Consider the following 57,462-nt stretch of genomic DNA (forward strand, 5'->3'; position numbering starts at 1 on the left):
TAAACCTTGATCTTATGTAATAGTCTTACATAAAAGTAGGTATAGTTGTACTAAAAATTGAGATCATTTTAGTTTTGATGTGTTAACTATTTTGTTTTTTATTTTTAGTCTTTGAATTAAAATCAGTTAATTTTTATTTTCTAACTACTGAAAATGTGTCACTTTAATCCTCATAAAAAGTAATCCTATCCTATCCTATCCTATTCTATCCTATATATAATAAAGCTATATGGTCTTGTGAAAATTGAATGTTGCATTTAATTTTCACAAGACCATATGACTTTAAGATGTGAAAGTCTTGTGAAAATTAAATGGGCTTTAAGATGTGAAAATTACTTTAAGATGTGAAAATTAAATGCAACATTTAATTTTCACATTTTAAAGCCATATGGCTTTAAGAAACATGTATGCAACCCCAAAGTCCATAAGTTTGAAATTAATATATAGCATAGCTATGTGGCTTAATATTTAAGATTGTTGATGTGCATATTGAGGACTACGGAGACAAAGATGTGTTATTCGTGGATTCATCGGATACTATCCAACAACACTCTCCAACTTAATTGACGTGAAGTAGGCTTAGTAACATTAAGATTATATTCTCGAATTATTAGCTCTCATCTTTTATTGATTACACACTTAATTCGATAATATTTGGAAGAAAAATATCAATGTTCTAACTAAGATTGTGATTTTGGTCTTTAAAGGTCAATTGTATGTTGCTACATCTAGAGTTAGAAATCTCAAAGGTCTAAAAATTTTGATCCGTGGTGACTCTAAAATTGTAATTCAATTACTATTGTAGTTTACTAAGTTCTTAAAATTTTATAATATTAAATACTATGTACTAAATTTTTAAAATACTAGTTAGAAATAAATAGAGATATAATTTATTTTTCTTTTGATTTACTAGAAAGTTCATAGCCACTATGTAAATATATACTCAGAAGTCCAACTTTGAAGTTATTTGCATGTGTTTTTTTTTTTGGTATATCATGATTGCTGCTCCATTCCCAAAATCTAGGATCGAACCCTTAACCTTTGATTAAGAATGGATGAGTTACTTCAACTCAACCAAACTCTCCAGGTTTATTTGCATGTGATATTATTTGCCAAATTGTCACCACATGTCCAAAGTGCAGTGGAGGATACATCAATCATTTATATTCATGATTATAATCATATAAAGCTAACTTTACTTTTAAAGCTTTAAAAAAATAATATATGCACATAATATTTTGTAAAAAATAAAAAATAAAATAATGTGTGAATCACTATCTTGGCAATTAATAATTTAATACGGAATACAATCTTAATATTATTTGAATATATCAAGCTATTATCTAGAAAAAAAATTACTCAGTGCACATTCTAAGATAGTAAACGTAACAAAAATATACACTATGAATTGATGATGATTCTATACCTAGAGCATTTTTCCCATCCAACATGATTCACGACAAGCATTATAGTCCTAGGATGGGATCCTTTTGTCCCCCTATTATTGAGACTTATTGTCACGTTTGATATGCATCTATCATATATCTATCAAATCATTTGGGTAGATAAACGGATTTTTAGCATTATGGTGAAATTATTGATGAAATTTTTATTATTTTTTTTTACAAAAAGAAAAAAAAAACTATAATTATTATTTAAAAAGTGTATACTAGATGAACTTCATTTTGATTTAATTAATAGCCTATAAACTACATATGAAAGTTAACCACACTAGCTAAGAAGACTCTGCGTGATGTGTTCCACCAAAAGCTACATCAAGCATGAACTATGAGGCCCTAAAAATGTTTATTTATTAATTAAAATTGAAATGCATTTTATATTTTTTAATAAAATACATTATAATAATATTATTGTTATTATTAGTAAGGACCTCATACACTTCCCTCCCTATATAAATCAGCCACAACCTCATCATCTTCAACAAATAACACACACCTACTAATAACAACACTTTGTTTAAGAGTTCTCCCATCATCTACAATGGCAAGCATAGAGGAGCTCGCTCGCTTTGCCGTTGCTGAACAAAACAAGAAAGCGGTTTGTATTCTCATCCTCTTTTGTCATTTAATTTAACTTTTATTTTGTGAAAAGTATTGGGATTTTGGCGCAATAGTAAAAGTTTGATTTGGCATTTGGTATCAGAACATCATAATCTTGTGTTTCAGGGCACAACTAAACTGGCCAATAAACTCAAAATAAGTTCATAACATTTGCTTACACTTGTACATAGGCACATCCAGTAATTTACCACATCAACTAACCTTCACTAAGCCTTATATCAGCATTTATTGAGCCACATCCCGCAGTTTACTCCTCCACCAATCTGATCAGCTAATTTTTGTTACGTTATTTAAATTTGATCAGAATTCGAATTTGGTGTTTGATAAGGTGATATACGATATCACGGTGGTGGCGGCCGACCACGGCGGCCAGAAGAAGGTGTACGAGGCAAAGGTGGCGGTGAATGAATCGCAGAACACAAAGGAGCTTAAAGAATTCAAGCTTGTTGGCAATGAAGCCTCCAAGCCTGCAGCTGGGGGCATCTCAAGTGTCAGTCTCTAAATTAAACCAAATCCTTTCTAGCTAGTTTCTAGTCGAGTCTCGATCAGATTCCATTCGAGATAGCTTTTCTAAGAACAATAGTTTAATTATATGTGCATGGATTGCCTAAGTACTGTATGTATGCATGCTTGTACGTGGAGAATAAAGTCTGTGATTGCCTTCAAAGTTCATCTGAATTTGTTGGCATTTGTAAGGGGTGTGACATGTTGGATTGTTAATAATAAAACCTAGTCTTGTACTATGTTGTTTTTTCAGTGTGACGAGGACCATTTCTTAGGAGTATACACCGATAAACTTCGCTATTGTATATTTTTAAAATAATAATATCTAGAGTCAAAATAATAATAATAATAATAATAATAATAATAATAATAATAATAATAATAATAATAATAATAATAATATCTGATAAACTCTTAGGGATGACAATGTGTTCCGTCCCCGTTGGAGATTCCCGTCCCCGTATGGGATGGGGACGGAGACGGGAAAAAATTTCGGGGATCGAGGACGGGGACAGGGAATTTTTAAATTCTCCGCCGGGGACGGGGACGGGGACGGGGATACCCCTCCCCGCCCCGCCCCCGAAGATTATATATATATATATATATATATATATATATATATATATATATATATATATATATATTATAGTTAATTAGTTTTATTAAATTTTAAAATTAAAATTTAAAACATAGTTAGTACTATTCAAACCAATCAAACACTGTGTATATATTTGATGAATTGAAATTTGGAATATATTGAATATTGATTACAATGCATGCATGGTGAATATTGAATGTGTATATATTAGATTATTAGAATATATTGACTATAAATTTCAATTTTTTTGTTTTTTTTATTTTTAAAAATTGTATTACTTTCCCACATTGATTATGGATTGATCGGGGATGGGGATTCCCCGTCCCCGCCAAATTTCCCGCGGGGACAGGGACGGAGAATTTTTTCAATTCCCCGTAGGGGACGGAGACGGAGACGGGGTCGCGGGGACCGGGACGGGGAGTATACTCCCCGCCCCTGCCCCGCCCCGTTGCCATCCCTATAAACTCCTAATCAATTGTTATAAATTTTAAATATTTAAAAAAATGGTTTCGATTGATCTCCAAATTAAATGTTTAGTTGATATTATTTGTAGATTGCTTTCAATTTTATTCCCACGTGTACATATTAAAGATTAGAATGTGTCACAAAGAAACACACAAATTCATCACGATGATAAAGACTGGCCATGTTACGTCTATAAATGGTTCAAGCTAGACGACGAAAAAACAATAATAAATCTAATTAATACCAGACAAATTTATATCATGGAATAAGGTTAAAATTATAAATGCGTAATTTTATTTATTTATACTTATTACGCATTAGTTAGCATCACGTTTCACTTGACACTTCAAAGCGACGTTTAACATATTGAGATGAGAGAGAAACCAATATATTTTTCCTTCCCTTCTTCATTTTCATGTGAAGATATATAAGCATCATGTTTATAAAGGAATAACTAGTTAAAACCACCCACTGCACTTCACAGTATTCTTATAGTGGATGTAACTCCTAATAAACTAAGTAAAAAAGTCGTCATTTTAGAGGCAACTTAAGTTAAATTAGTCTGGTTGTTAACTTTCAAGTACAAATATGATTAACTTAGATTGATTTATTTTATTGTGATTTTTTATCTACTTAAAATCACAAAAGCTAAATTTATCCAATATACGCTCTCAAATAATAATGATAGATTTTTTATCACTTAAAAATAAAAATAAATGTATTTCTCAAAAAAAAAATGTCCTCATTCTATAATAAAAATAAAAATAATAATATTAATAATAATGACATTGCATCGAGGATGTATCAATGTGTGTAGTGTGTGAAAAAGAACAATAATAGTTGGCCCATTGTTGAAGTTTTCATTGATAGTACGATGGATGTCAAATCACCAATTTACGACCTTTGTCGCATGCTCTAATGCTATGATATGTATATTCTTTTAGTTTTAGTTACATCAACTTTCAATTTTTACTTCTTCACTTTTACTTCTTAATATGTCAAGAAATGATAAATTATATTTATCTCGTACATTTCACATCCTCCCACATGCTCTTCAGGTCGGAGTGTGGGAGACCCTTTAAGATTGGAGATTCAGCCTTGGAATAAAAAATGATAAATTATATTTATCTCGTACATTTCAAAGAATATTTCAACATTAAAATTTTGAATGAGTGATTAAAAGTAAGGAGTAGAGCTTCAATTCAGAATTCAAGTAATATTTTTCATTTTCTTTAATTACAACTCTTACAAATTAAAAACACTACATGAATTTTCATTTCTTATTCTAAACTTTTATCCCCTCTCAGTCTCTTATAAATCCTTGATGTAAACACTTTTCTTGAAATTCATATGATGAAAATATTATATCTTTGTTTGTCATATAATGAAATAAAAGTGGGGGAGTATAAGGTGGAAAGACATAGAGTAGAACTCCAACTCTTAGGATCAAACGCTTATCACTACAATAAAAGTGTGACCTGGTTCTGATATCGCTTGTTAGGATCAAACGCTTACCACTACATCAAAGTCATAACTAGTAGCGAAGGTGCATCATTATTTTCTTATATAGTCATACATTTTCGAGAGCCACTGTGCTGGACTTGGCCCTTTATTAACCTCCACCCAACAATATCGCTAGCCACATGGTGTTAGACATGCACCCTTACCGGCCTCCGCCAACAATTGGCTTATTTGATACTTTAAAATTTATGATTTAGCCAAATATCTTGTGGTTTGATAAGATCCTATCATTGTTATCATTCCAAACAGAAGGTCTCATATTCGAATCTATACTATGCATAGGTTAGATTGTAATACTAAAAAAAAAATAAAATTACGAGTTATTACAATTTTTTATTTCTCTTAATCTTACCTAAATAATATGCAATAGGTCGGGGTGTTTGGTAATTGGTGTTAGCTGATAACGGTTAACTGATTGGGTTAGTGGTTTAACTAGTTGATAGCATTAGCAGATTGTATAAAAGTGTTTGGTAAATTAGTTGTTAGCTATCCAAAATGACTTTCTCAAAAAGTTGATCGAAAAACTAGTTTGATTAGCTTTTTAAATTGCAACATTTTGAAGCAATAAGTTATTACACAAAGCTAATTAATCAAACATTCATATTGATTATTTAATCAAATCAAACAACTAATAATAATTAAATAAGTCAAAATTGACTAATACACTAACTATTTTTCCAGGCAAATAAGTAAAGCAAGTTAGCACTTCATGAGTTAATGTTGTGATAAATGTTCATTGACTTTTTGATGTTTTCACATGTCCATACTCTCCAATATTTAAGACGTATACTCCGTCCCCAAATTTATTGTGCACTTTAACTAAACATTTTTTTAGACAAAATTAAAAATTATTATTATTATTATTATTATTATTATTATTATTATTATTATTATTATTATTATTATTATTATTATTGTTATTATATAACTCAAGTTTCCTAGCTTTGAAAGTCAACCTTGGATACTTTTGTTGGGTTCAAACACACCCTACTGTTCGAAGAGAGTTTAATTTTAAGTATTGTTTCTCAACCACTTGATCAACCTACATAGGTTCATAAGATTATTCAGTATTCTCACTTAAGTATTCGTAGAGTAATTGCAGTACATTCCTTCAGTTCGCACATAGAAGACAGTTTAAACCTAAACACAAAGTTTTATTGTCACGTCAAGTAATGAATTTTTTTATTTTTGTTTTTGCATATAGTTCAATATCACTACTACTATGAAGGGTTCAGCTCATATCTCTTTAACATGCATAATGTACACAAACAAAAGCTGATCATCTAACAATATAATACAATTACATTAGCAGTTGGATTATCAACAATTACCAACTATAAATATATTATTTTTTTTTAAAAAAAAATCATTTTATTACCACTCTACATACACTCATTAACTTAATTTCAGAAGATTTTTCAAACTTGAATTAATCTTTAACCTAACCTTCTAGAATTATAGTTATAGGGGTAGATGCAACGAATCCTAAGAAACAAACCACTGCCTCATATATAAACAATTAATCCATTACCAAACAATTAAGGATATGATAACGACAACTAGTGCAAAAAATTTACACATGTTCCTTATTGGCGAAATGGTTGTTTTTTGTCGTGTGGAGGGATATTTCTCCCCTAGAATGAGTGGTTGAAGTGTTGCAATTAACATATATATAATCTGATCTTATCTTAAAAAAATTTGTTTGGGTGGTAAAAGTTTTGAGGTCGAAATTATTATGTATGACTTCTATTGTCATGAAAAAGTTGATTGTCGTGGGATTTAATAAATTCGAAGTAATTATCAAAAATGGATAGAAAAAATAAATAAATAAATAAGACGAAGTTAACACGGGGAAAGGATAAAAAAGAAGTGATTTTCTACGATAGATTTTTTGAGTATTACAGAAATTATGTGTTAAGACAAAGTGTGTCTGCGGATAATGGATTAGCTATTTATACAAGAAGTGTTTTAACAGCGTCTTGGGATAATGAACCGCGCACGCCCAGTCCTATTGTTTTATAAGCCCAGTAATGTACAAAAAATAAAACTTCAATCTATACCATACCGAATCAATAAATGAACTAATTAAGCAAGATTAGGGGTTACTTTTGAAAATTTTTGTACCGATAGCTACTCTTAATGGAATTAGGCAAGATTTGGTACGTGGCTAACTGCATTGGTGTGGCGTAACCACCATGTTTATAAATTGTTATGTTCCTTCACCATAATAATAATAATAATAATAATAATTATTATTATTATTATTATTATTATTATTATTATTATTATTATTATTATTGAGGAGCTTGCTCGTTTCGCTGTTACTAAACACAACAGGAAAGCGGTTTGTATTATCTCTTATTAGCTCAATCATATCGTTCTTTGTTTTACTTCTCATAAGTGTACTCTTCCTTATTTATGATTTATGACATTCTACGATATCATTGGTTTTCAATACCAATACCAATACAAATACTAATCATATCTTCTTTCGTTTTATGATCGGAAACTTTTTTTTTTTTTTGAAATACTCATGATTATTTACAATGAAGTATATGTTCTATACTTTCAACCATCTATTTGGAATGGTAACTGGGATGCCATCACACTACATATTAGTCATATCTTTCTTCGTTTTACTCCCAGAAACCGTACTCTTCCTTAATTATGACATTTTCTAAAATGTCATTGATTTTCAATACCAATACAAATACTAGACATATCGTTCTTCGTTTTACTTCCATAAACTGTACTCTTCCTTAATTATTTTAACATTATCCAAATAGCATTTTTCTTTGCATAGGGTGAAGGAATCTCTCTATAAATAAGCCCTCCATACATCCTATTTCTCCATTCCAAACCAAGAGTGCAATACAAACAACACACACAAACACATCTACTTGCCTAAACTTCAATTCGCTAAAGAGTTAGTCAAGTCCAACAATGGCTTTGGGAGCCCCTACCGAAGGCAAATGTTGGGAGAACAACCTCGAAATTGAGGAGCTTGCTCGCTTCGCTGTTACCGAACACAACAAGAAAGCGGTTTGTATTATCTCTTAACTCAATCATATCATTCTTCGTTTTACTTTCAGAAACTCTTTCTTAACTATGGCAAATTTTCAAAAACTCTTCCTTAACTAGTATGTTCCGTTATTGCATTTATACAAAATAGTAATTTTAGTCTCTTAATTGCTGATGTGAGCACTATTGACCCTCTAATTTTTCATAAGGTACTCATGCACTTTCGTTCCTTCTACCGGTGGTGATGGTTAAAACATAACCCACCATTGCCTTGGCATTGCAAGAATGGAGCCTGCAATAAGGGGCAAAATTGTAATTTACCACTCCAAACCATTGAAGCCTCCATTACCCCATAAAAAATTAAGGAAAATACTTGGTGGACTCCCATTTTATACTCTCAACTTGTACTCTCTCTTACATGTTTTTGACATAGACACTTTTCTGTGGACCCACATAATAAAAATAACAAATTCTGATTTGCCACCTCAAGGTAGAAATAAGAGAGCAGAATTTAAGAGTACATGTAGTAGAACTCAAAAATCAATATAGGGGCAAAAATTTAAGTATTTTCCCTTAAATATATACTTTTTTTTAAACCAAATATATACTTTGATTTATAGGAAAGCAACAATCGTTACCTCTCTCTAGATGAAATTGGTATTATAACCTTAACCGACAAAAGAATACAAGGAGGTAAAAATCAGGACCAATAGGAACTAGGGCACTTTCACATAGAATCAAACTTAGAAATTTGTGATTATCAAACCAAAAATCCGACCAAAGTTTTGATACTATTCAACCTAATTTAACTTTGCCTTGTGATTGCAGAACACGGAATTGGTGTTTGAGAAGGTGCTGAACGTGAAGACGCAGGTGGTGGCCGGAACCATCTACGACATAACACTGGCGGCGAGCTACGGCGGTGAGAAGAAAGTGTACGAGGCCAAGATTTGGGTGAAGCCATGGGAGAACTTCAAGGAGCTTCAAGAATTCAAGCTCGCTGCTGATGTTTCTGCAGAGGCCACAGTGAAAGATTCCAAGCCTGCTGGTGGCATCTCTAGTGTTAGTCTTTAAACTAAATTATTATTCTCCATTATAACATGGATTTGGATTATATTATAGTGTCTAAGTACTCTATCTGATGCTTGTAAAGAATAAAAATTGATGTTATATGACACCATAAAATATTACTCCTTAATAAAATCTTTCTATTATCTACCTTCTTAGTTTGAACCAGTCAGTTATGGACTATTTGGGTTGATTTATCTTGTTGTGGTCTTTTGTGAGTTAAAGGTCAACCTAGGTTGGTTTATCTTATTATGATCATTTGTCAGCTAGGGTCACAAGGTGAGTTTCACCTAAAGGGCATCTTCAAGTAGCAATCTACGCTGATTTACCTCTTTATGACATTTGTCAATGACAATACCTCTTTATGATCATTTGTCAATGACAATAAGGATCATAAGACAGGTTTCACTACTCAAATTGTATATTCAAATAACAATTGCAAATTTTCTTATAACTCAAAGGATTAATGTAAGATGAATTGTGAAATGAACATAAGTACATCTTTTTCAAAGGACCTAGATGGTCTAAAACAAGCTATTTTGATAATCTTGAGGTTGCTTTCATCATGTGTACCTAATATCTTGTGGGCTATCTAAAGTTGACATCAAGGAATTGAAGACTTTTAATTGAATATCTAAGCTTAATTCTGTGTGCTGTTCAAAACCAAAACTGTGCATTGCACCATAAGGTCAAACTTCTTGGTCTTGTCGGATCAATTATTTTTTGATAGGCTCCAAACAATACGTGGACCCTTTGGTATGGGTTTAGATACCAAATTGAACAATGTTTTTCATCTCAACAAGTCTAAGATGATAATTGAATTGTACATTTATATTTATATATTATATACTTAACACTCACATACTCTTGTAAAAGTAATCTTTTTAATTTGAACTGATTCTCTTTGTAATTCAGCTCAAGTAACAATGCAAAATTCAACCACACCTTTTGAGTAGGTGCTACGAACTTTTCCTTAAATCAAAAGATTTATAAAACATATGCAGAGCATATATAGGAGACAGAAATTGGCAATAATAAAGAAAATTATAAAACATTGGAGCATACTGCTGAGGATGCTTTGTAGTTGAATTAATTTGTTAGAGAACAAAATAGTTTCATAAATACAGACCTATGTGGACTAACACAGTAACATCTAACATTGTCCTAATTGAATCTAGAGTTCCTCCTAAGTTGTTTTCTGGTCTAGAGTCCCTCCTATGTTCTTTCTACTTGTTCTCTGATTCCTATAATCCTTCTTCATGTGCCATTGTTCAACCTAGTTGTCTGCCATGTCAGGATGTCAGTAACAGCGGCCGAGTTAAATTCAGTTAGCCTTCTTCATCGTAGTCTTCCTCTACCTCATCTGTCGTCGTTCTATTCAGATTCGCGAGTTGAATGGGATCAATGGCCATTCCTTCCACGTCTGACCATCCAGGATACTCCTCCTCGTGTTTCGTTTCAACAGAAGGTACGGTGGGTGATGGAGAAGGCGCTTCGGCTGGTACTGCCGAGGAATCCCCAGTCTCATCGTTTAAGTCCACGTTAAGATCAAAGTTTCTCACTGTTGCTTCTAAGCTCTGACCGGCTAAAGAAATCTTTGAATCTGCAGTTTCTGACCCGGAATCCAGCCTTTCCGAATTCCTCTTCTTCTGTTTCTCGTCTCTCTGATCTGCTGCATCTTCAAATTTTTCGTATAAAGTAGTCTGCTCTCTATCTACTGCCCGACCCCTACCACGACCTCTACCTCTACCCCTACCTCTGCCTCGCCCGCTGCTACTTGATGGCGTTGTCTCGTGCTGCAACTATGAAAGCAATCAGAATTGTACCCAAGAATTTTCAAGTGTGATATTTAAAGCACAATAGCATCAGTTTGCTTACCATATCGCTCCGTTTGATGTCATCATCACTGTAATGATCATCAGCTTCAGCAATCTTCCTGCATAAACATGAACTTAGCGATTAACTAAACTCTGTCAGAAGTCACAAGTTCTATCAACCAAGAACAAGTAGGAATCTCGAGCAACCTTCTTTTAGCAGCAGATCTATCATCACCATCTGAAACGCCTAAATCGGGAACCCTGCTGACTACATCCTTGAGGAAATCGAATACGTTACAGGTTTGTACACATTGTTTCCTGAAGTGTTTAGTATTAAGTTAGACGATTGCAGAAGTCTTTAAAATGATTTGATAAACAGAAAGACATAATAGCTGCAACCCATTGTGAAAAGGAAACCATAAAATATGGAGATACTTACAAATGGTATGAATTCAATGTTTTTGCTCCCCTCTTAAGTGTAATGTCATATGTCCGATCACAAAGATCTTGCAAAAATAGTTCCAACGCTTTAGCTGAAAAAACAAAAAATGTTATGACAAACCCATACAGCTAAACAAATGTAGGATAAAAGTGATATACGAAGGAAAAACAGAACATGAATCAATTACGTTAGGGTACGTAATACATACACACTAGAAGAGGTACAGCATTAGCAATCTTCCCAATATCTTCATCAGTTTGCATAATCTTCTTAATCCGAGCCTACAAGATAGATCACACCCAGTAAGGTCACAGGACTAAGAAACTTCTATAACCCAATCTTACCAGGGTACCATAAGTTTAAACAATAAGATATATTCACATACATGATCACATACACCCTTTTATGTTTTAAAGCAAGACAATGGCATAAGCGTCATATATCAATTAGTACTCCAATTTTACAATGACTCGGGCTCTTTATACAACAAGGACACTTCAATGGCAATAGACTGAACCACCTAAGCAAACAATCCCAACTTCCAAAACCTCTGCTCTAGGCCACAATGTTGTCATTTAAAATCTGTGCATCATTCCGTTTCAATTTTGACTTCTTTCAAATGAGCTAAATGCAGACTAATTGAGAATCTAAGTAGTCATTAATTTCGCCAGTTATTGAACTTTCAGCAGACGTTCCAGTGAAGTGTCAAGTAGATACCAATTGAAATACACATCTACAAGCTATTTCATTTCTTCAAAAATGAATGAAAACTCATAATATGGTGTAAGTTAATTCCACAAAGTAAACATGAGGCACATATTCATAGAAAAATCACCAGATACTCGTAATACAGTGAAAGTTCAATCCACACAGTAAATACATGGTTCAAAATATATTAAGTCTTTGTGTACTCATTTTCCATATTTGACATTAAAGTCTGAACCATGATAGGCAATACTTTCTTTAACAGTTACATATACAAAATTCAAAACCTTCTTCTTTCCTTTGTAGTAGAAAGGCCATTTCTTTCTCCTTATGTAACTTATGGCTTTCTTCCTCCTTTTCACTTTTTGGACTAATCACTACCATCTTGCTACTCCACTATGACAATAGCTTCTAGAATTCCAATAATTCTAGCTCTCAAATAGATGGAAAGTTCAAGCTACAAGGCATGATTATAACAAATTTTAACAACTTGCAACAAGCTATCCTGCTGATTTAGAAGCAATACAATAACAAGGAAGATTTACAATATTCAAGATATATTTTATATTTTAATTTTTTTAAATTATACATCATACAAAAAACATAGCAAACATTCAGCATCTCAATGCATAAGAAGCTGACCAGAGTAGTAACTGTTGCCAGGGTTAAAGAGGTAAGAGAACAGAAATTATCAATTCAATCAATACTCTCTGATTAAATTGTTCTCTTTTTGGATATAGAAGCCAATCATTCTAGTCATAGTCAATGTCTTGGGAAGCATGCTCCAGAAGGAAAGTGAGAGAGAAAAAAAAAATGTTTTTTTTTTTGTGTTTTTACAACTAAAATGGCCAAACGGGACATGTGCTTTACTGTGCCTCTAATGAAATCCCTCTCTTGAGCCCTGCCCACATCATTGGCACCTCTGTCGCTTTCTTTCCCTCAACTATCACCACCTCTTGCAGTGCTTATGGCCATCTCCTATATTCCAATCTCCCTTGTTGCCCACAAAGGCAAAATACTCTTGCCCCTAACCCATGGCCCCCACACCCTGACCCGACAAGATAGTAGAAGGGTCAATTACGGTGACTTAACGGCTCATTAGGTGGGAGGACCAGTATTGGTGCCCACAAGGAGCCCACCACGGTGCCAGAGCTCGATCCTATCCAATCTCCCCTGTTACCAACAGCCATTGCTGTCACCAAAACCTACCACAAATTTAGCAATTCCAATCACCCTTTAACCAATTTTCACCTCTCATTCTATTCCTCACCTCAAAATCTCAAACCTCATAATTCAGGATAACTTCAGTGAAACAAACCATGTCATTATACTAATAAAGTCCTACGGAGGGCTCATAAAACACTAGCTAAATTCCCTTCCACTCTAATCACACATTCATTCTTCTTGAAAACTGAAGAACTACTCTACTCCTTTTGCCCCACATAACATGAAAAGTCAACACAAACCTCTGCTCAAATTCACAAAACCCCAGAAAAAATACAAAACACAAATAGCAAAATCCATACATACAAACCACAAATCATACAAATACACACGTGCATATAGACAGACAGAGAGATTGAAAAATTCGTGTATAATGAGACAGTTTAGGATGTAGGAAAACTTACCGCCGGAAAGCGAGTATCAAGCTTCTTCTTCATAGCGTCAACGTAGCCTATCGATCACTCAAACCCTAGATTTCCCAAGCTCGCATATGCATACAACCATGTGTATATATATAGAGAGAGAGAAAGAGAGAAATATATATGGATACTTTAAATCTCTCCCGGAAAAAATTCGACTTCTCCTGATAGTTTCGAACTTTCTGTGATAAAAATTAAAAAAATATAAATAAATAAATCAATGAAAACTTTTATAAAGTTAAAGAAAAATATTTTTAATTATTAAAAATTGCGTTTTATTGGCTTATATGGGAGCATCAAACAAAATTCCCCCGCCAAGGATTCTCCGTCTATTATCTGGTGTGGCTCAACAAGAACAATAAAGCGGAGTGACCAATAGGGTGTTGCCACGTGGGGGTTAAAAAATTGTTGTTGTTTGCTTGCCAATGAATCTCCGCCACGGCGACAGAGCACGGAGCTGTCGTTACGTCAGAGCTGCGTCGTGCTTATGTCCTTGATTGGTCAAATAGCGTGGTTGACCAGTCAGGGTTTATGCTTATCCCAAAGTCACGGGGTCCCACCGGTCTAGAATCTTTTGGAGGGAGGGATCACTATTGACTTAGGAAAGATGTTACATGTACTCTCAATTTGTATTATTATTGATGAAGATATTTATATTGGGATTCACATAAAAATAATAATTTATCAAAATTTGTTATGTCATAGAGTAAAATTTAAAGAGTACATATAGTATAACTCTTGACTTAGAGCTCTCCAGCACATTTAACAACAAAACACCACAAATCTCTACCAAATGTCACATCAAAAAGAATATTATATGCACTAAATTTAATTCATCTCCAATCCATTACATTAAAATACCAAAATCTCCACTAAATGTCACATCAAATGTTATTCTGAGCTAAAATAATATGATTTCTCTAATTTTAAAATTTCAGTAGTTTTAATTAATTAGTTTAATACTCCCTTCATCCCATTTGATGTGTCTGATTCGATTAATGATGCTTAACTGAAATTATTTTTAATCCACTTTTTCATAATATTAAGTTTAATATTAGTGTACAAAATTTATATATTTAGAAACTACACTAAAGGTACTATTAAACACAAAAATCAGGTTTAAAAATAAGTAAAAAAAATACTAAAGAAAATAAACAAATAAGAAATAGTTGGTTTGACCAATGAATAGTAAGTATGACAGAATAAAATGGGATAGAGAGAGTATAAAATATAATTTGTAATGTAAATAATAAATTTTTAGTAATATCATTTTTATGTTGTTGTTATGTTTCACTTATTTTAATTTTTAGTTAACAATAGTAGTCTTGTTTTAATGGTCTTGATATGATCTTTCAAATGATATAATTTATTTATAATAATATAACATTTATGTTTAAGTATTTAACAAAATATATAAATACAGAAAAATTAAATCAAGGAAAAAACATGAATTAAACAGTTTTTTTAAAAATGACGTGGATGAACAGTGCCCACCATATATGACGCGGCATTGTTCATCAACGATAAATTTTTTGGCGTTTTGCTGCCCAATTGGAGCCCATTATTTGCCGTTTACGCCAAATTATTTGGTGATATGGCGTCTCCTTGGAGATGGCCTTAGTGAAATTGAAAATGCTAAAGATGAATATACGCGTGCGCGACAGGTTTAACTAAAAAGTGTTGTCAATAATTGAACTTTGTGGTATTATGATATAAGAGCATCCTCAATAATATTGTTTTTTTTTTTTTTGCGCTTTTTAAGGTGTCAATTATAAAAGATTGGATGGAGAGATAAGAAGGAAAAATAGAAAAAGAAATTAAAAAGCATGTTTGACAAGAAAACTGAGCATCCGACACGACAGCGGGCCTGTGCACTGCACGCGCCCGGTTGGGCGCGATTCAATCGTTATGCCATGGAACCGTGTTCACCATTCATGGTGAACACGGTTCCAACAGTGTTAGTACACCGTTATCTTTTTTTCTTTTCTTAATTAATTGCGTGACTTTTCTTCTCCATTTTCACATTTCGCGGTTTCACTTTAATTTGAGGTGAGCAATGATTTTGGACATTCATAAATTATGAATTCATGCCTGCACATTCACTTTGGAACCATGCATACACATTCCCGTCCGAAATCACGGACATTCATAAATTATGAATCCATGCCTACACATTCACTTTGGAACCATGCGATTATGAATTTTCTGTTATAAGATTATGAATTTTCAGTTATGAGATTATGAATTTTCTGTTATGAAATTATGAATTTTCTGTTATGAAATTATAAATTTTCTGTTATGAGATTATGAATCTACATTACATTCATAATCTCATAACAGAAAATTCATAATCTCATAACAGAAAATTCATAATTTAATAAATATTTTGATTATGAATTTTCTGTTATGAAATTATGAATTTTCATTACATTCATAATCTCATAACAGAAAATTCATAATTTGATCAAACGCGCACCGTTAACTCAACATCCGCGATTTTTTTTATTTTTATTTTTTTGCATAAAAACGACGTCGTTTGGACTTGTGTTCACCATTCACGGTGAACACGTTTCCAAGGCATAATTTGCGGGTGCGATTTGTGCAGGCCACGCAAGCAGATACGCATCGGGCCCAAAAAAAAAATCATTCTTATAGAAAGACTCTAACTCTTCTCTTTCTCCTTTACATAATCATGTTCTCATCAAAAAAAAAAAAAAAGTGAAAAAACACAGATATGGATACTCTAAGAATTATGTTTCACCAACTCAATAACATTTTTCGGAGTTCTAAAATCACTTAATTAGAGATAGCAACATGATCTAGAAGACTATGCTTAAATGAATTATTTTGAGTTTAAATTTATATGAATCGGTCGTTATGGACTCAACTCAATGTGTTCGCAAGTCGATCGATGCACAATTCAAGTGTTAATTTATGTAGTCATGTCAAAATATCAAAATATTCTTAATATAATATGAGTTGTGAGTCAGTCCAAGTTCATACTTTTTTTTTTTAAAGCTTGAAACCTAAAATTACAATATATGAAATTGTTTCCACATTATATATATATATATATATATATATATATATATATATATATATATATTATACCCCTCACAAATATACAATTATCAATGTCATCTATGAATTATTAGTGGTGTGAATGTTGTCCCTCAATTTTTAAAACGTGACATATATTGTCTCTCTCATGAATTATTAGTTGTTGAAATGTGGTTACCTGTCGTTTTTCATGTTCGAAAACTACGTATTTTTTCATCCATTTTTCTTTATTTGTTTATTCTCCTTCCGACGACGACAATAATGTTTCTCCTTCTTCATATTAGAGGATGGGCAATATATGTTACGTTTTGAGAATTAAAGGGCAATATTTACACTATTAATAATTCAGGATGACATGCATATATTACCATTTTTCCTTAAAAGAAAATTGATCACAAGACCCCGTGTCTCTCACCAAAAAATTATTAAGATTTTTGTATAGTAGTTTAAACATAGGAAAAATTACACTATATAAATTTTGTTCATGTATAATAGGCTACAAACCAAACTATTCAACTAAATATCACATAAGTGTAATATAACTTGATTGAAATATAAAAATACTACTCCTTTTGTACAGTACAAGAAAAATCATGAATCGTGGTGGTTTTTGTGATGGAACATTGCGACAAAAATGGTGACAAAATTAAATTCCATAGCTATTTTTGGCACAATGTGAGAAAAAATTTGTGAAATCTTGGCGGCCCACATTTTGGTGACGGAATTAAGCTATGTCGCCATAATGGCAACGAAAAAAAGCAATTACTGATATTTCCATGCATCGTGGGTTTGCGATGGAATCAACAACAAGAATGAATTTCGTTGCAATGTTTTGGCGCAAAGTGGGAAATACTCTCGCATACTCTTTTGTGTCAATGCATTGACGACGGACAGTGACAACAGAAAGTATGACTGTCGTTTTTCCGTAGCGAAAATATTTAATTTTTTAAGTAAAATTTATTTTCGCTACAAAATGAGACGACAGAATCAATTCCGTCGCTAATATTTTGACACATTGGCGACATAAAATGCGATGCCCTACATGTATGTCGCGCTATGGCGATAGAATCGGCAAGAAAAAATAATTTTGTTGCAACGTTTGGTGATAGAACTTCTGGTTCTATTACCAATAATAAAAAATGAGATTTTTGAGTGGTTAATAACGTCATTTAAACATATTTGTTTACATATGACAAAAAACGGCCATGTCACATTAATGCTATGACAAACGGGGATGTCTTGAAAAAAAAAAAAAAAGAAGACTAAAAGTAAAATGACTCATATAAATCTAATATTTAAAAAGTAAAATGACTTAATACTTATAATTGAATATACCAAAATGACATTGTATTTAACGTCATTTAAACGATTTTGTTGACAGATGACAAATAATGATCATCCTACAATAATATTATGACTAAAGGGAATATTTTGAAAGAAAAAAAAAAAGTCATTTCACACTTCAGTATAATACGAGTTCATTTTTAGTATATTATAAGTTTATTTTTAAAATGACACGTGTTAATTTAATAATTTGTACTCCCTGCATCAATTTTTATGTGTTTAATTCAGACAACGAATCTTAAATGAAGTTATGTTTAATTCACTTTTTAATAATATTAAGTTTTGTATTAGTATGTTTTCAAAAAGTTTTCTATTAGTGTGTGTGTGTGTGTATATATATATATATATATATATATATATATATATATATATATATATATATAACACTTAAAAGTACTATTAAATAATAATAAAAACAAATTTAAAAATAATTAAAAATATCATAGAAAACATACAAAAAAATAAGAATTGATTGACCAGTAAATAATAAATTAAACAAGACATGTAAAATGAGACGAAAGAATATAAATTAACTACATTTGTTGTAGTTTCGTTATATTCGTTTTTTTTTTTCTAACGAGAGAAATTCGCAGTCACTTTTTGAATAAACTTTATTACGGTGTAAGTTCGCCAATCACATTAGAAGATAATGTAAATTGCACTAGAAAATTTTATACAATTGGCTCGATCGAAATAATATTGACAAAAATCAAATTCATGATTTTTTAAGTACAAAAATTATACTTTACTTACTTGATCACCAATTATATTTTATGGCTAGTTATATTCTTTTTCAGTATATTGTAGATTAGTATTTTTTTAAGTCGGTACATTATAATTTGTCACTCACTATTCACTCCTATATATTTCCAACTGTCTCCTACGGGTTCACATTTTACACCAGCAGTGTTCTATTTGGTCGGTTTGCTCTCCTTCTCTCGTCCGTTACAGGTACCTCCTCTCTAGCTTCCTCATCTATCTCTTCGATCGGTCTCTCTCTACAGGTTGATCGGTGATTTCCATGTATATGTATCTCTGTGTGTTTGTGTGTGCATGCTTGTTTGTCTGTGATGCTACGGTTTGGCAGAGAAATCTGGCTCTTGTGTTTAGTGTTTACGAATGGGTGAATCGGATGATGAATTGATCTCCGAGCTGTTACTTGATGCCTAGGGCTATCTGATACGCGACCTGATTGATTTTTATTTTTATTTGGTAACATTCGTCGGCGTTGTGTATGTATGATTGAATTGACGGTGCAGGGACGGTGCAGGGAAATGTGAGATGTTTCCAGGCGGGCTTTGTGTTTTATACAGATTTATGAATGTGAATGAAACTTTTTTGGATTGTGATGTGTGGTAAAAAGGTGTTTATGTGTGATGTAACTAGGAATGGGAGCTGCATTGGCAGAAAATTGCTGCTGCTATTTGAGCAAGACTTGTGGAATGTTTCACCATAAATGTTTTTTCCAATGGTTTGTTCTGATATAATTTTATGTGTTGAAATGTGTGGGAAAGAGATTGTGAGTGAATTTCATAATGTGTTTAAGCAGGACGTTGTTGAACGCACAGTTATATTGTGATAAAGGAATCTGGTATGTTAATGTTTACACACTTTGCTGTTTTTGATTTGTTAATTTAGTGTTAAAAATCTAGTGTTCTAGTTGGTTGGCTGGGTTGTGCATGGGATAGAGTCATAGAGATAAGTAAGTGGGGAAGAAAGTATTGTTTGTATAGGAATCTTGTCTCAACGAATCTGGCGTTTTGGTTTTAAATGCTACCTGTCGGTTTTTAAAACCATTCGAATATTCGAGTATTTTTTTTTAATTTATCTCCACATATTGTTTTTTGTTTTCTATGACTTCCATTTAGCAAGCTACTTATTGTTTTTAAAACCGTTCCATTTTAGGAATCTCATGTTTTATCTCCACGTGTTGCTTGTCATTTTCTATAAATTCAATTTATTGCTGATGTATATTTTGATGAATCTCATGTTTTATCGTCACGTGTTTCTTGTCCTTTTCAATGAATTCAATTTAGCATGCTATTCTTTGTTTTAAAAATCATTTGATTATAGGAATCTTATGTTTTATCTCCATGCTGCTTGTCATTTTCATCGAATTCAATTTATTGTTGACGTATAAATAACAAAAAAATAAATAAATCCATTTCCCTAAATTTAGAATGCAGTATTTGGTTATATTGTACAGAAAGATTAACAAATGAAATCCAATATGCATTCTACTCCTATTGGACAAGTAGAGCTTGATATATTTCCATAAAATTTCCAAAAAGTGATTGTGTAAATGTCATTGTATAATCTCAACCTGGTTTGGCATGCATTGGAATGACACTCCAATGTAGACATTGTTCTGAGTATAAACTGGTCCTCTTGTCTTGAACTCTACCTGCAATTGATTTGGGTGCTTTCAAGTTTCAAGCCTTGGCAGATTTTTCTGCCTAGTCGTACTTTCTTAACATTTTGATGGACTTTTATCTAAAAGTAAATAATATTAATTATTAGCATTCATGTATTACCATTTATTCCTCTGTTTGGTTTGCTAAATGTTTTGCCTTGTTTCTGTTTGACATTAACCGACAATCTTATTGTGATTGTGAATTAAGATTTTTCTGGAATTAGACACTTAGAATGACAAATTACTAACTGGGTAGCCTCATTAGGACCAGTAATATGGTGCTTAACTTGATTTTATGTACAAATCACCTCTCTGAATTACAAGTTGAAAGGTACAAGAAATTCCTATTGTACAAAGCAGGTTTGTTTTTGCTTGAGAGAGTTTCTTACAAGTACCGGTTTGGGTTCATTGGGCACAATAGTTGAAATAAATTAACTTGGATATTTATGCAAGTGTTGGGTGTTTGATATTTACTATGATACTGTCATACTGCTATCCTTCTTTCCTATGTAGTTGGGGAGTGCCTGCAAATACATTTCTACTTTATTTACCAACACCTTGATATGCAAATTACATTGTTTTCTGTCAGTGATATTCCATTGACTTTTCAGAGATATACATGCTCATTTTAAAGAAAGGAAACATTTTACTTAAGTCATTATTTGATTTGTATTCCACGGTGTGATGCTTTTCTTTAATCTTACATTTGATAGATATTGCCTGCTTTTAATTTCTTTCTCCAACTAAACTCACATGCTCCTGTCCTTGCTGTAGGTTTTGAATTAAAAATTTGTGGTGATGTCTTCATCCTCCAAATCCAAGTCCAAAGACAAAAAGATTGCTAAGGGAACACCCAAGGCCTCTTCAAAGTCTTCGAACCATGCCAATACCGGTGGTGGGATCTCCACTAGTGGATACAATCCTCTCTCTAGAACATTCCACAAAGTGGATGTGGCTGCTGTATCTTCTGGTGCTCCTCTTCATGCCAGTGCTCATTTTAGAAACATAGATGAGATAGATGACCGCAGTGGCTACTCATTTGGAACTGTTTCTGAGCATGATTCTGTTTCTAACAATGGTAGCTGGTCTGGTGAGTTGGAGGACCGTAAAGAAACTACATCTCTGCTGCCTCCTAGTCAGGGCACAATACCCAGTGCTGATAATGACAAGCATGAAAAAATCCGTCAGAAGAATGAGAAGAAACATCAACGCCAAAAAGAGAGGCGCGCACAAGAGTTGCACGAGAAGTGTTGCAGCTATCTGATGTCAAGAAAGTTGGAAGGTCTTGCTCAACAACTGGTGGCAATGGGATTCCCTCTAGACCGAGCTACAATGGCTCTTATTTTGAATGAAGGAAGAGTTGAAGAATCAGTGACATGGTTGTTTACAGAAGGTGAAGTACCATACAAGTACAAGGAGCATAATCTCAATGGTGGGGGTAATTTGAAAATTGATATATCGGATGAGCTTGCTCATATTGTTGATTTGGAAATTAGATTTCAATGCTCCAAGCAGGAAGTTGAAAGAGTTTTGGTTGCCTGTGAGGGCGATTTTGTTAAGGCTGAAGAAACTTTAAGGTCACAGAAGCAGAAGCCCGCTATGCCACCCACGCAAGAAGAAACTGGCAATCCTCCAACCGTGGGCAGTAGTAAGCTTCCACTAGCTGCTATCCAGAACTTTATTGTAGCACCAACAAAAGTCACTTCATCCACTAATCCAACACAGAAGAGGGATGAGAAAGCGTCAAATTATTCAAAAGTTACAACTGTAGCGAGTTCATCTATAGATCCTGGAAACAAAATTGCACAGTCATTGAAGAAGAGAGCTCAACCAAAAAAGGACCTGACAAAGCCGCCAGTAGTAGGTGTGCCTGCTGACAAAAGGTTGCCAGGTGCAGAATCAAATCCTCCTGCCACCTATTCTTTAACATCACCTCAACCTGTAAAGGTAGAAGCTCAGTACGAAGCAGTTGGGAATGCACTGAAGAATCTGCAGCTAGGAAGCTTAAGAGAACATGTTGTACCGATGCAACTACCCCAACCCATCAGTGCAAAGAAGATTCCCACCCCAAGTGTGAGTTCATCATCTTCATGTCCACCTGGGACTTCTGCTGGTTGGTTTCCAAATACCGCAGCACCTCTGGACCCTAGTGGTTTAATGCCACATGTTATTGGACCAAGGAACCTGAACCCCAATAGTGTCGGTAAAAGCGAATTGTACAGCCAACTTCATTATCAACAGCAGCAACCGCAGCAATGTGTGTCAAACAGTGCCTTTCCTGAACCCCTTGGAACAAGCTGGGGCAACAATTTGTGGAATATAACTACTCCTCAGTCTCATTCACTAGCCGCTGCTCCCCCCTCGGGACTCTATTCTGCGTTCAGTGCCAATGCTCAATCAAGTTCATTACCTTCTGTGGACTGGAAGCCTTATTACTCAGTGCCACAGATTAATTACAACAAGATTGATTGGAGATTGGATCTCCCTACACCATCTGATGGGATATGGTCCACAATGAACTTTCTCATGCAAAGCAACAACCCTCGGACCTATGACTCGTTTGGTGGTAGGGCTGCTGCTGTGGGACCTGTTGTGTCAAATCGCAATGGTGTTTCAATGCTAAGGTCCCAGGATAGAGGAGCAGGCACACACACCCCGGCTATTGTATTGCATGAGTGGGCTTCACCATTCGAAGAAAGAGATCTTTTTGGTTTACAGTTACTCCGACAGTTTGTTTCTTCTCCTTCGCTTTAGGGTAGAATGACTTAGAGAAGGGAATAAATGGTGAGAAAAATACCCATAATTGTATGTAGTGTAGGTTTCATGGAATGACTTAGAGAAGGGAATAAATGGTGAAAAAAATACCCATAATTGTATGTAGTGTAGGTTTCATGGAATGACTTAGAGAAGGGAATAAATGGTGAAACAAATACCCATAATTGTATGTAGTGTAGGTTTCATGTTGTGACCCTTGTTGATTGTTGTACTGTTGTAGTGGTAAAAGCATCAAGTCCTTTTCATTTGCAAAGGAGAGAGAGAGGTTGAGTACTGTTCTTTTTTTTTTTTTTTTTCTTTGGGATTAATTTCTGGATTTTTCTTTCAAAGAAAAAAACAGAAAGATGCACGGTGACTGCACAGCAGATGCACAGTGGGCACATGCAGTAGTCCACTGGGTCACCTAATTAAAAATATTAATAATTTTTTTAGGAACAGGCTTATATTAAATTAAGTCGAAAGACAATGCTTTACAAATGATATATGGAAGGTTTGTAAATCACTCTATGCAATCAGACAAAAAGAAAAACAGACTCCTAAGTTCGTGTTTGTGGCCTCATTTGGTAAAATATAAAAACACGTGAGTAAATTCACACAAGTTTTTGATATTTTTAAGGAAAAAGTGTTAAATTGACCCTCTTAAGTTATTCGGATAATGTAATTAGGTCCCCTAAATAAAAAAGCTCAAATCAATTCGTCTAAACCTCTAAAATTGTTTAATTGAGTCCAAATTAAATCAACCTGTATAGCAGGTTAATTCATTCTAAGCTTACATGTGTCACTTTTAATTTTTTTTTTTTTTTATTCTTTACAAATTATTTATATATTTATTATTTTTTTAAAAAAAGGAGTTTTAGCCACCTGTCCAGACCTGAATGCTTGGCTTGGGCCCCGAGCCCATGTAATTAGCCCTTAAAGATGAGCATCAACAATATTAATAAATGAGCCTGATAACCGTTGGCCCGTTAGATATTCCTCTACACTTCTCTCTAGTTTTGACGATTATTGAATGCATGGGGGACACTTATCACACATGCCGACACTTGTATAATTCATATTTTCAATTTAAAATTATATTTGCTTGAATATCTTAAGACTTTCAGAGAAAAATATGTGACAAATTTTAATTATTTTTCAGAAGAATAAATGTAACAAAAAAAATAATACGGACTACGGAGTAATATTTTTGGTTTCGCCCATTGGAATATAGTATATACCCATCTAGGGTTTTTGGTAGAAGGCATATATAAATATAAAAATCTCTTCTTTCTCCCAATCCTCCCCCAATTCGCGTTCTAAGGTTTACACTCGCAGTCTCCCACTCTCTCTCTCACTCGGAGGCTTCGGAGTTCTCAGAAAATGGCCGTAACCTTCTCAGATCTCCACACCGAGGCTGGCATCAAGTCTCTCGATGCGTTTCTCTCTGGAAAATGCTATATTTCTGGGTAATTATAATTCTTTTTAGTTGATATCTAAAATTTTAAGCTTTTCGAAGTTCTTCATTCTGATTTCGACTTGTTAACTATGATTTGTAGAGATCAATTGACTAAGGATGATGTCAAGGTATATGCTGCTGTTTTGGAGCAGCCGAGCGCAGATCTCTTCCCGAATGCCAGCAAATGGTACCATGCTGTGTCCACCAAGCTCGCCGCAAGGTATCTTAGTTTATTTTTATTGTTTTTATCACTGATTTTGTGTGTATTTAGTTTTTAGGGTAGTAATGGATTGATTTTATTAATTTGTTTTTGAACTTAAAAGTTAATTGCCTGTTTGAAATTTTAATTATATGTATTGTGGTGTTGTAGCTTCCCTGGGAAAGCTGTTGGAGTTAGAATCGGATGCCAAGATGCTCCAGCTGAAGCTGCACCAGCTAAGGTTGTTCCTAATTGCATATTCTTCTATTTGCTAATTTATGTAATAATAAATGTGTTGTTTTTGTGTATCTAGTGTTTCTTTAAACTTTTTTGAAATTGTGTTGAAATTAATTGTCATCTTATCTCATATAAATATTGTAAAAATGGGCAAGTTTGTATATAGTGTTATGGTTAATTGTCTGGTTCTTAGTAGAGGTTATAGTTTGATCATATAGTTGATGTAGAATTGTTTAATGAAGATATTCTTTTGTTTTATTTAGAGGCTGGGGTTTATTGAAATGTGATGGGACTTAGATTTCGTAGCTCATCTATACTGGATTTGTGTTGGATGGTTTATAGGTTTATGTTGTGGGGTGAGGATGATTTTGAGAGAATGCTTCTAGATGTGTTTGTGATAGAATGTTGTCAGGTTAAGTTATGTGCGAGACGTTTTTTGGTTAGGTTGTTTGCTCCCAGAAAACTGGCTGGATTATTATAGACATGTTACTACTTGGGATATGAATGAATTTTTTATAGCATGCAAATGATGGAGATATCGTTCACTGGTTTGCTTGTTATCTCTTGATATGGAACCACTTTTTCATGTGTTGCTAGAATTAATTTGTTGTTCTTTTCTATTGAATATTATCTCTGGTATAGTGAGCTGCCTTGTAATTACATTAGGCAATGTGCCACTTGAATCTATGCAGGTTGTAGATGACGATGATGATGATGACATGGATCTCTTTGGTGAAGAGACAGAGGAGGAGAAGAAAGCAGCTGAAGAGAGGGCAGCAGCAGCCAAGGCATCTACCAAGAAGAAAGAGAGTGAGTTTACCGAGTGGCAGCATTCTTTTCCCTTCCCAAGTTCTTTACCAATCTAAGCGTTTACTGCCTAAATTTACTGCCTAAATTTACTGCCAATGTATCATAATTTATCTTCCATTGGTTTCTGTAGCAGAAAACTCACTGTTCATTTATTGTCTCTCTCTTCTATAGGTGGGAAGTCATCTGTTCTTATGGACATCAAGCCTTGGGATGACGAGACAGACATGAAAAAGCTGGAAGAGTGTGTTCGCAAGGTTGAGAAGGAAGGACTTCTGTGGGGAGCATGTATATATCACTACTTTTTGCTTTTATTCCATTTTATTCCACCCACAACCCAATGCCGGGTGGTTTTTTTATGTTTTGGTGACTTACGGTCTTTACATTTGCTTTTTTCTCTCTGCAGCAAAATTGGTTCCAGTTGGCTATGGAATTAAGAAATTGCAGATCATGCTTACGATAGTTGATGATCTTGTCTCGGTTGATGACCTCATAGAGGATCAACTAACTGTTGAGCCTTGCAGTGAGTATGTGCAAAGCTGTGACATTGTTGCCTTCAACAAAATCTGAGCTCAGAATGGATCGAGTCCGTTTTTGGATTCTGTAATTTTGCGAGTTTTTGTTGATCAAATACTTTACCCTACCCTGCTATTCTTCTCGTGTTTTTCTTTTTGTGGTCTTAGACTGATTTTAGAATGAATGGAACTTAACTTTCATTCTATTACACCTTGGTTGAACTTGTCAAAGTTATTAATGGAGTGAAAGTATTTAATTTTGTTGTTCAACATTTAGAATTAATACTTGATGTGCTACTACTATCAGTGTGTGTGTGTGTGTGTGTGTGTATATATATATATTCAGTTGGATCTTATTACAATTAACACTTTTTAGAGCTCTGAAGCTTGAGACATTATTTAAGAGAAAGTAAAACTCTTTTCACTTGAATCCGAAGTGAAATTGGATGGGATTATGTGCTTTATAACTAAGCTGTATGTAATCTTTTAGATGCTCTTCTCCCCAATTCCGGCTTGAAGCATTTGGGAAGATGTAAATCACGATCATAATTCTCACACTGCTGCTTGAATCTTGGTCTCTTTTTTTTTTTTTTCAAATACTGCTTATTGAACTATTGAGTTAAGCCCATAAAATATAAAAATAATAAATATACCCTGGAGTAGTATTTTTTGGATTCTGCTATAAAAATACATGAATAAATAATAAAGAAAAGAAAAATGCTGTGTATTTCGTTTTAATTTTTTTAGTCAATTTGGTTGAGCCTAAATTAAGGTGTCTACTATGTAAAATCATACACCTCAATTTGAACCTCCCTGAGTTCATACATGAACTCTGACAACTCTATCGATGAATCCTCCAAAGCTATGTATAATGCAACTTGTTCCTTCATTCATTAAGTTAGTGCATACACATTAACACATGGGTTTGTACTCTGATCTCATGACTCGTCTCGAGTTAACCCCGTTTGGTTCTAGCATTAACATATTTCGTTCTCGAATCAAACGATCCACTAAGACTCGAGCAATTGTTAGAAAACTAACAATCATGCCATCTAATAATCTAAGATATACAGCAGTCTTGCGGGTCGATACTCCCGGAATCAGATGAAGATTCATCAGGTTCCGGAGAATCCCTGCTTGGAGAAGAAGACTTCAGTTCTTTACGGAAGCTGTCCAACTCCTCAGGAGTAAACCAGTCTTCCTTCATCTGTAAAGCAAATATCATAATTAGAAAGAAATTTCATCGCCATGATGATTGCTTCATATGATATACGAAGATAATGGTGTCTGCAGGGGGGGGGGGGGGGGGGGGGGGGGGCTCACATAGTAAGGGTAGCCGTCAGACAGACTAAACTCTTCAGGAGCGAGTTCCATGAAACGAGTGATGTAGTATAGAACATAGTACCCACACTCACTGTTGTCTCTCTGCTGTGGAACCTGGAATGATTCACTTGTTTCGTGTGAGAGAGCGTTCAAAATACAAGATTAGGGGAGTGAGTGGAAATTGTAATCCCACCTTGGGAATTCGAAAAGGGATCTTTCTGATCATCTGCTTCACCTCTGTTGTCTGTCCATCTTTGTAAATGTCGAAGACAAATCTGCAAAGCAAGAATGTGAACGAATTGGTTCTTGTTTTTCAGAACAAAAATGAAAATTTTCAGACGATCAGGGAATGTACTTTCTTATCCCGGATTCCATTTGTTTAGCATGAGCTACTTGCATCGAGTCCAGCAGCAACAAGCATGGAGTACTGGCTTTTGACTGAACACTTTTGCCCATGTTGCAAATGATCAAAAGACACCAATGGTCCCTAATAAAATTACAAGTCAGCCTATATTACAAAAGGTTTTCTTATTATTATGTAGGGTACTTTAAAGGGAATGGAGACTGAACTTAAGATATCGAGTCTGAAACCTACTCCAGTGCACTACAAGATCTTTGCCGAAACAAGTTCAGGTATGATTTATGTGTAAGCACAATATATATTTTAACGACAAAATCTAGTCATGCATACATTGCAGAAGAAGAACATACCACTGAACAATAGGAACAAAAACATATGTTTTGGAGAAGATGTCTGTCCTCTTGATCCAATCCAGCACCTTAGCTTTATAGGTTCTGTTTGTGTACAAATAATACCAAAGGGAGTCAAGGTGAATAAATAAACTTCTCCTCTCTTCGGGAATCTTCGTCCATATTTTCCTACATAATCCAATAAACCCGAAGCTTAGAACAAATAGAGACAGAAAGAAGCATACTTCTTTGAATTAAAAAAAAAAAAAAAAAAAAAAAAAAAAAAAAAAAAAAAAGGCATAAGACCACAAATCTTACTCCATATAGCAACTAAAGGTTTCTGAGTCTAACTTCCCTAGTTCACTGTTTTTGCTTCTTCTCCTGGATTGTCCACGACAACGAAGAGAATGCTGCGGGATAACGACAGATTCGCTTATATAAACAACCTTCTCACAAATTTGTTCTCGGTGTGGGCGTGCAGTTTTTTGTTTTGCACCATTTCCTACATCTGGACCTGATACAAATCAGAGTCAAAACATTTCCTAAGACACCAAGTGAATTATAATGACAAACAAACCACACACATGTTAAAAACACAATAAAAACCAAGATTGAAAAGAACCAAGACTGAAAAGATAATGACCAAACTGAAGACCAAAATTGAAACACAACGCAATAAAAGAAAACAAAAGCCCAACTGCATTAGAGAAACAATGATGAGGACAGACTTATTGGTGAAATGAAATGATATAACAGAAACCAAGAAATTCCATTCAACCATTTACAAGTAAATCTAGATTTGCAATAATCTTCATTTAATTGAATCTATAACTTCAGCCTCATCTTAATATTAGAATTTGCTCACCCTACATTAATGAAATATTTATCTTGAATCTCAATAAATTGCATTTGCAATCAGTAACCAATATGCTTAACTTTCCCAACATTCCAGTTATTGAATTATTCATACAATCCCTCTTCAGTAGTTCAATTCAATATAGGACTTGGGCAGATTAGCTAGAAATGAATATATTAGTGAAGTTAGAAAATAAAAATAAATAAATGAAAGGAAAAAAAAAAAAACTGATGGAGGAACAAGAAAACACCATGTATCACCACAAGAAGAAAATTGATTGAGAATAAACATTCTCTGTAATATAGAGCAAATTAGCAAAATATTATACCTTTCTTGTGCATATCTCTACATTTTGATGTTCGGTGACGAGGAACATTTTTTACCAATGAGTTTACACTTGTGCAGATTGCTTCTCCAGATAATTGCATGTTCTGCTGAATGTGTTGAGAAGACTCTGCTGCAAAGTAAGAAAACCCATAATTAGTGAATTGCCAAACTGAGTGACAAATCACACACACACACATCCTCAGAAATTACCCAAAATAATATTCAAGCATTTCATACTAAAAGTGAATATGTCGTAGCTCACATATGCTCTGGTTTCAGTTCTTGTAGTTTTTTGTGAAACTAATGACATAAAGGCATTGGAACATGAAATGTGTCAAAGCATCAGCCATACATAGCTCAAAATTATCCACAGCCAGAGAGAATCAGAACAAAAGAATGGAGATAAGGAGATGCGCCAAATCAATTCAGTACATATGCGCTTTCATGTGTCCATATGTACACACGTGACAGTTAAGTAATTTATGGGGCCATAAATATGCAGAACCTTTAACCTCAAAAACCAGTGTAATTTCTGGCAGATTGATATGGAATAAACAGAACAGAAATGACAAATGAACTACTCCTACAATAGAAAAATATGACCTAAAACAAACTTAATTGGATATGCTTAGATGTAACTTTCAAATTATCAAGCTCTACCTTGGATGGAACATGGTAAAGATTACATACACATTCACATACAGTTAGGTTAATATCATTCTGTAATTCAATTTTTTTTTTTTTAAAAAAAAACATAAGGGTCCTAACATATCCAAATCATAGTTAATTTTAAACATCCCTAAGCATTCTCAACTAGAACTGAACCCATAATCTCAGGACAGAAAAAGCAGCATTCCCCATCCCCAATACACCACACAACTTAGTATTAGTGTTATTATTTTCCTAAGGAAAGATACAAGCATAGTAAGCCTAAAAATCCATCAAAGCTCCCATATCAAATTTTACAGGAAAAATATAAAAGAAGTTTGCAGGCACACCAGCATTTGTTAGGTCCATTGCGTCACACTCGGCCTCAGCACACTTATCATCAAGACCTAGTTCACACCCAAAACGAAACAGCATAGTTAGACAAACAACCGAACAAGAAACTTGAGAACTTTCCACGAACACCTGACAAGCACAAAGAAGCATACACACACAAAAACACAAACACATGGTGTGCATTAATAACAACCGAAAAGATCACAAAAGGTGAAGAGAGTGGGGTAAAAAAGTACTTGGAAGCTGCACAAAAACTTGTATGTCTTGCTGAATCTCTTCTTCTGGCTGCATTTCGGACTCGGCCTGCTTCTGCTTCCGCTTCCTCTTTCTGAAATACTTTTTCTTCACCATCCCTACCAAAATTTTCTTACAATGAAACAAAGAAAAAGGGGATTCTTAGGCTACAGAGCGCAAAATCGTGCAGAGAAAATTGCTACAAAATGTTGGTGATGTACTCAAATCATTGATTCATTGATGAAGAAGAGAAGAGCTCATGGGTTACTGGCTAGTCTGCCACTGCCACCCTAAGCAACACGCCAACACCATCCTCAAGTATCAATACTCAGTTTGGCTTTATTGAGTTTTTTCTTCCACTTTTGATTTTTCATTTTTAAATAATCAAATTTATACTTTTATTAAATTCGCTGCATTTATTTTTCTTTTGAACAACTCGTTGCATTTATTTAAGGACATTAGTAAAACGGTTTTTTTTTTTTAAATAAAAAACTGAAAGTAAGAATCAATTTTCTAGGTTTAAAATATTATTAGGGACCAAAGTATAATAAAGAGCTAATTCTATTTTTGGTCTCATTTTTAGTCCTTTTTTTTTTTTTTCAGAACATCATCGTTTGGTTCTAGTATTATTGTGACATGATTATTTATTGTCTTTCATATACAAAATTGTTAAAATGTCGTTTAATACAATGACATTTCGATCTTTTTTATACAAGTGGATTGACCCATTATATTTTTATTTTTAATTTTTTGAAAAAAAAATTATAATTGAATACCTAAATGCTTGTGTATTTTACAAAATTTAAGCGGTTTGTTGATAAAAGACAAAAAATAACACTACAATAATATTAGGATAAAATGATGATGTTCTGAAAAATAACTAAAAATTTATTGTCACTCATAAATCTAAGACAAAAAATTGAATTAACTCTTCAGTTATATTTTGTTGTGTCATTTTATTTTATTTTTATACTACTAAAAATGATATTTTATCTACATCATTTTGGTTAAACTTGCACATTGCTCTTCGTAATGTAATTTGCCTCTCATGTTTAATTTATAAGTTGTTACACCATTGTTAAATATATGTGAAATGTAGCCCCTCAAATGAGAAGTCTCGGGTTCGAACTCCGTGGGAACATTGACTCTTTGTGCTTCAGTAGGTTGAGAAAGTATGTATAAATATATATAGTATATTGTAATAGAACCAATAGTATTCAAAATAATAATAATAATAAAAATATATCATAATAAATGCGCCCTAAAAGATTTGAGTGAAACATAATCTTATACCTGAAAACTATAAATTCAATTATTATCATAATAAATGCCCAAAAAAAGAGATTGAGTGAATCATACTCTCCCTGAAAATCATAAATTCAATTCTAACACTATCTAGCGATGAGTGATTTGAACCGCTAATGTAAAATTTGTGAAACAACTTGTGTAACTTGTGAGACAAATGATGTGTGATTTGAACCCTCACGTGAAATTCGTGAAACAACTTGTGTAATTTGTGAGACAAATGATGTGTAATTTGTGAGACCATTTGATATGGGATTTGTGAACTCTAACACCGCTCATGTATAATTTATGAGCTATACCACAAGAACAGTATTTACTGCCATCACCCAAAAAGTAATATGGACATACAGTAATAAGTTACCCAAAATTCAACTATGCTCCATGTGTAAAAAAAAAAAAAAAAAAAGATAATAGAAGAAAGAAAAGCAAGGATAAGATACTCAGATTAGGTAGAACCAAGTCCTTAAAATAAACCACACTCCGACAGCAAGTTAAGTGGAGTCACATACTCCCCCTCCCCATCCATACAACAAATAATGTCTTCCAAAACATTTGCATGGGAGGGGAGGGACAACCATAAAAAGTTAAAGAGCAGTACAGCCTAAAACAGTCTTAAACTTGGTCTGATCTGGTCTGGTCAACCGCATAATAACCCATACTTGAAACTATATTTACAATCCATTCACTGTAACAAGCAGGCACGCAGCCTTTTTAACAGAAGAACATTGAACTGGACACTTTCTCCTCCAGCTTAGGCAACTGAGGAACAGGAGCTGGACCACCATTCTTCCCACCACCACCACCGGGGTTTGAAGATGTGTCAGATGAGCCCTCAAATTTCATCCATTGTCCCAACTGGGTCGCAGCCAAATGAGCATAGCATATTGGGGCAACTGCACGGTTAACAACCCCAATTAGGAACAATACAATAGAGATGAGCAGAGCAATCTGTTTAATCGTAAGAAATCAAATCAAGAGAATTACCAACTGATATGGCAGTGGTGCTTCGTTGGTACCTGCAACAAGAAGACAATAATTTAGCCCGTGTTCAACAAACTGTTACTTCTCAGTTAATTATAATTATTAACCATTCGGGAAAACCACTTACACATAGGATAAGTTGTGCACAAGTTCTTGTAGCTCATCTGCAGAAAACCCAACCTCATCCAGAAGAACATGGTAATGAGTTGGTCTTGTGGTCCCCTGTAAATGTAGATAATTATTTAGACGGAAAAAGGAGAACATAAAATGTTACACAGAAAAATGGTCAACAATCATTAATCACTTGACTCTGAGAATTATAGAGAGATATAGACCTATCTTCAAAGGTAAATGAGAGGGCAAAATTTTAGGACATCCATTTAGAATGAAAAGGTTATTAAGTGAAAAAGGAAGACAACATACAATCATTCCTGCATGGGCACACAAGTAGAAGTCATTGTTCCTAGGATGGCAAACTTTATTGTCTATGATTGTCCCTGTAAAAATAAATTAATAACAATAAAACTTGTAAGGTACTTCACCTTGAAACAGTAAGCAGGAATTTATGTATTCTCAAATGTGATTCTGTGTATTACCTGGTGGAACATTATCAGGAGACGAAGACTGAAAGAACTTAGTATGATGATTCTTCTGAGCAATAATAACCACAAACTTGGGTGACCATTTCTCGTCAAGAAATTTGCAAGCCTGCATTAAAAGGTGGAAAGTGAAGTTCAAGAATGGATTTAAATTTTAGATTTTAGATCACGGCCTACTACAAATTGTTACCTCAATGATCTGATCAAGCTCAATATTCAGTACTTGATTGAATTGGGATTCACTGACACCATCCCTGCAAGTCATGGAAAGAAATCAATAAAACAAAATATTGAGCAAGCCAAAAAATAAGTCACAACTATACAGACAAACAGCAAAGAAAAGGCACATGAACAGAGGTTAAAAATCAACCAACTTCTGCAGAAATGATTGATTTAATGACCCTTTATAATAACAGGCTACCAATAATATCCCAAATTTGCATTAATAATCACATGAAAGATTTTATAATTACTGAATCAATTGTCAATTCACCTCATTGAACAGACTCCTCACATTTCTTTCCTACCCTGTAAGTTCATGCTATGTCCAATTAAAATAACCAAATTTACCTTTCCACAGCAAGGTTTTTACCTTCAGGTACAATGGGAATAGATCATGGAGACATGGACCAATACAACTAACAAAATTAATTTTTTAAAAATTGACAACAAAATGGTGGTGCAAAAGATACCTGAAGATTATGATTTGATCAGGCTTCCTTTTTCCAGAACTAACATAAAAGTCCAGCAATAGCTCCCTGGAAAGCAAAATGATTGACATAAATATTATAAATTGGAATCTAGCCATGAGATATAATCTATACCAACAACTTGTAGCTTCAAATTCATTTCCCATCAGTTCTACTTTTAGATGAAACTACACCCAAAAAAAAGGAAAAGAAAATTCACCTCATAATTCCTTCATCCTCAGTGTCAGAGACACGTTTAAACAAGTTATCAATCATTTCAACCTTTGCAGACTGAGTACGCACTGATGCTCTATAACGAGAAATCGAGGGCCACTGCCTTGAGCTAACAACCTGTAAAAAGTTTATAATGAACACGAATTGTGCTAATAATCAGAACCTGACACAATGCGAAACGGTACACAGCTAAAAAGAAACAACAGATTACTTGGGACTTGCAGACATACCGCTGCAATTGAGGGGACATCAGTCTGACCAGGAGAGCCATGTGACACATCCATTCCAAGAATAATTGTAGGAGCTTTCGACACCATAGGAAGTGAAGGAGAATGCTCCACAGTTAACATTGAATTTAATCCACCAAGCTGATAAGAATAAAAAATTTACAAGGGAAGAAACATGAGACTAAAAATATGAAGCATTTAAGGTGGCAAGGAATATGCAGACTCATAGCAGCAAACACGAACATATAACTCTCACCTTGGCATTAATCTTGAGAAGACAATTAGTTATGTATTGATCATTTACTCTGGTAGGTGCCATGCATTGAGTCACTATACCATATTCAGCAAGATTCTTTCGTTTCCAAGGCCCTTTCAGTTTTAAATAGGTCAACAGTTACATGTTAATATGCTTCTGAAGGATAGTTCATTCAGAACATTAATAAAGGGGAAAAGATAAATTAGGCAAACCATATATGTCACAATTCTTTCTTTCAGGAAGGAGACAAAGGAGAAACTTTGGTGCCCCTGGAAGCTTGGATTGGACCTCTTCAAACATTTTTTCTACTCTGACAAGAGGTGGAGCCCTTCTGAATTGTGGACTTTCCTCAAACACATCAAAAGGGGCTTCCACAGTCTTCAAAACAAAAATTACAGTTAGTAGAAAAATGAATAGCCAATCATTTCTAGAAATTTGGTATACTTCATTACTTATGATGCAATATAGAACATACAATTCCTTTCATTTCTCCACACTTAATCAAATCTCTGACAAGACCGCGTATGTCACATCGTGCAGAGAAATTAACAACAGCCCAACGTTCAATCTTAGAGGGATCAACAAGTCTCTGTCCATCCACACACCCAAAAAAGGTCAGGAAGAAAGCCAAGTGAGGTGTCAATTTGTGGAGAAAGCACATCACATTCAAATAACAAGAAATAAAAATAATAATTAGTATTTAACATCAATTTGCCAAACCTTGTTATTGAAGTTCCATCTCCCATTTCTAGGGAAGAAATCCTCTCCATTTCCAACTTTCAACTGTTTAAAACCAACATCCATGTTAGGTTCCGCTGAGTCATGTACGATAGTAGAATACAACTAGAAATTTAAAAAAGAGACTCGGGTCTCTAGTGGTTAAGGGAACTTTATATATCAAGTTTACAGTATTCCTCACCTTAGGGGCAGGAAGAATGCGCCCCTCAACCTGAGTGAAGTTACTGCTGATAGATATGCCACATGAACGGAGTAGTGGCTCAGCATCATAGTTATTGATTTTCAGTGCCTGTTAGAAACAACTGTCAACTAAGAGCATGAATTAAGTATTCGAGTATTCTCGTAGTGTAGGGTACACATACATTGCTTAAAACTTGCATCCTCTCTTGAGGCTTCTGTCTAGATTTCTCCACCAGGGAAGCCCTTTGAAAGGTAGACAGAGCTTTTGTGTACCGTTGCAAGGACACCAAAGTGCACAGCTGAAGCAATTAATATTATTAAAACTCAACAGTAAAAAATAAGGGCAGTAGATTGAATTTTAAATCATTCAAACTGATCCATTACCTCGATAGGGAAGTATGTTGGGCGTTTTGGCTTTCCGACATTGATGCATGGTAGCTCAGCAGAATAACGCAAGTCTATGTTTCGGTGATTGACAAAATAATCATAAACAGTCACTTCAACCGTCTGAACTTCTCCATCATTATCCTTGCCCCTTTGCTTCAAGGAAAACCTAAAAGCACGAAAAGAAAATATGGTTAATAAATATCAGTCCCAACTCCCAACAGCATAGTTGAGTACTCCCAAAATACCCAAAAGAGAAGGACATTAATCTCTAGTTGGATAATTGCATCAATGATCAAGTCTTAAGATAAATGAATAACATGGAAAGTGAAAGAGAGAAAGAACATACAACTGCTCCCTGCAGCTCTTCTCACTCAATCCAGTTATCTTGTATTCCTGATTTGTCGGACTTGTCTTCACTCTCAAATTTTTCAGCATTCGCTTAGCCTGGTCAAGTAAATGCCTATCAGCTGATGTACAATTTATGAATCAAAAGCAAACCTGAAAACACATGTGAGCAGTAAACAAACAAATCAAGTGCAGAACATTTACCTTGGCCCAATCAAGGCTAAAGGGGTCCTTTGCATTTTGATTAGCAATTAAAAAATCTACTACAGGACCAGGCTGAATAATCATTGTAGTGGATACATCTGCAGTTATAGGGAAAGAAAAAGCACATTATTGAATTAAATTGGATGAAATAAATTGCAAAAATATTGAGCAAGTTGATAAAATGTTACCAATGTTTAATGACAAGCCATCCTGAGCAGTCCTAAAGCTTGAATGAAACCCTCGGCAGCCAAGAACACCACCTCCAACATCAGCAAAATTCTTTGGGTCATTATGGAAAAAGGACTGGCGAACAAGCAGGCAACCCCTGAGAAGAAAAAAAAAATGAATCAACAGTCATCAATTAAATCATCAGAAGAGACTATGGTGTTCCTGTACTTACTGCTTGGCTGCATGCTGTCTCAGGATGATATCCAAAACTCTCAAGGCTTCTTGAGAGTTCTCTGACTCTTGACCACGCAAAGCATTTGCAATTGCCTGCATAGGAATCTTAGCAGCAAAGCTTATCTCCACCTTATAAGTTTTCGAATGGTAAGGGCGCCTTATCCTTTTCTTGTCACTCTCATTATTGGGACTTCCAGGACTGCAGTTACCATTGTTCCTGTACTTAACAATAGAATAGTAAGCATACATGTAGTAATAAGGATGTAAATGACTAAACCACAGGTAAATACACAAATCTAGGAAGCTTCAAAGATCAACCTATTTGATGTAACATCTTCAAGTACAATGGTAAATTCTAGTTTGTTTCTTGGGAGGGCACCAATGGTGAACAAGCTCTTCTCACCATCATATGCAAATTCTTTTCCAGCTAATTCTGTATCATATGTTTCATGCACTCTATCTAGTACTTTTCTACCAATGCCTTTGCCCTCCACTGGACGACCATCTTCATAAAAAAGAGCAACCTGTTCAAAAGTTAAGTCAAGGAATGAGAATGATCCATGTAATTGATATCAAAGGAAAATGCTTAGAAGTATTGTGTCAACTTACACTGTAGTGAAAGAAGTGTCCATCAACTTTAGCCACATTCACTTTAAAGTGATTGGTAAGGATAGGGACCTTTTGCCCCTTAGTTCCAAGGTTCCGCCTAGCCATGGGTACACGATTAGATTTCTTTTTTACTGGCTCTGCTTCAACCTGTGAAGGAGTAAAATCCGGAGGAACAGGGGGAGGTGGCGGCAGAGCTTCTGAAGCCCCATTGTTGTCTTCCCCAGACATCTCTAAAACCCACAGCAGAACAATAGAGTTAAACCAACATCTTAAAAATCTCATCCAAGGTGTCCTACCCAGCAAAAGTAATGCAGCAAACAGAAAATAATTAAATATTACTATTGTGTATAACTAAAGTTCACAGCTAAAGTTATACACAATCTCTGCTCATCATCACCCATGTGCATCAAAAGGTAGGGTGTATAATTGTATATCAAAATGCACAAGTATTCTAGTTGTATGCCCCAACCCAGCTAAAACAATAAAAATGCACATTAAGTTGTACAAGGAACAAAGAAAATGACGTGCACTTTGTTCTCCTGGCTACACTCTAAGACAAGCAGAGAAACTTGCTTACATAGATGAAACATGGAATTCATAAAAAACCGCAACAGACATAAAGGTTTTCGGAACATGCACAGTTCTAACAACAACCACAGACAGCAGCATATAAACATCACTGCACACTAAAAGATGAGGTAAAATGTATTGAGTACACAAAAATAAGGTTCTTCTGTTTTACAAAAGAAGATTGACAAAATTCAAGTTGATTTACAAAAGATGAGCCAAGCCTAAAAAATCACCATCAAAATCTCCCAGGTATCCAAATCTGAGACATGCATGACCCTCCCGCAAGCCTACCCCACAAAACCAGAAAAAATAAAATAAAATAAAGTAAAATAAAATAAAATAAAATAAAGTCAAATTGCTACAGAGACACAAAAGAGTAAAAATATCACACCACCAGAGAATAGTAAAATCTGTAATAACAGCACAAGGCAGAACAGCATTGTACGGAGTAACTATTTCACAAACCTCAGCTCCTTGACTCAGCAAATCTATAACAAAAAATCTCAAAAAAAGAAAAAAGAACAAGTGGAAAGCTTTTCAGAGCACATGATTCTATTTTTCCCTTTATTTTGTATGCTCAACAGCAAAAAATCCTGTCCGTTAACCTTTTCAAGCAAGTTCTCCTTCAACAAAGTACGAAACATTTTCCAGAAATCAGGAAAAACACACATGCAAGCACAGAAACACTTCAAACAAAAACGAGAAAAAACAATAGATCAAGTTATTTCAAAATGTATACTAAATTCAGAGCAAAAAATCCACAGAATTATAAAAAAAAAAAAAAAAAAAAAAAAAAAAAAAAATCTAGAAAACAACAGACAAACAACACAGAAAATGAAAAATCCACAGAGAATCAGAATCAAAAATATATCAACAAATAAAATCAAGCAAAATCGCTGCCAGAGAACACGAGGCTCACCGGATGTGGAGAGAAATGAGACAGAGAACAAGGAATCCAAACCCTAAAACTCTCTGTCAACGGCGGAAGAGAGGATATATTTAAGAGAGAGAAAGTGAGTGAAGTAGAGAGAGAAGGTGGAGTTACAGAGTGAGACTGAGGCTCATTAAATAGAATTGAGAGATTTCTCCAAACAAAAATAGAATAGAGAGAGAAAGAAAAGGGTTGGGAGGAGCTAGTGTGACATGTAATGTAAGACAGCTCAGTTGTTAGCAGAGCCCGGGATCCTCTACGGTTATGGCCATCTGTATAGGTTATATATCAAAAGGCTTAGATTAAACCAGAGCATCCAAACCACATTTTCTACCTATATTAACACATATGCTAATAGTATTAGGTATATCATCATATTAGGATTTCTTTTGGTATAATTAGGTTTCTATCGTCGAACACCCTACGGTTATGGCTATAGGTTATATATCAACGGCTTAGATTAAACCAGAGCATCCAAATCACATTTTCTACCTATATCAACACCGATGCTAATAGTATTAGGTATATTATCATATTAAGATTTTTTTTTGTATAATTAGATTTTCATCGTCGAACACACTACGATTATGGCTATAGATTATATATCAACGGCTTAGATTAAACCAGAGCATCCAAACCATATTTTTCTACCTATATCAACACCGATGCTAATAGTATTAGGTATATCATCATATTAGGATTTTTTTTTTTGTGTGTGTATTTAGGGTTTCCATCGCCAAACAAAGTGATTAATTTTTTCACTAAATTGTATACACCTCTTTTGGATGGTACAGCTGGCCTGGATAATATTAGGACATCTCTAATATGGGTAGAAAAATAAGAAAAAGGATTAGAGAGGATATATTTATTCATCGAATAATAAATGTCATGTGTACAAATTCGTATCCATATCCGCATCCACATTCACTTTGGTACAAATTCAATCTAATTCGTTAATAGCGGATTGGGATAAGGGTCAAATGGACCCTTCAACTATAGGCAAAACTGCAATTAGACTCTTCAACTTTATAAAAATGCAATTAGACCCTTTAACTTGCTATTTTGAGTCAATTAAACCCAATTATAGATTATTTACCTACAATAACCGGTCAAGAATTTCCGGTAACATTTCCGGCGAAAAATCCGGCCGGCAACAACGCAACAACAAAAAATGACCAGCGCCTTCTCCACTGACCGAACTGGTCGTATTCTCTAGTTAAGAAGGCGACCAGTTCGATCGTCTTCTCCACCGGAGAAGGCGCCGGTCAATTTTTTTTTTAATTTTTTTTTGTTGTTGCCGTCGAATTTTTTCGTCGGAAATGTCACCGGAAATTTTTGACCGATTATTACAGGTGAATAATATGTAATTGGGCTTATTTGACTCAAAATAACAAGTTGAACGGTTTAGTTGCACTTTTGTAAAGTTGAAGGGCCTAATTGCCCTTGGCAAATTATGCCCTGGACATGTGTCCACAATTACGGGCACAAAACGACGTCGTTTTTCAAAAAAAAAAAAAAAAAAAAAACGCGTCATTTAGTTATAAAAAAAAAAAAATCGCGCGTGTTTTGTTGTTAACGGCGTTTTTTTTTTTTTGATTATGAATGTACAGTTATGACGTTATGAATGTACAATTATGCAATTATGAAATTGTGAACACAAAGCTCTAACATTATGAACTTACAATTATGAACATATAGTGATAAAATTATGACCATGGAGCTTTAAAATTGTGAATATAGAGCTCCGAAGATTATGAATCTACAGTTATGGAGTTATGAATCTACAGTTATGAGATTATGAATCTACAATTATGGAATTATGAATGTACAGTTATTGATCGAATTATGAACAAAGAGCTCTGACATTATGAACTTACAATTATGAACATATAGTGATAAAATTATGAACATAGAGCTCTAAAATTGTGAACATAGAGCTTCGAAAATTATGAATGTACAATTATGGAGTTATGAATGTACAGTTATGGAGTTATGAATGTACAGTTATGGAGTTATGAATGTACAGTTATAGAGTTATGAACGTACAGTTATGGAGTTATGAATGTACAGTTATTAACATATAGTAATAAAATTATGAACATATACTTCTATAACGAAGCGGTCTGAAATTTTTTTTTTTTTTAAAAAGGAGATAACAGTGCCGTTAGGCACTGTTACCCGTGTCCAGCATGCATGATGGACACGGGTCCATAGCATAACGATTGATTGCCCTTTTGCATATAGTTCAAGGGTCTATTTAACATTTATCCCTAGCGGATTTGATATATTGAGTGCATATATGATGACATATTTTAAATTTTTAAAAAAAATCCTAAATTTCGTATAATACAATATTTTAAGCATTTAAAAATTAAAATTACAATTTTCAACAATCCCATTACAAACAATATCAAATTTTAAAATACAAATAAATAATTAATTGATTTAAATTTCAAAAGAAATTATATTTCAAATATTCCTTCATTTTAAATCTTCATTCATCTTTACCGCAACGTTGAAATTGTATTTATGATGTCGTAAATAGAAATAAATCTGACTTGAATGATTAATGATATATTGGGATTATCTCCAACTGTACAAGTAACATACACATTGTCAGTACCGGGTCCACCTATCGGGTAGAGCCGGATCCAAGCATCACCAACCTTACTGCACACCTGCCCGACCTAAATCTCATACCTAGTGTGGTTTCGCGGGTCAAGAGGAGATTAGTATCAATTGCTTTGACCGACTACATTAGGTCGGGGCCAATCACCCGACATGTTAGCCAAATCCAATAACAGCGGATTCGGTGGAACCAGAAATCTATGAACACGTGGGCGAATTAGCATGGGCCCCAACCTTGCCGTGTGAATGGGTTTCATGTGCCATGCATACGGAAGGACCGGCATATGTCATCTTACGCCTCCTATCAATATTGCATTAAATGATGAGGATGGAGACTTTTGCCATTTTTTATTCATTAACCTTTAGCTAAAAAAAAAAAATTAAAAAAAATCATTAGCTCAGGAACCTATGACCCACTTTCATGTAAGACGAGCTTAAAGACTTGAACCAACAAGCAGACTTATGCATGATTCATATGTTGTAAAAATAACATAAAATGACATTTTAAGTGTATATTTTGTCGTGCAAATATTGGTGGGTCCATTTTTTATTTGGGTCCGATCAAATTTTATTCGGGTTTTTCGTAGTGAGACGAATATATTGATATATTGTACGCTCAAAGTAGACTCGTTAGAGTTGAAAAAATGAAGGGAAAATGCTTTAAAGTAGTCTTTGTCTCACATTGGTTTCGAAGGTGGGTTTGCACCACTATTTATACAATAGACTTTCTATGGATTATTGAATTGTATAGCATATAGGCTATCTCTCGCGCGCATGGGGTGCAAATCAAATCTCAAAATGAGCCTGAAAAGGCTTGACTCGTGTACGTTGGCACATGCAGGCCAAACTTTTGTATATCTTTCCAACGCAGAGCCACTGAAAGGTGAGCCGAGGTTCGATTCGTCCAAACCAATGAGCTAACGAGCCGTGGCCAACCAACAACTCGCCATTGAGTCGTGGTTCGGCCCTCGGGTAGCGACCGTTATAAGTCTTAAATCAATTACATAATTAATCTTTAACTAATTTCAATTTTGAATTCCATATTTAATACTCAACTACTGGTCCGTGGTCTGTTGTTACAAGGGTTACAAAACTGATATAATATCAATTTTAAATGGCATGTTGAATACTATTGAATCCTCAACTCCTATATAAGTCGTTGTTGATAAGCAGATTTTTACATAACGAAAATTCAACTTTTCTCTCCCGAAACTCTACTTATACTCCTTTATTTCCTTCTGTGTTATTCCATTGCTCTTGTTCGCTGGGTTCTTTGTTTGAGTGCTCAAATATTAAACCGTAGTACGTTTTATTCTGTGAAACATAGACCGCAACACTCTTAGCACATTCGTGAGACGGCAAATAAGATTTTAAGGAGAGAGTGATTCGCTCGACTCGTACTAACCACCTACCCGCGATCCATCCGTCCCTATGCTTGAAGGCTCCTCTTCGATCCTTCGTTTCAAGTAAGTGGAATTATGTTTTAAACGATAAATCCATGTTCTGTATAGTTGTATATAGTTGCTGGTTGAAATTATAATCTACATGATTATAAATTCCATTATTTTGTTTATATATATATATATATATATATATATATATATATATATATAGAAAAATCGACTTATTAATTTCCAACACCATATACGATCCGATGCTCGTACATTGCGTATTTGTAGAAATATACGTATTTACTACATAATAATTGAATAATACATAAAGTTGAAAAACAACAACTGAAAAATAAAAACGTAAAATCATATGCCAATTATAGAAATTAAAAATTAAAATTGAATATATGGACTACAGTCGCCGCTGCAGGACACTCAACAGTTGTGTGTGTGTGGTATGCCTCCCATAAGAATAATCCTCCATGTAAAGACTGTGGAAAAATCTTAGCTAACGATAGAGTAGGTGTAACAGTTGAAAAAATTAAGGAAAAAAAAAGTATTTTCCATAAATATACAAACTTTCAAAAGTTTATAAGATTTATATTTATTATAAAAATAACTAGTTCATTCTTTTTTACCTTATTTCTTAGTAATTGATTGTTTTAGATGAACAGATTAAATCCACTAGTAACATATTTTCATTAAATATATCTGCATCTCATTTACTTTAAGTGTATGAGGATTTGACAAATTTGGCGGATTGGAGCTCCAAAAGAAATACTAATAAGTGGGTTGAATATAATTATTGTACTAGAAAGTCATGAATTTGACTTTTACTAGAATTTGAGTCGAGTCCATTATGTGTGTATCTTTTTGATCATATAATGTGTGATTTGTAAACTATTACACAAAAATAATACAGAATATTTACCTCATACACATTCTTAAATAATGGTTACAAAATTATCTCGTTATTTTAAGAACAAAAATACAATAAATTTGTGCATAGAATATAATATTCGCTGGAGACATTATAATAGTCCATTAAACATAATCTAGAGACAGCAGTCCGTAACTACCCTACCATAATGTCTCATTACAGTTTTGCATTTTCTTTAATCGAGGAATTAAAATATTTAATGAGTATATTAAAATTGTAAGTAATACAATATAAAATTGTGCTTGGATTGATGGATTCTTTAAGAAAGAGTTCATATTTCACTTTATTTACAAACTCCATTTTTATAATTATATCTAATGTAAATGAGTATAACTTGTACTCAAACCTTCAATATTACAATCATATTATTATAATAATAAAAACAATACAAAAGGAGTTTTAACTTTTATTCGAACCTCCAATCTTACGATTATATTAATAAAAATAAGTCTGTATAAACAACTCAGTTAGTCACAAAAGTAAAATTTAAAAATAATAATTCGAGATCAAGTTTCACCAGCAGCAATGTAAGAGAAAGATAACAAAAAAAAGTTACAATTTAAATATCACTTCGAGTTATCAGACAATGGAGCCCTCTTTTTATGTTGTCTGCCTCGTTTATACTGCCTATATGCCAGTATGTCCCCATTTAATGCTTTTTTCCGGTTTTGCCCCTATTCTTTTCCTGGAATGCCTTAACCCGTACATGTATGGTTAGTTGTTATTTTACTTTTTTATTTTTTTGTGCGCATGGTTTAGTTGTTACTACCTGATCTTATCTATTGTGGCGTACTGGGGTCCACATTGGTTGACGGGACGGTTATTTACTCCCTACCGAAACCTCGTGACGTGCGAGCTATGACGGCGTTAGGGTTTTTGACGGCAAAGTTAACGCTTACGGAATCTTCCTTTGTACTTTGAGAATGCAACCGATGAGATTATTTTGACGGATCCTGAAATCGTATTTAGATTTCACGAGGGCATCGCGATGACTGGGCTAGTGAATTGCACGTGAGATTCTCGTGCCTAACAATAGTAAAAGGATACACGGTACTATTTATTCTCTTAAAAATTTATGATTTTTTTTTTTTTTGCTAGAGGTAAGGGTTAACTAAAATGGACTCATCCATTTTTAACCATGGTTAAGACCAACACTTCGATTCTTGATTTTGGGTATGAAATCGTCTTAAATTTCTAGGCTAGATGTCCTTCTAATAGAGATATCTACAATTCAGCGAGAAGATTAATTACTGTGTCCGACGATTAAAATTTTAGGCTACACCAAAAAAAAAAAAGAAGAAGAATTACTCTACAGTTTCGATATTTTAGTATATAATGTAAATCATGTCACTAAATGGTCTTTAAAATTTTCAATATACTTGACATTTACTCTACATGCTACGATTACTAGCAAATATACCTATTGACTTTTCTTGAATTGAGTTATGTACCATGACAATCCACAATTTTGATTAGTGGTTGTGAGTTTTCTCATCATAACAAAATTGTTTTAGTTGCTTATTTTGTTTGAAATAATCATGTTTTTGAAGTTTGATCACGTGACCATCTACTTAGAATAATAACAGAAGTGTCATCACATTACATAATAGTTGACATTTTAATTGCTTAAGCGAACAGAAAAAAAAAAATCCCTAAATAGGCCTTTATGGGCTTTGAATGCAAATTATTGTGTGGACTATGGTCCACATAGTGTTATGTGGACTATAACAAAAAATACATTTTTAATATACTAAATGTACATTATTTTACAGTATATAATATAATGTACATCTAGTATAAAAATAATGTATATTCCCTAAATATAATATATATTATTTTTGTACTGAATGTATATTATTTTACAGTATACAAAATATGGTCCACACACTAATGATTGGGCTTTGAGCTATTTGGATTTGGAGAAGAAGAAAGATATTTTTGGGCTCAACAGTTTGTTGGGCCTAAAACCAAATCCACAATTTCTTTTGCATAGGCTGCACAACAATTATAATGGGGTGTTTGGTATAATGAAATTGTCATTCATATCAAATTTTGGTAAATTATTGTGTGGACCATGGCCTACATAGTGTTATGTGGACCATAATAAAATGTACATTTTTAATATATTTAATATATTAAATGTACATTATTTTTGTAGTGTATGTATATTATATAATATAATATAATGTACACTCAGTACAAAAATAATGTACTTTCCCTGATTACAATGTACATTATTTTTGTACTAAATGTACATTATTTTTATGCTAAATGTACATTATTTTACTGTATACAAATATGGTCCATACAACTTATATAGATCATGGTCCACACAATAATAATTGCCAAATTTTATAAAATTGTAATTCTATGGTATAATTCACGAAATTAGGCAAATTATCTTGTGAGCCTGAGTCCACCTGAAATAATAGAGTCGAATCTAAAATACATAATTTACACACTGAAATTCAAAATATACACCGGAGATGCCATTATTTAAAATCAAAAAATTATTTTCGTCTTTAACCAGTTATTTTTGTGTGTGCCCATTTAGTTCTTAACTATCAGTCTTATCATCAATCATCATAAGACAATTTATTGTTTTGATTTAGTCACCGCCTAACACAATCTATTAAATCCCAAACAATAACTATGAAATATCTCTCTTTAAACGTCATGCAAGCACGTGAGATCAAAGCTATCAATTTACACTTGGAGTTAACCGAGTATGCTAATATACACTATTCGTTCCATTTAATGTCAATGGCTCAATTTAAATTATTTGCAATTCAAATTTTTATAATATTAATTTAAAATATTGTCAGGATTAGGGACCAAAGTTTAAACTTCGGAAACGATAATGTGAGAATTATGCTTGAAATTGACAGATCTCTTTGGGCGTAACTACAATTGGCTATGTTTGCTGAGTCATTAAATCACTGTAATTTACATCGTTCCAAATGCTCTGTTGGGCCAGGGTGTAAGGAACCCTTGTAATCAGAAATTCAATCTTTTGGGAGAAGAAAACAACAATTCCAAACTGTTTGCATGAGTAATTCAACTAGTCACAAAATAAAATAACCTTCTCTCAAAAACGTTTAAGCCTGAAAATTAAATTTTGTCACAAATAACGTTCGTGTGACTCTCTCAAATGGGAGGTCATGGATTCGAACCTTAGTGGGGACAGTGTTAACTCATTGAGCTTCATTAGATTGAGAAAGTATATATAAACTGATAGTACCTATAACAGGTCAATAATACTCAAAAAAGAAAAAGAAAAAAAAAATCATTTGTGTACTTTCTCATAAATCAAATATTTGAAATTAATGTAGGAAAAGTAAAAGAAAAAGCATCAGATGCCTTACTCTTTTGCTGTCTTTATAATTGTTTTATTATTAATAACAGCCCATTCGCTCCCAAGCTTCTTCGTTGACACATAACACTTTCTCCTTTTTCTTCTCTTCTTCTTCGTCTCTTTCCCTCTGAATTTTCTGCTCCCAATTTCTCCTCTCCCAATGGCGGATCAGCTCACCGACGATCAGATCTCTGAGTTTAAGGAAGCCTTCAGCCTCTTCGACAAGGACGGAGATGGTCAGCTCTTCCTTTTATTACGCACAATCGAAATATATTGTCGGGATTCTGATATCACAGTCTCTGATCTAAACACTTGTTCGTTGTTGATTATTTTTTTAAATGTTTTGCTTTTATTTGTTGGGATTTGTTGATTGTTACCGGATTCTGATGTGTGATTGCTTGATTTATGAGCTGGGATTTTGTGATCCGCATCCACGTTGACCTTTAAACTGTTCTCGGGTGATTGATTTGATTTGATTTGGATTGTAAATGCTTGATGATTTGTTACGTATTTTTTTATTTTAATAATGATAGATAAGCTCTGTTGATATCCTATAAGGATGTCTAAATTGTGTGATTATCTTTGAAAGTTTTGATTTTGATGAATATAGAAGTTAGATTGTGCACATGAATGTGCAGATATGTTCAGTGTTATTTTGGATCAGATTTCACTATGATTCGTGTGGAAATGTGATTTTTGTATTGAGTGAGTTTTGCACTTAAACTATGCTTGGGAATAGTAAACCATAATCAACCTCTAGCTAGCATTTTATTTGTTTCCCTGAAATCTTTGAAATTTTTTGTATTCATGGGATTAAATTTAATTTCTTTATCTGAGGGATGGAGTGATTAAATTTGTTTTAGATTCTTCTAATTGAATTCATTGAGGAATTGTGGTGACCTTTTTATGGATAGTTTGTGCTACATACAAATGCAATGATACATTTCTTCTTTTGGATCATAATTCCAAATGTGCATCTGGACACCAAAATATTTGGAGCACTTCTGTTTTGTTGGTCTGCAATGTGTTAGAATGTTGCTTCACCTGCTTGCCTTCTCTTTAAAAGAGTGACCCTTGAATCCTTGATGTCTATTTTCCAGAACATATTTTATTATTGACCTAATTGCTACATAAGGGATGAACAGGGGCATATGTTTTTCAAGCTTCATGTGATTGTTTATAAATTTGGTGTAGGATGCATTACTACCAAGGAGCTTGGAACGGTTATGCGGTCGTTGGGACAGAATCCTACTGAGGCTGAGCTTCAGGACATGATCAACGAAGTTGATGCTGATGGAAATGGGACAATTGACTTTCCAGAGTTCCTTAACCTCATGGCTCGCAAGATGAAGGACACCGACTCTGAGGAGGAGCTGAAAGAAGCTTTCCGTGTGTTTGACAAGGATCAGAATGGGTTCATCTCTGCAGCTGAGCTTCGCCATGTCATGACAAACCTAGGTGAGAAGCTCACTGATGAAGAGGTTGATGAGATGATCCGTGAAGCTGATGTGGATGGGGATGGTCAGATTAACTATGAGGAATTCGTCAAGGTCATGATGGCCAAGTGAGAACCTGATCAATCCCGAATTTAATCTTTAGAATTTAAAAAAAAAAAAAATCAAAACCAAAAAAACAAAAAACAAAAAAATGAAAAAGAAACAGGGCATATAAGCTTGAGATTTCATTTCTTGTTAGGATGCGTTCTTTGGTGCTATTAACTTTGTTTGGGTGTTTCTCTGTTTTCTCATTTGCATTGTTTGTAGTGCTACTCTTTGGTGATTTTGTTTGCTCTACCCCTTGTTTTTAGCATTCCGGGTTGTACTCACTTCTGGTACTTTCTTCCCCTTTGAACCTATCATTTATGCACTTCTGTGCTTCTTTCTTATGAGTGAATTATTTTCTACTCCATCATCTGTCAACTGCTCTTGCATCAAGATTATGTGATTTTCATTTTGAATATATCAGGTTCTCGTGTTCTATGTAGCATTGTTACATAGTTACATCCTAGATTATAGTACTAGGATTGTGTTTTTTTTTGGGACCAGGAACTATAGTTAAGCTTTGGCATATATTCTCATTGCCCATGAAGACGACGTCTAAGCATTGGAATCCCCTCTGTGCGTGGTTGGTTGTGGGATTTTTGTTTCTACTCCATTGCCATCCCTAAAGGTTTTCGTGATAATAGGGAAAGAATTCTGCGCGTAAATCAGAGGTAATGGAGCCCCATATTCTCATCCCTACAGGTTTCCATGATATGGGAAAGAATTTTGCCCATAAATCATAGGGGAGAATCGAATTTCAGGTGGGAACCCTAGACATGGATTCCATAGAGATTGAAACTTTGGTGGATGGAATGAAACAAAGAGAAAAAGAATGGAAAGTGGCATGGGCATTGATGGTCTTACTCTTAGGAGAGGACATTGCACAATTATGTTGTCACAATTTAGTGGGGCAAGTACTATGGCACTAGGCCACACTGGCAAAGCATATTCCTGTTTTTGAGAAAATGACCCAACTGTTTCATTTTGTATTGTGAAAAGGGAGGAAAAATAGAACGCATTTCAAAATTGTACAAAATATGAAAAAATCCATTTGCAACTTGAGTTTCTTGTCCGAAACTCAAGTCACAAATGAATTTCTCAAAAACTAAAATATATTTTTTTCTCGCTAAAATACAAAAAAACACATGTTTTTCTTGTATTATACGATAAACGCATCTTCTTTACTGATCCTAACTCTAGTACTCCACTATAGAATCAAAAGAATTTATACACCTATGCACCATGGAGCATTGAAGGGGCTCTAGTTGTCCCTATCCTCATGGACCAACTCCCACACACATATATATCCATTGTGTGTATCTTTTCGGTCCTCGGAGAGAACACGACTGACACAGATTCATGCCGATGGACCAAAAAATCTTTGGAATATATACTTTTTGTTTTGATTTACTTTGCGTCAGACTCCACTTGACACTAATTTCATTAGTAGGGAATTTAAATATGTCAATCTTTTTAGCGTAAATACATATATGAGTTATACGATCATTTCTAACATATTTTAAACGTTATGTTAAGAATTCAAACCAAACATTGGATTAATTATTAATAGAATAAAAGGGACTACATATATTAGCTTAGTCCTTAACAAAATATACCCTTTGTGTCATAATCTTATTTTTTGAAAGTACAAGATTCAGAATGGCGTAAATAAAATGATGTGAATTTCTCCAAGAGACTTGAACAGTTAAAGATTCTAATCGACACCCCAGTTTTAGTCACTGAAAATATTGATTTGTGGATGTATATTGCTTCTTGCAGAAGGCGAGAGAGGATGATGATGGAGGACTAAGGGATTTAATTGACTACAATATAATGAGAATAGCAAATAAAGGGTAAATCTGGCATTTCACTTGGTGAGTGGAGCAGAATAGCAATATGCTGATTGAAGGCTTGTAATACTAGCTAGCTTAAATAATGTTTGAAGTTTGATATGAAATAATGTTCGTGTAACATTTTTATTCGTATTATTTACGACAATATATAATTTACTCCCCTTGCCCTTTAATATAGCTTAAATAATGTTTGAAGGCCTGGCCTGAACGTTCATGGCCCAATCATCAAAACACAACCCAAAACCTATATTCTACCCAAGAGAGATAAAATCGGTCAATTATATTATTGGTCCTAATATATCCAAAATAAATAAACTCAACATATCATATATCCGGTCGTTATATCGTGGACCGCGGTGTACGTGCACCGCGGTCAAAATGACGCTGTTTCTTTAAGTAAAGAAATGACACATCTTTACTTTTAACGGAGCGCGTATTTTTTGGTGTGTTAATTACTAACTGAATCTACAGTATATCTAAACTGACACTACATTGTATCTAAAACGACACGGCCTCACGTATTATTTGATATATTATCAAATGAAACTGCAGTTATATCAAAATGATACTGTAGTTGTGGTGAAATGAAACTACAGTGTATATAAAATAAAACTGAATAACATTTCACATATTTGAGTGTATATTGTGCAATGAAGCTGTAGCTATATCGAAATGATCATGTAGTTGTGTTTTAATGAAACTATAGTGTATATAAAGTAAAATTAAATAACATTTCCACAGATTTGAGAGTATAAATATCGAATGAAACTCTAGTTATATCGAAATGAAACTGTAATGTGTTGAACTGAAACTGCAGTGTATACAAAATAAAATTGAATAACAGAGTTACTTTTTGCGGAACGGTACAAAATGAGTGCCGGTTCTTTTCATTAAACAAAGCGACGTTATTTTGAAGCTCAGTGCATAATCAATTATGCACCGTGGTGCACGATATAATTTGTCTCATATATGATCAACAACAACAATCAATATTAATTCATTAGTTGTTTTAAAATGAATTCTTAGGTTTTGTGTTTTAATTATTTTTTGGTACTACCTTCAGGACTCAACCTACTGGAGTACAAAAAATCAAATAACACTCCTACTAAAGCTCAAATTAAAGAGAGTCACTTCATCCCATTAGACAACAAAGTCATTGGTCTGTTTTAATTATATTCTGCTAGTAACTTAGTGTGGTTACATTTGTGTTGAACCTATAATATAAAAAAAAAAAATTAAATGTGTAATTCATCATTCAATTTATTAAATTATTAAAGTGAATTGAAACTCATGGTAATGCATGATTGACTACATGAATAGCCATTTTTATTGCAATGTAGGAAGTACACATTATGATGAGATAAATTCGTGAAGAAAAAAAAAACAGTTGTAGAACATATATCACATGCTATAATCGGATAATATATTACGGAGTAATATTTAACAAAAAATATTTAATATTGATATTTTTCCAATGTCGATAAAAAAAAACTCAAAATGGTAATGCATTATAATAATTTTATAAATAAAAGTCTTTTAATTTAATTAATAATAATAATAATAATAATAATAATAATAATAATAATAATTCTCCATTAATTAGTTCAATAATAATTTAGTTTATGTAAAATATAATGCGTTATTAGCTGATTTAACTCCAACTACTACTTACTCTTCCACATCGATCAACGTATTTTCTTCCCCCCAATTTTGATCAAATTTTTTTGGTATAAATTTGTTATATATTTTTCTGAAATTCTCTACATCACCACTCCCAATTCTGAAACTTCTGCGTTGCATTCTTTCATGCAAGAAATGAGGGCGTTTAAGCCAAACAATCCAAGTGGTGGAGGGGATGAAGAAGAAGAAGAAAGGCGTAAAAAGTTTACCGATATCTCTAAAGATCTAAGTTCTTTGTGGGGGAGAAAGAAGATGCGAACACCACCCGAGGCGGAGGCGGCGGCGGCGGAGGGTTTATTGAACCTGGGGAGAGGTAAAGAAGGCCCCTACTGCCATAGCGCTTGCTTTCGCGATGGGATCGGCCGCCATTTGTTCTACTGCAACTGCAAGAACCCAGCCGGTGAGGATAATGCCGCCGCTCATCGCAACAAGGTACCGGAGGCTTTTGATCTCAACCAGCTGCCGCCGCCGCCGCCGCCGGAGAAATCTGATGATGAAGAAATTCAGGGCGGAGGAGAGCCACATGAGGCGGCGCCGGCGGCCGCCGCTGAAGGAGATGAACATATCCAGGAGCCTGGCAGTTCCAATGAAGATAGTGGTATGTGTAGTTACCATTTATATATGTGCTTTTGATTCATTTACAGACACATAAATCTTTAACGACTTATACATAATTTTTAGACCAGGGTCCATAATAATTGCATCTTTTTGTTCATCTACTAAATTTTTAAGACCTCATTTTTAGATTGAATTATTCTTTCTTTTTTTTAAAGTTTATCCAACTCAAATAGATATTTTTCTAAAAAAAACATAATTGATGCAAGAAATGGAAGAATCCGGTGGCAGCTCCAAGAACTCGCCGTCGTCGCCGTCGACGGACCCGGACCCTGTTTGCCCCTACTGCGATAGGTTTTACTTTGGCGGCGAGGGGCTCGGCAGCCTGTTCTGCTGCAACTGCGGTTACCAATCTGATGAGGATGCCCATTACAAGCCGCCGCCGCAGGAGTAAGCTGATGATGATGAAATTCACGGCGGAGGAGAGCCGCCTAAGGTGGCGCCGGCGGCCGCTTAAAACATATCCAGTCAAGATAGGGGTATATATGCATGCATGTATAGTAAGTGCTGTGTAATAATAATACATATAAGCTTGGTCAGTTTGTGTAATATCCTACCAGTTTCGCTCCTCTTACGATCACATTTTATCTTTTATACAAACATTTACTTGACATCATTTTTTGGGTTCATCTACTTGAATTTTTGTTGTAATGAAATTTTCAATAGCTTATATTTACCTAGGGTTGACATACTTTGTACCTGTAATTAATAGTTTATGTGTCGTAAATAAATTTTTAATTGAAGTCACATAACATATTAACTACATATACATATCTAATAGCAAGGTTAAGTGTATACACATAATATATTATGCAGTATTTAATACTTAACTTATTTTGTTTATGTAGTTAACAATTTATGTGTTTGTAGTTACCATTTTATTTGTTCGTCGTAAACATGTTATGTGTCTATTTACAATCATTATGTTGTGGAACCGTACTAGATGAACTATATGTTTATAATTATAAAGCTATATATTTATAATTTTTGAACTTCATATTCATAATTATTGAACTTTATATTCACAATTATTGAACTCTATGTTTATAATTACTGAATTATATGTTCATAATTATAAAACTATATATTCATAATTTTTTAACTTCATATTCACAATTATTCAATCTCTATAGAACTATATGTTAATAATTTTTGAACTATATATTCAATTATTCATAATTATGAACAGTTTTGGAGCCGTATCCACCTTGCAAGGTGGACACAGTTCCACAACATAACTTGCCGTCTATTTATTTACCGGCACATAAATTGTAAATGACATGTACAGAATAAATCAACTATAGACACATAATTTTTGTATCAAAATTCATAATACAAGATGGACCTAGCTAGGTCCATAGTATAACAATTGCATCTTTTTGTTCATCTTGTTTTTTTTTTTTTTTTTTTTTTAAGTTTAATTACGAATTTTATCAAAAAAAAAAAAAAAAAAACATAAAAATATAACGGGGTCAACTCACTTTGTATTAAAATGACCGAAATGTCTTTGTATTTAACAACATTTCAACGATTTTGTTGACGGAGGACAAAAAATGATCATGCCACAATAATACTATGACTAAATGTAAATATTCTAATAAAAATGGACTAAAAGTGAACTGTCACCTATAAATCTAGGACAAAATTATAATAGATTTAACTCAAAATTTATCAATATTGACAAAAATCCAACCCAAAATATTTCATCGGATAACATTTTCTCAAAATGGTGAAAATTTTAATTAGTAAAAATCCAACCAAAAATTTATTGTCCAAATAAACTATTACTGATAAGATCATGGCTTAATAATCAAAACATAGCCCAAAACCAATATTCTACCCAAGAGTGATAAAATCTATCAACTATATTGAAATTAATAAATAAAAAACAAATGGTATCAATGGGGGATTAATATAAGTATGATACATATTTAAATGTATATTTTATAGTTAGTGTTTGTTCAGGCTAAAAAAACCATTAATTTTATTTTATTTTTGAAAGGAAAAACAACCATTAATTCATTAGTTGTTTTAAAAGGAATGATGAGGCTTTGAATTTTAATTATGTTATGTCAGTAATTATTCTGTGCTTGCATTTGATCTCAACGAGCTTCCGCCGCCGGAGGAATCTGATGAAGAAATTCAGGGCGGAGGATAGCCGCCTGAGGTGGCGCCGGCGGCCGCGGAGTAAGATTGAAGAGTTCTGATCCAAATAGAGATAGGGTTCTGTGTAATATCCTAGTTTCGGTCACCTTTATCTTTTATACAAACATTAGCTTCTACCAATTTTTACTTAATTGACATCATTTTTTTTGTTCATCTACATGAATTTATGCTGTAATGAAATAATTTTCAAGAGCTAATATTTATAGATGGTTTACATATTCTGTATCTGTAATTAATAATTTATATACTGAAGTCATACAAAAAATTTGCATTATTGTAAGTTTGTCAAAATGAAGAAGCACCATCCTTATAAAGCCTGTTGATGGGATACAGGAATCTAAGTTGGTACTCATACTACTCAAAAACTACATAGGGTTTTGAGTTAGGTATACCGTTACAATACATATCAACTATGGTAGGAGATCCACACTGCTTCGGCTATTACGAGGTTAAGTTTCTCGTAGATTATACTCTGTATGGTTAAACTCAACATATCATATATGATCAACAACAATCATTAATTCATTAGTTGTTTTAAAATGAATTTCTTAGGTTTTGTGTTTTAATTATATTCTACTAGTAACTTAGTGTGTGCTTGCATTTGTGCTCAACATATAAATATATAATATATAATATATAAAAATATAAATGTGCATTTAATTATTAATTTATATTTTTAGTTGATCCAAAATTCACCATTTAGTTTCTTATTAAAGTCAAACTCATGATAATGATCAAGGCCGGAGGTAAACGAGTCGATTGAGTTGAGCTTAAACTGAAATTTGACTGAGTGGCTCGCGAGCTGCTCGACTCATGGTTGACTAATTCATGAATAGTCTATTTTATTGCAATGTAGGAAGTACACATTATGACATGGGATAAATTCATGAAAAAAAAGTATTTCTAGAACATATATCACATGCTATTATCGGATAATATATTACGGAATAATATTGAACAAAAATTGATTAATATTGAATTTTTTTTTTTCCAATGTTGGTAATAAATAAAAAAAACTCAAAATGGTAATGCATTACATTAATTTTATAAATAAAAGTCTTCAATTTAATTAATTAAATAATAATAATGATGATAATTCTCCATTAATTAATTAAATAATTTATTTTATATAAAATATAATGCGTTATTAGTTTTGGCGAGTAAACATCAACTCCAACTACTCCTTACTCTTCCACATCAACGTATTTTCTTCCCCCCAATTTTGATCAAATTTTTTTGTATAAATTTTTTCTTTTTCTGAAATTCTCTTTATCGCCACTACTCCCAATTCTTGAGTTTGTTTTTCTTGTTTGGAGAGTTTAATTTTGTGCTGCATTGTTTGAATTCATGCAAGAAATGTGGACGTTGAAGCCGAAGAATCAAAGTGGTGGAGGGGATGAAGAAGAAGAAGAAGAAAGGCGTAGAAACTTTATCGATATCTCTAAAGATCTTAGTCCTTTGTGGGTGGGAAAGAAGAAACGATCACCAAGGCCACAGCCACCATCCAAGGCGGCGCCGGATGAAGACGGCGGCGCCGAGAAGAGAGGACCGAAC

The 57,462-nt window shown here is 33.8% G+C and overlaps 9 protein-coding genes across 17 annotated transcripts; 6 read left to right on the forward strand and 3 right to left on the reverse strand.

Moving 5' to 3' along the window:
- The first annotated feature begins 1,921 nt into the window (after positions 1–1,921).
- Positions 1,922–2,836, forward strand: LOC109152388 (cysteine proteinase inhibitor-like). Of its 2 annotated transcripts, none has more exons than XM_019300042.1 (2): positions 1,922–2,058; positions 2,386–2,834. In XM_019300042.1, exons 1-2 carry the CDS (start codon positions 2,002–2,004, stop codon positions 2,581–2,583), a joined length of 255 nt encoding a protein of 84 aa, XP_019155587.1. In that variant the 5' UTR covers positions 1,922–2,001; the 3' UTR covers positions 2,584–2,834. The 2 variants fall into 2 exon arrangements, with proteins under 2 accessions (XP_019155587.1, XP_019155588.1); XM_019300043.1 differs by having other exon boundaries at positions 1,925–2,058; positions 2,410–2,836.
- Positions 2,837–8,002: 5,166 nt separating this feature from the next.
- LOC109152386 (cysteine proteinase inhibitor A-like) lies at positions 8,003–9,408 on the forward strand. Its single transcript, XM_019300041.1, has 2 exons — positions 8,003–8,211; positions 9,019–9,408. Exons 1-2 carry the CDS (start codon positions 8,113–8,115, stop codon positions 9,262–9,264), a joined length of 345 nt encoding a protein of 114 aa, XP_019155586.1. The 5' UTR covers positions 8,003–8,112; the 3' UTR covers positions 9,265–9,408.
- Positions 9,409–10,283: 875 nt separating this feature from the next.
- Positions 10,284–14,047, reverse strand: LOC109152384 (dr1-associated corepressor-like). 2 transcript variants are annotated; one of them, XM_019300037.1, is made up of 6 exons: positions 13,851–14,047; positions 11,726–11,798; positions 11,515–11,608; positions 11,283–11,393; positions 11,137–11,194; positions 10,284–11,054 (listed from the first exon to the last, which is right to left on the reverse strand). In XM_019300037.1, the coding sequence occupies exons 1-6, from the start codon at positions 13,881–13,883 to the stop codon at positions 10,587–10,589; spliced, it is 837 nt and encodes a 278-aa protein (XP_019155582.1). In that variant the 5' UTR covers positions 13,884–14,047; the 3' UTR covers positions 10,284–10,586. The 2 variants fall into 2 exon arrangements, with proteins under 2 accessions (XP_019155582.1, XP_019155581.1); XM_019300036.1 differs by having other exon boundaries at positions 10,284–11,060; positions 13,851–14,046.
- Positions 14,048–19,148: 5,101 nt separating this feature from the next.
- On the forward strand, positions 19,149–23,741 carry LOC109152383. 2 transcript variants are annotated; one of them, XR_002049381.1, is made up of 3 exons: positions 19,149–19,220; positions 21,457–23,568; positions 23,637–23,741. XR_002049381.1 is itself a non-coding variant. In XM_019300035.1 (3 exons), exon 2 carries the CDS (start codon positions 21,481–21,483, stop codon positions 23,434–23,436), a length of 1,956 nt encoding a protein of 651 aa, XP_019155580.1. In that variant the 5' UTR covers positions 19,149–19,220; positions 21,457–21,480; the 3' UTR covers positions 23,437–23,447; positions 23,516–23,741. The 2 variants fall into 2 exon arrangements, 1 of the variants encoding a protein (XP_019155580.1); XM_019300035.1 differs by having other exon boundaries at positions 21,457–23,447; positions 23,516–23,741.
- A 971-nt stretch (positions 23,742–24,712) lies between these two features.
- LOC109152385 (elongation factor 1-beta 2) lies at positions 24,713–26,920 on the forward strand. 3 transcript variants are annotated; one of them, XM_019300040.1, is made up of 6 exons: positions 24,713–24,902; positions 24,993–25,112; positions 25,263–25,337; positions 26,029–26,138; positions 26,310–26,423; positions 26,542–26,920. In XM_019300040.1, exons 1-6 carry the CDS (start codon positions 24,817–24,819, stop codon positions 26,703–26,705), a joined length of 669 nt encoding a protein of 222 aa, XP_019155585.1. In that variant the 5' UTR covers positions 24,713–24,816; the 3' UTR covers positions 26,706–26,920. The 3 variants fall into 3 exon arrangements, with proteins under 3 accessions (XP_019155585.1, XP_019155583.1, XP_019155584.1); XM_019300038.1 differs by having other exon boundaries at positions 25,263–25,335; positions 26,021–26,138; XM_019300039.1 differs by having other exon boundaries at positions 24,714–24,902; positions 25,263–25,332; positions 26,021–26,138.
- Positions 26,921–27,500: 580 nt separating this feature from the next.
- LOC109152195 (ubiquitin-like-specific protease 1D) lies at positions 27,501–31,435 on the reverse strand. Of its 4 annotated transcripts, none has more exons than XM_019299773.1 (10): positions 31,304–31,434; positions 31,085–31,201; positions 30,845–30,901; positions 29,848–29,976; positions 28,982–29,177; positions 28,685–28,852; positions 28,329–28,460; positions 28,167–28,248; positions 27,974–28,087; positions 27,501–27,857 (listed from the first exon to the last, which is right to left on the reverse strand). In XM_019299773.1, the coding sequence occupies exons 2-10, from the start codon at positions 31,197–31,199 to the stop codon at positions 27,711–27,713; spliced, it is 1,140 nt and encodes a 379-aa protein (XP_019155318.1). In that variant the 5' UTR covers positions 31,200–31,201; positions 31,304–31,434; the 3' UTR covers positions 27,501–27,710. The 4 variants fall into 4 exon arrangements, with proteins under 4 accessions (XP_019155318.1, XP_019155317.1, XP_019155320.1 ...); XM_019299772.1 differs by having other exon boundaries at positions 31,085–31,214; XM_019299775.1 differs by having other exon boundaries at positions 28,982–29,171; positions 31,085–31,435.
- A 1,370-nt stretch (positions 31,436–32,805) lies between these two features.
- On the reverse strand, positions 32,806–39,896 carry LOC109152395 (protein argonaute 4-like). The gene is made up of 23 exons (XM_019300053.1): positions 39,728–39,896; positions 38,239–38,468; positions 37,948–38,153; positions 37,628–37,846; positions 37,416–37,552; positions 37,228–37,325; positions 37,025–37,122; positions 36,676–36,844; positions 36,474–36,590; positions 36,293–36,400; positions 36,094–36,156; positions 35,849–35,962; positions 35,586–35,751; positions 35,374–35,486; positions 35,121–35,258; positions 34,877–35,007; positions 34,660–34,725; positions 34,158–34,221; positions 33,965–34,076; positions 33,792–33,865; positions 33,496–33,590; positions 33,372–33,403; positions 32,806–33,280 (listed from the first exon to the last, which is right to left on the reverse strand). Exons 2-23 carry the CDS (start codon positions 38,464–38,466, stop codon positions 33,099–33,101), a joined length of 2,730 nt encoding a protein of 909 aa, XP_019155598.1. The 5' UTR covers positions 38,467–38,468; positions 39,728–39,896; the 3' UTR covers positions 32,806–33,098.
- An 8,201-nt stretch (positions 39,897–48,097) lies between these two features.
- LOC109152426 (calmodulin-7-like) lies at positions 48,098–51,565 on the forward strand. The gene is made up of 3 exons (XM_019300112.1): positions 48,098–48,289; positions 49,248–49,617; positions 51,374–51,565. The coding sequence occupies exons 1-3, from the start codon at positions 48,214–48,216 to the stop codon at positions 51,402–51,404; spliced, it is 477 nt and encodes a 158-aa protein (XP_019155657.1). The 5' UTR covers positions 48,098–48,213; the 3' UTR covers positions 51,405–51,565.
- Positions 51,566–53,262: 1,697 nt separating this feature from the next.
- Positions 53,263–54,136, forward strand: LOC109152209. Its single transcript, XM_019299797.1, has 2 exons — positions 53,263–53,725; positions 53,952–54,136. Exons 1-2 carry the CDS (start codon positions 53,263–53,265, stop codon positions 54,134–54,136), a joined length of 648 nt encoding a protein of 215 aa, XP_019155342.1.
- Positions 54,137–57,462: the final 3,326 nt, after the last annotated feature.

This window comes from Ipomoea nil, unplaced genomic scaffold, assembly GCF_001879475.1.
Source record: "Ipomoea nil cultivar Tokyo-kokei standard unplaced genomic scaffold, Asagao_1.1 scaffold2403, whole genome shotgun sequence".
In the NCBI taxonomy this organism is placed as follows: domain Eukaryota; kingdom Viridiplantae; phylum Streptophyta; class Magnoliopsida; order Solanales; family Convolvulaceae; genus Ipomoea; species Ipomoea nil.

Coding starts and splice junctions, on each gene's coding strand:
- LOC109152388 (XM_019300042.1), top strand. CDS start 2,002: ATGGCAAGCATAGAGGAGCTCGCTCGCTTTGCCGTTGCTGAACAAAAC. Junction 2,059..2,385: donor CTGAACAAAACAAGAAAGCG/GTTTGTATTCTC, acceptor AAATTTGATCAG/AATTCGAATTTGGTGTTTGA.
- LOC109152386 (XM_019300041.1), top strand. CDS start 8,113: ATGGCTTTGGGAGCCCCTACCGAAGGCAAATGTTGGGAGAACAACCTC. Junction 8,212..9,018: donor CCGAACACAACAAGAAAGCG/GTTTGTATTATC, acceptor TTGTGATTGCAG/AACACGGAATTGGTGTTTGA.
- LOC109152384 (XM_019300036.1), bottom strand. CDS start 13,883: ATGAAGAAGAAGCTTGATACTCGCTTTCCGGCG. Junction 11,799..13,850: donor TTGATACTCGCTTTCCGGCG/GTAAGTTTTCCT, acceptor TCTATCTTGTAG/GCTCGGATTAAGAAGATTAT. Junction 11,061..11,136: donor ACATCAAACGGAGCGATATG/GTAAGCAAACTG, acceptor TTGCTTTCATAG/TTGCAGCACGAGACAACGCC.
- LOC109152383 (XM_019300035.1), top strand. CDS start 21,481: ATGTCTTCATCCTCCAAATCCAAGTCCAAAGACAAAAAGATTGCTAAG.
- LOC109152385 (XM_019300038.1), top strand. CDS start 24,817: ATGGCCGTAACCTTCTCAGATCTCCACACCGAGGCTGGCATCAAGTCT. Junction 24,903..24,992: donor GGAAAATGCTATATTTCTGG/GTAATTATAATT, acceptor TATGATTTGTAG/AGATCAATTGACTAAGGATG. Junction 25,113..25,262: donor TCCACCAAGCTCGCCGCAAG/GTATCTTAGTTT, acceptor GTGGTGTTGTAG/CTTCCCTGGGAAAGCTGTTG.
- LOC109152195 (XM_019299773.1), bottom strand. CDS start 31,199: ATGGTGAAGAAAAAGTATTTCAGAAAGAGGAAGCGGAAGCAGAAGCAG. Junction 28,088..28,166: donor TCCCTTTTCGAATTCCCAAG/GTGGGATTACAA, acceptor GAATCATTCCAG/GTTCCACAGCAGAGAGACAA. Junction 27,858..27,973: donor CTGACGGCTACCCTTACTAT/GTGAGCCCCCCC, acceptor TTTGCTTTACAG/ATGAAGGAAGACTGGTTTAC.
- LOC109152395 (XM_019300053.1), bottom strand. CDS start 38,466: ATGTCTGGGGAAGACAACAATGGGGCTTCAGAAGCTCTGCCGCCACCT. Junction 37,123..37,227: donor TTAGCCTTGATTGGGCCAAG/GTAAATGTTCTG, acceptor TTACTTGACCAG/GCTAAGCGAATGCTGAAAAA. Junction 34,726..34,876: donor GAGGATGAAGGAATTATGAG/GTGAATTTTCTT, acceptor TTTGCTTTCCAG/GGAGCTATTGCTGGACTTTT.
- LOC109152426 (XM_019300112.1), top strand. CDS start 48,214: ATGGCGGATCAGCTCACCGACGATCAGATCTCTGAGTTTAAGGAAGCC. Junction 48,290..49,247: donor CTTCGACAAGGACGGAGATG/GTCAGCTCTTCC, acceptor AATTTGGTGTAG/GATGCATTACTACCAAGGAG. Junction 49,618..51,373: donor GTCAAGGTCATGATGGCCAA/GTGAGAACCTGA, acceptor TGCTTCTTGCAG/AAGGCGAGAGAGGATGATGA.
- LOC109152209 (XM_019299797.1), top strand. CDS start 53,263: ATGAGGGCGTTTAAGCCAAACAATCCAAGTGGTGGAGGGGATGAAGAA. Junction 53,726..53,951: donor CAGTTCCAATGAAGATAGTG/GTATGTGTAGTT, acceptor AATTGATGCAAG/AAATGGAAGAATCCGGTGGC.